Source organism: Triticum urartu, chromosome 2A (assembly GCF_056163025.1).
Source record: "Triticum urartu cultivar PI428250 chromosome 2A, HENAU_Tu73, whole genome shotgun sequence".
Lineage (NCBI taxonomy): Eukaryota > Viridiplantae > Streptophyta > Magnoliopsida > Poales > Poaceae > Triticum > Triticum urartu.
Window position 1 is genome coordinate 548,248,004 of NC_141874.1, and position 72,089 is coordinate 548,320,092.

The 72,089-nt window shown below is 46.8% G+C and overlaps 2 protein-coding genes across 2 annotated transcripts; both read left to right on the forward strand.

The window, feature by feature from the left end:
* The first annotated feature begins 31,609 nt into the window (after positions 1-31,609).
* On the forward strand, positions 31,610-40,422 carry LOC125538643 (putative RNA-dependent RNA polymerase 2). The gene is made up of 4 exons (XM_048701909.2): positions 31,610-32,245; positions 35,114-37,017; positions 37,279-37,429; positions 39,423-40,422. The coding sequence occupies exons 1-4, from the start codon at positions 31,697-31,699 to the stop codon at positions 40,200-40,202; spliced, it is 3,384 nt and encodes a 1,127-aa protein (XP_048557866.1). The 5' UTR covers positions 31,610-31,696; the 3' UTR covers positions 40,203-40,422.
* Positions 40,423-41,280: 858 nt separating this feature from the next.
* LOC125538629 (MLP-like protein 423) lies at positions 41,281-42,173 on the forward strand. The gene is made up of 2 exons (XM_048701885.2): positions 41,281-41,566; positions 41,651-42,173. The coding sequence occupies exons 1-2, from the start codon at positions 41,386-41,388 to the stop codon at positions 41,929-41,931; spliced, it is 462 nt and encodes a 153-aa protein (XP_048557842.1). The 5' UTR covers positions 41,281-41,385; the 3' UTR covers positions 41,932-42,173.
* Positions 42,174-72,089: the final 29,916 nt, after the last annotated feature.

Below are 72,089 nucleotides of genomic sequence, written 5' to 3' on the forward strand. Positions count from 1 at the left end.
AAGCTTAGGATCTTGCCACTCCTTGTTCCATGATCCATCAAAAGAATTCACCCAAAACTTGAAAACTTCATAACACAAAACTCAAAATAGAAAACTCGTGAGCTCCGTTAGCGAAAGAAAACAAAAGACCACTTCAAGGTACTGTAATGAACTCATTCTTTATTTATATTGGTGTTAAACCTACTGTATTCCAACTTCTCTATGGATTATAAACTATTTTACTAGACATAGATTCATCAAAATAAGCAAACAACACACGAAAAACAGAATCTGTCAAAAACAGAACAGTCTGTAGTAATCTGTAGCTAGCGCAAGATATGGAACCCCAAAAATTCTAAAATAAATTGCTGGACGTGAGAAATTTATCTATTAATCATCTGAAAAAATAATTAACTAAATAGCACTCTTCAAATAAAATTACAGCAGTTCTCGTGAGCGCTAAAGTTTCTGTTTTTTACAGCAAGTTCAACAAGACTTTCCCCAAGTCTTCCCAACGGTTCTACTTGGCACAAACACTAATTAAACACAAAAAACACAACCTAAACACAGGCTAAATAATTTATTTATTACTAAACAAGAGCAAATAGCAAGGAATAAAAATAAAATTGGGTTGCCTCCCAACAAGCGCTATCGTTTAACGCCCCTAGCTAGGCATAACAAGCAAGAATAGATCTAGATTGGTAGGCAATCCATAAGTGGCTCTCATGATAGTTTAATATGGTAATTTTATTTTCTTTCTTGGAAAGTGTTCCATGCCCTTTTTTAATGGAAATTGAAATCTAATATTCCCTTCCTTCATATCAATAATCGCACCAACCGTTCTAAGGAAAGGTCTACCAAGAATAATAGGGCAAGAAGGATTGCAATCTATATCTAGAACAATGAAATCTACGGGCACATAATTCCTATTTGCAACAATAAGAACATCATTAATTCTTCCCATAGGTTTCTTAATAGTGTAATCATCAAGATGCAAGTTTAGAGAGCAATCATCAAAATTACGGAAATCTAGTAAATCACACGAAGTCTTGGGAATAGTAGAGACACTAGCACCCAAATCACACAAAGCATAAAACTCATAATCTTTAATTTTAATTTTAATAGTTGGTTCCCACTCATCGTAGAGTTTTCTAGGGATAGAAACTTTCAACTCAAGTTTTTCTTCATAGGATTGCATCAAGGCATCAACAATATGTTCGGTAAAGGCTTTATTTCGACTATAAGCATGTGGAGAATTTAGCACGGATTGCAACAAGGAAATACAATCAATTAAAGAGCAATTTTCATAATTAAATTCCTTGAAATCCAATATAGTGGGTTTAGCAACATCTAGATTTTTATTTCTTTCCATCCCACTTTCATCAATTTCATCATTAAGATCTAAACACTCCAAAGGAAGATCATATTCAGTTTCATCAAGATTCATATTGCAAAACAAAGATTTAATTGGAGACACATCAATAACTTTTAGATCTTCATCATTACTTTCATGGGAATTGGAAGAACACGCTTTAATAAAGGCATATTTGGAAGCACGCATCCTAGAGGTTCTATCTTTACACTCATCAATTGAAATTCTCATGGCTTTTAGAGACTCATTAATATCATGCTTAGGTGGAATAGATCTAAGTTTCAAAGCATCAACATCAAGAGAAATTCTATCAACGTTCCTAGCCAAATCATCAATCTTAAGCAATTTTTCTTCAATCATAGCATTAAAATTCTTTTGTGAAGAAATAAATTCTTTAATATTAGATTCAAAATCAGAGGGCATATTATTATAATTTCCATAAGAGTTGTTGTAAGAATTCCCATAATTATTAGAAGGATTACTAGGATATGGCCTAGGATTAAAATTCCCTCTATAAGCGTTGTTACCAAAATTATTCCTACCAACAAAATTCACATCCATAGATTCATTGTTATTCTCAATCAAAGTAGACAAAGGCATATCATTAGGATCAGAGGAAACACTCTTAGTAGCAAATAATTTCATAAGTTCATCCATCTTTCCACTCAACACATTAATTTCTTCTATCGCATGCACTTTCTTATTAGATGTTCTTTCAGTATGCCATTGAGAATAATTAACCATAATATCATCTAGGAGTTTAGTAGCATCTCCTAAAGTGATTTCCATAAAAGTGCCTCCTGCGGCCGAATCTAAAAGATTTCTAGAAGCAAAATTCAATCCGGCATAAAAATTTTGTATAATCATCCACAAATTCAAACCATGAGTAGGGCAATTACGTATCATTAATTTCATTCTCTCCCAAGCTTGTGCAACATGTTCATGATCAAGTTGTTTAAAGTTCATAATATCGTTTCTAAGAGAGATGATCTTAGCAGGAGGAAAATACTTAGAGATAAAAGCATCTTTGCACTTGTTCCATGAATCAATACTATTCTTAGGCGAAGACGAAAACCAAGCTTTAGCACGATCTCTAAGCGAAAAAGGAAATAGCTTCAATTTAACGACATCATTATTGACATCTTTTTTCTTTTACATATCACATAAATCAACGAAGCTATTCAGATGAGTAGCGGCATCTTCACTAGGAAGGCCGGCGAATTGATCTTTCATAACAAGATTCAACAAAGCAGTATTAATTTCACAAGATTCAACATCGGTAAGAGGAGCAATCGGAGTGTTAAGGAAATCATTATTATTGGTATTGGTGAAGTCACACAATTTGGTAGTATCTTGAGCCATCGCGACAAGCAAGCAATCTAACACACGAGCAAACAAAAGCAAACGAGCAAAAAGAGGCAAATAGAGAGGGAGGATAGAGAGAGAGTGCAAATAAAACGGCAAGGGTGAATTGGGGGGGAGGAAAACGAGAGGCAAATGGCAAATAATGTAATGCGAGAGATAGGGATTGTGATGGGTACTTGGTATATTGACTTTTTGCGTAGACTCCCCGGCAACGGCGCCAGAAATCCTTCTTGCTACGTCTTGAGCTTGCGTTGGTTTTCCCCGAAGAGGAAGCGATGATGCAGTAGAGTAGCGTAAGTATTTCCCTCAGTTTTTGAGAACCAAGGTATCAATCCAGTAGGAGGCCACGCTCAAGTCCCTCGTACCTGCACAAAGTGCTAGCTACTGGCAACCAATGCGATTAGGGGTTGTTAAGCCCTTCACGGTCACTTATGAGAGTGAGATCTGATAGATAGAATATTTTTGGTATTTTTGATATAAAGATGCAAGATAAAAAGTAAAGGGAAAGTAAATAGCAAAACAATATTAAAGTGATGGAGATTGATATGATGAGAATAGACCCAGGGGCCATAGGTTTCACTAGTGGCTTCTCTCAAGAGCATAAGTATTCTACGGTGGGTGAACAAATTACTGTTGAGCAATTGATAGAATTGAGCATAATTATGAGAATATCTAGGCATGATCATGTATATAGGCATCACGTCCGTGACAAGTAGATCGAAAAGATTCTGCATCTACTACTATTACTCCACTCATCGACCGCTATCCAGCATGCATCTAGAGTATTAAGTTAAAAACAGAATAACGCCTTAAGCAAGATGACATGATGTAGAGAGATAAATTCATGCAATATGAAATAAACCCCATCTTGTTATCCTCGATGGCAATGATACAATACGTGCCTTGCCGCCCCTTCTGTCACTGGATAAGGACACCGCAAGATCGAACCCAAAGCTAAACACTTCTCCCATGGCAAGAACTACCAATCTAGTTGGCCAAACCAAACGGATAATTCAAAGAGACTTGCAAAGATAACCAATCATACATAAAAGAATTCAGAGAAGATTCAAATATTATTCATAGATAGACTTGATCATAAACCCACAATTCATCGGTCTCAACAAACACACCGCAAAAAGAAGATTACATCGAATAGATCTCCACGTGAGAGGGGGAGAACTTTGTATTGAGATTCAAAGAGAGAGAAGAAGCCATCTAGCTACTAACTATGGACCCGAAGGTCTGAGGTAAACTACTCACACTTCATCGGAGAGGCTATGGTGATGTAGAAGCCCTCCGTGATGACGGCCCTCTTCCGGCGGAGCTCCGGAACAGGCCCCAAGATGGGATCTCGTGGATACAGAAAGTTGCGGCGGTGGAATTAGGTTTTTGGCTCCTATTCTGATCGTTTGGGGGTACGTGTGTATATATAGGAGGAAGAAGTACGCCGGAGGAGCAATGAGGGGCCCACGAGGCAGGGGACACGCCCTAGGGGGGGCGTGCCCCCACCCTCGTGACCGCCTCTTTTGTTCCTTGGAGCAGGGTCCAAGTCTCCTGGATCACGTTTGGTGAGAAAATCACATTCCCAAAGATTTTATTCCGTTTGGACTCCGTTTGATATTCCATTTCTTCGAAACACTGAAATAGGCAAAAAAACAGCAATTCTGGGCTGGGCCTCCGGTTAATAGGTTAGTCCCAAAAATAACATAAAAGCGGAAAATAAAGCCCAATATAGTCCAAAACAGTAGATAATATAGCATGGAGCAATCAAAAATTATAGATACGTGGGAGACGTATCAGGCAACGCCACGATGGAGTTCGGATGACATCCGTATTCGGTTTTCGGCCCGGGTGAGGTTATGCCTATCGTGCCAGGTGTCGGTGTCAAACCGGTGGATCTCGGGTAGGGGGTCCCGAACTATGCGTCTAAGGCGGATGGAACAGGAGGCGGGGGACACAATGTTTACCCAGGTTCGGGCCCTCTCGATGGAGGTAATATCCTACTTCCTGTTTGATTGATTCTTATGATATGAGTATTACAAGAGTTGATCTACCACGAGATCGGAGAGGCTAAACCCTAGAAGCTAGCCTATGGTATGATTGTTGTTGTCCTACGGACTAAACCCTCTGGTTTATATAGACACCGGAGGGGGCTAGGGTTACACAGAGTCGGTTACAAGGGAAAAGATCTATATATCCGAATCGCCAAGCTTGCCTTCCACACAAAGGAGAGTCCCATCCAGACACGGGACAAAGTCTTCAATCTTGTATCTTCATAGTCCAACAGTCCGGCCAATGGATATAGTCCGGCTATCTGAGGACCCCCTAATCCAGGACTCCCTCAGTAGCCCCTAAACCAGGCTTCAATGACGATGAGTCCGGCGCGCAGATTGTCTTCGGCATTGCAAGGCGGGTTCCTCCTCCGAATACTCCATAGAAGATTTTGAACATAAGGATACTGTCCGGCTCTGCAAAACAAATTCCACATACCACCATAGAGAGTATAATATTTCCACAAATCTAATCTCCTGACAACTTTTCATAACATGACATCACACCATGGCCTCGGTTATTATTCGGACCGTTTTTCTCAACCAGCCACTGCACATATTGCGAGGCGGTTTTCTTGGCACGTCTTGTCGAAGCAAAGACCGTGTCCCCTTATCCCGGGATCCTCATCAATATGGGCGTGGGTAACCCAACCGCGCCATCAGTCACGACGCTTGGGGAATAAGCTAGTTTTACCAGGCAAGTGGGGAGGCACGCAGTTCCTACCATCCTTATAAAGGGATAAGGACTCCTCTTTTTTTACCCACGCCTTCTTCTTCCCTGCCTATCCATTCTCGCGCACTCGAGCTCCAACGCCCAAGTTCGCATCTTCTCCGCAAAAACACTCTGAACATGTCCGGAGCGGGAGGCAAGTGGATGGCCTCCTTCGTTACAGCGAAGAATGTCACAAAGCTCCGGGAAGCCGGTACCTGGCCGCAGATATCACGCACCGGCTCCCAGGTGCGGGGCAGATTGTTCCTACCCCTGAGCCTTACGAAAGGGTTGTATTCCTTACCCATTTCGTCCGCGGGCTGGGATTTCCCCTCCACCCATTTGTTCGCGGGCTCATGTTCTACTACGGGATGGACTTCCATGATCTGGCCCCCAATTTCATCCTCAACATCTCTGCCCACTTCGGCATGTGGCTGAAGACCTTCAATGTTAAACCGAAGGTGGTGGTCAGCAAGTAAGCGGAGTGCGGAGGCGCCATGGTGGGCAAAATGCCCAACGTCACCTGGCTCGAAGGCTCCTATGTGGAGACCGTGAAGGGGTGGCAATCGGGGTGGTTCTACATCACCGAGCCGCGCGACACCAACTAGGCAGCGGCCCCCGAATTCCGATCTGGCATCCCCATGCGGCTCACCTCCTGGAAAGAGAAGGGCTTATCTTGGGGTTCATCGGTGGAGCTGACCGGACTCCAGAACTGTGTTAAAAACATGATAAGCAAGAAAATCAAGCTAACATGGTCCAGGTCATGCTCTTCCGCCGGATCCTCCCGTGTCAAAGACGGGCATTCAATATGTGGGAGTTTGACTCGGCAAGGCACCAGATGCTGCGAGAGCTCTTCGACACAATGCACCAGGACATCTGGAGGGTGCTGTTCAAGTCTGCCGAGGTACCTCCTCCTCTTACCGAGGACCGCGGACTCAGCGCAAAGTGCCCTGCTAATCTGGTAAGCTCCTTATATCTCATAAGGCATTTCTTTCCCTAGTATAATTATGTGAGGGATCTGAGCCTCCGCATTATTTGACAGGAATGGGTCGCGACACCGGAGCGGATCGACTGTCCGGCCCCACTACCCGAATATCTAGCAAGTACTCTCCTAACAGAGATGCTGGTTCCGGCACCCTATGAGGCGCCGGAGAAGAAGGCCAAGAAGAAGGCCGCGGGGACCAGGAAAGGTCTCCAATGCAAGGTTGTATCGGAATCATCGTCCGATAACACCGAGACACCCTCCTCCCACGAAGACGGGGAGGAGGAAGAGGAAAATTCTCCCCATCCAGCCGGGGAGATAAGAAAAGGAAGAGCGCCCCATCCGGGGAGGCCGAATGGTCCAAGAAGGGAAGAGCCCTCCTTCCGGACCGCTCCACCACGGCCGCGTTCAACGACGAGGAGTGGTTGCACAGGGACAAGCCCCTGGCGAAGTCATAAGTATCCAGATACCATAATAGTTCTGGCATATTTCATTTTATTGTTTCTTATCATGCCGAACATGATCATGCAGCCCACCCAAGGATCATCTTGACGTATCCTCTTCGGATGGGTCTCTGGGCCTGTCGGAGATGAACATTGATTCGCTCCCGACCGCCTCCTCCCCCCGCCCTACGGACGACGCTGAGGTGTTATCCCGAAGGGCACCAAACCAAGGGAAGGTAGTTCTGGGGGCGCCCCAAGGCGACCTCCCAGACGTTGGGTGCATGGGAGGCAAGGCTCCCATGGGCCCTAATGATGGGGGCAGCAAGTCCGGCCCCCGGCCGAATACCGCGCCGAAACCTCCAGTGGTTCTGGACTCTGTCAGGCGACCCCTCACTAAGGGGGGCGAGTCGTCTGTGCCGATGGCCTCTGTCCATCTAGAGGCACCATACAACTTGCTGGAAGCGCTTCGTGGCGCTTCCATTGACGAAGAGCACCGCACTGTCATGAGTGCGGTGGTATAGAAGGTTCAGTCTGCTAAAAGCGGACTGACTAAAGCCTGTGCCAGCCTCCTAACAGGCTTTGAGGTAAGTAATCAATTTATAAGAAAATGTTATAGCATAGGCAGTAGCCCCTGATGCTTTGTTTGGCGTTCGCAGAGAAAGGCCTAACAGAGGATCAAATAATAATCACAGGAGTCTAATCAGAATATGTCTTATGTGAATAAGCAGGCTTCGCTGCTGGCCGCTGCCGCTCGCACTGCGGAGGTCTCCGCACTGAAGCGGGACCTTGAGCGGTCCGAAAAAGAGCTTAGCCTTACCAAGAGGCAGCCCGAGGAGAACAAAGGTAAGTAATACCCGTCCGTATATTGATAAGGAATAAAAAAGAATGCGGTTGTTAAGTCACAGGATCATCATGAATTTTGCTAGGGGCCTCGACCGAAGTAGCGGCCCTGAAGGAGGCGTTGTCCGAGGCCGAAGACGAAGCGGCCAAGGAGCGCACCAAGCGCGAGAAGCAAGAGGCTCGAGTCGGCGAGGTGCAACAAGAGCTCCAGGATTTCATCAAAAAATATGAGTCCTTGGAGCGTGACTCTAAGACGCAAGGGTCTGAGCTTGCGAAGGCCCTTGAGAACGCAAAAAATGCCAAGGCCGAAGCCCACAGGACCCTCCAGGAGCTTCAGGAGGTCCAAAAGATAGCGGTGGGTAAGGAATTCATTATGCAAAGCAAGCATGTGAAGGAAACTTTCCTTTTACTTACCCGAGTTCGAAGCTCTCCAGGAGTATTCGCAGATCTTCCCCGCAGTGTGTCTGATGCCGCGGAATTTTACTGGGCCGAGGAAGGGAGCTCGACGGAGAAGTTGTTCTGGTCTCAGTATACTGGGACCGAACATCTGGTGCCCTTGAGCGACCAGTTAAAACAACTGGCCGAGCTTCACAAGGCGGCCGAACGGGCCATGAAGGGCCTCATAGTCCGGATGTGGCCTGGCGAGCCCCTGCCTAGCAGCTACTTCGGCCTGGTGAGGCGGCTTGTGAATGCCTGCCCGCGACTTGAAGTCATAAAGCGGTCCGTCTGCATTGAGGGTGCGCGCAGGGCTTTTGCCTGAGCGAAAGTGCACTGGGCGAAGATGGACGCCGAGAAGCTGGTGAAGGAGGGGCCGCCGGAGGGCAAGGAGCATCGCCGCCCCGAAAAGTATTATGACAGCGTCCTGAAGGGTGCCCGCCTTGTGGCGGAGGAATGTTCTAAGGATGTAATATTTGAATGAATGTACTCATGTGATCCTATAATATGAAAACGAGTTCATGTGCATTATATAACGCTTGTTGATTTAAAATATTACCTTCTGTGCAGCCATTTATAAAATCTGAGAGTTGGCTAGTTGTTGGCTTCTGCCCCCATGTAGCTAGTACCGAGGTGTTCGGGATAAATCTAATCACTCTTTATCCCAGTTTTGGGTCCTTCGAAGGAGGTGTTCAGCACAACGAACCAGGCAATCGGACTATAAAGCTTTATCACTCTCACTTAGCCATAGAAGTCTACAATTGTAAATTTTGGCGAAGCCCCTAGTATTCGGAAGGCCGAACTTGGGGCGATATGAACGCCTAAATCGGACAAGGCTGACTCCTCGCCTGAAGTGGAAAAAATCTTTAGGGATTTGGGACCTCTCGAACAGTGACCATCTCTCGCCGCATCATGACAGTCAGTTTTCGGCTTTCTCTACTGAGGTGCTCATCCGGAAGAACTGGGACACAATCACAGTAGTTCTCCCAGTGCTACCTTAGCCGATATAGTGGAACGTAAGGCACCAAAACATGGGAGCCGGGCAAACCCAACTATTGACCCAAGACATGATTCGGAGCTGATGCATATAATGCTATAAGTTCGGGGTGCCACACTGTCGAAAGTGTTCAGACTTTTCATGCCGTGTTATGGGGTACACTGAAGCCCCTAGCGTACTGAACATACCAGAATGTATGGCAGCAACTTGTCATGAATAAACAAACAAGGAAAGAAAAAAGAGAGAAGGGAGATGAAGAAATGCAATAATGAGCTGACGATGTGCATTGTTATTTAGAGGATACGTCAAAGCGTATGTGTATAAGTAGTACAATAAGCAAAAATGGGACTATCTGACATGTCCGATCCAAGGGTGAGCTGCGTGCGGGTATGTAAAACAGGTATAACGATCGTTATGAGAGACCACCTGGGGATTCCCTTGTACACCAAAGCTTCTTGCTCCCTTGGTGCTTCCCTCCCGTGATGGGTCCGACGATCTAGCTATCGGAGAGGGCCTCCAGAGAATAGGGTCCTGAAAGGAAGAAAGTGATAAAGATATACTGGTCCTGAGGCGGTTGAACCGCATAGTGGGACGTGCCATAGTCGTGCCTCCACCTATACCCATGGTATCTTTAGTGCGTAGTTATGTATGCGCGGCACAAATTTCGTCGCTTGACTGGGACTAGGACGGAGGCCGAATTGCTAGGCGAGCTCTGAATGCGCCTGGTGATCCTGTTTTAGGTTATTCCGGACTCACTTGAATGTGTCTGTGGACCTTGTCGCCAAATTGGCAGTTTGCCTCAAAAGGTTGCTTTGCACTTCTGCTGCAAGGGCCGCAGTGTGCTCCTCCGTGCGGAGCGAGCGTTCTGTGTTTCCATTGACTGTTATAACCCCGCGAGGTCCTGGCATTTTGAGCTTGAGGTATGCATAATGTGGTACCGCATTGAATCTAGCGAATGCGGTTCGTCCGAGTAGTGTGTGATAGCCACTGCGGAAGGGGACGATATCGAAGATTAACTCTTTGCTTCGGAAGTTATCTGTAGCGACCCGACCTCAAACGGTCAAGTCTCTGTGCTTCAGTGTCATCCCTGGATCGGTAATGCTGACACACACAGTACTCGAGGATTTATAACAGAGTAGCAATCACACACTTATTACATCGAATGTCTCCAAAGAGAACTTATTACAATAAATATGGCTTAAGGCCATCTAATACGATAACAGCGGAAGGCTTGGAAGATAAAGTGAGTCCATCAACTCCAACGGCATAGCTGAGCTATACGGCAACGACCTAACAAACCTTACTCCTCGTCTGAAAAGTCTGCAACATAAAACGTTGCAGCCCTAAAACGGGTCAGCACATGGAATATGCTGGCAAAGTAACATAGTAGAGCAAGAATAGAATAATGCTATCACTACATGCATATTTGGCTGGTGGAAAGCTCTATGTTTACAGTTTTGCGAAAATCCAATTTTTCCCTACAACAAAGGAATAGATTTTAATTTAACTATCATGGTAGTTGAAACATTATTGAGAAGGTTCCTCCAACTCAATCCCAATTAAAGTAATTAACAACCCAACAATATTAAGTTAAAAGTGATGAGATACTTAAGATACTCCAAGTACTAGATAAAGATGTCCATAACCGGGGACACGTCTGACCATGATTAGTTTGTACACTCTGCAGAGGTTTGCGCACTTTTCCCCACAAGACTCTATTGCCTCCGTTGAATTTCTCGCACTACATGGTGTTTGAGAAACGGATGACCGAGACACAGTCTTTCAGAAACATTAACTCTCTACTCCAGGCAGACCATACCAAACCTACAACCTCTAAGTGCATCTAGTGCCACCCCTAGTTGGTTTTGGAGTACTGACGACAAACCTGGTTGAGGGACTAATGTGTTTGTGAGTATTGCAGGATAACACAGGTAGAAGTCCCTCATTGATTCGATTTTCCTACCAGAGATGACCCCTAAAAATGTATGAAGACATTGAAGTCAAAGGTGGTATGTGAAGACATTCATATTGAAGACTATGACAAGAGAAGACATAAAGTGAAGACTATGGAGCACGAAGACTTAGTTGTTTCGTCATTCTTTTTCTTCTTTGTTGAGTCATAGGAACCACCGAACTGTTAAGTGGGGTCCAAGAGAACCAGTCAGAATGACTGAAGTGATGCTTAACCAAAATCCTATGTCTTCGTGCGAAGACAATGGGAGCAAATCTTATCCAGAGCTGGATAAGTCAGCTTTGCTTGTAGCCCAAGTAAAGTTGCCGTGTGTGTTTGAAATCTGACCATTGGAACATGTGTCAGTTCCTTAGTGACCCAGGGTCATTTCAGACAAATTAGGTTGGGTTGCCTAGTGGCTATAAATAGCCCACCCCCTACAACCATAAACGGTTGGCTGCTCAGAGTTAGTGTACGGCTTTTGTCGTTTAAGAGCAACCCACCTCGAAGCCTTTGAGAGAGAATTCCTTGCGAGGACAAAGCCCTAAACACCCAGAGCCAAAGAGTGTTAGGCATCACTGAAGTCTTCTTGTTTGTGTGATCTGAAGACTTATTACACTTGAGGACTGTGAATCCTCCAGCCGGTTAGGCGTCGCGTTCTGAGCATCCAAGAGTCATTGTGGATCGCCGGTGAATGAAGTCTGTGAAGGTTTGGAAGTCTACCTTGAAGACTTACCAAAGTGATTGGGCGAGGACTGGGTGTCCTTAGCTCAAGGGGAATAAGGTGAAGACATGGTCTTCTGAGTTGAATCTCTGCCTCGCTAACCAGACGTACAGTTGTCACAGCAACTGGAACTGGTCCAACAAATCATTGTCTTCAACGAGCCACTGGTTCCATCCTTACCATCTCTTTATTTACAGTTGGTCCTTGTGAAGTCATTGCCTGTTTGCATTATCTTTTGTCTTCACTAAGTGACTACTTGTTCTGATTGGCTTCATACTATCTTCCAACCTAATCTATACTGCCTAGCTGCTATTAGTCGTTGTGCTTTCACTTCATTGAATACTTGACTATGGCTTGCTTAGTGTAGTCTACCTTCCGCTGCATGGTAATAGGTTTATTTCTATCGTTTGTCTTCGAAACTCCCAGGTTTTGAAGACTTCCTTAAAAACCGCCTATTCAACCCCCCCCCCCCTCTAGTCGATCACTAGCGCTTTCAATTGGTATCAGAGCAAGGTACTCCCTTGTTCTGTGTGATTCGGTTTAACCACATGGAGTTTCAGCTATGTCGACTGCAGGGATAATCAAAGTCTCCGCTGCATGCCCAGTCTTCGATGGAACTGAATATCCCTACTGGAAGAATAAGATACACATGCATCTTGAAGCCATTGATGTCGACCTCTGGTATGTCATCAAGAATGGCGTCCCCAAGGCTGGTGAAGGTGTCACCGCTGCTGATGTCAAGAAGTTCGTTCAACTGGACTCCACGGCCAAGAACATCATCTGTGGTCATCTGACCAAAGGACAGTATGGACATGTGAGTGCTCTGGAAACATCTAAGCTAGTCTGGGACTGGCTCTCCAAGGTCAACAAAGGCGTCTCAACCCAGAGAGATCAAAGAATCAGTGTCCTTCGCAACCTCTTCAACCACTTCAAGAGAAACGACAATGAGAATGTTCAGCTCACGTTTGATCGACTCACTGACATCACAAATGAGCTTCAAGCCCTCGGCACTACTGAGATCACCAAGCATGAAGTCATCAAGACACTCCTGAGATCACTTGACAGCTCGTTTGACACCCTAGCCCTGATGATTCAAGAATGTCCTGACTTCAAGACACTCGATCCGTCTGACATACTTGAAAGGCTCAACACACATGAGTTTCAGCTTTCTGAGAAAAGAGACATCTATGGTCCTAACTATGGGCGAACTTGTGCCTTCAAGGCAAAAGCTGTCTCCTCATCTGAAGAAGAATCTGACAGCAGTTCTAATGATCCTGAAGACATTGGAAAGGAGCTTGCTATGCTTGTGAAGAAGTTCCAAAAATTCACCAAGAAGAAAGGCTTCAGAAAGTCTTCACGATCAAGCTCAAGGAATGATGAAGCTTCTTCTCATGACTACAAGAAGAGAATATGCCACAAGTGCAAGAAACCTGGCCACTACATCTCTGAGTGTCCGCAGTGGGGCAATGAGAACAAGAAGAAGAAGAAGAAGAAGAAGAAGAAGAAGAAGAAGAAGAAGAAGAAGAAGAAGAAGAAGAAGAAGAAGAAGAGCAAGGAGTATGATTCTGACGACAAGAAGAAGAAGAAATACTCAAAGTCTTCTTCCAAGTCTTCCTCAAAGTCTTCATCACACAGGAAGAGCTCATCTGGCAAGGCTCGTGAGTTTGTTGGCAAGGAAATGGATTCAGAGGAGGAGTCCGCTTCTGAGGAGGCGGAGGTGGAGTCTGAGGAGGAGTCCGATTCTAGCGTTGCAAGGCTGGCTACAGCATACGTTGCCAAGTCCATCTTCAACACTGAAGACAATGACTTCATCACCGACGCCGATGCAAATGACAAGGACTACTCCGCTCCCACCTACTGCTTCATGGCACGCGGTGCCAAGGTAAACACACACACTACTCACTATCAAACATCCAGTGAAGATGACTCTGATTGTGGTTCCAAACCCAGCTACAAAACACTTGCTAAAATTGCAACTGAACAACAGAAAGCTATGGAACATATTCAAAAACTGTTAGACAAAGCGATGACCTGTTAGACGCTGAAATGACTCGATCTCAGTCCTTAATTGAAGACATAAAATATCTTCATGTTAAGTATGAGGAACTTGAAAGTCGTCATGAAACGCTCTCAACAACTTATGAAAAGCTTTCCTATGATTATCTTCAAAGGAAGCAAGATCTTGAGAAATTGAGAGCGGCTCATGAAGATCTTCAAAAGGAAAACGAGTCACTTCGCGCCAAACAAATCAGTTCCGCTCAGGAAGGATTTGAACCACCTTGTCTTAAATGCATTGAGCGTGACAACGCTACTTCTGTTGCTGGATGTTCTACTCTTGCTACTATTGCAATATCTTCAATTGTTGATGTGGTAACTAACCCCTCTGCTGAGGATACCACTGCTATTGCTGATGAAAATGCTAGGTTGAAGACATTGCTTGAAACAGGGATGTACAAAAGTCTCAAAGGGCATTAGACACTATGTGATGTCCTCAAAAGGCAGATCCTGAACCGAAACCCTAGGAAAGAGGGTCTTGGGTTCGAAAGGAAAATGAATGCTGATGGCTCTTACTGGAAACCTGAGCAGTACCCCAAAACCACATGGGTTGATGCAAAGGAACCTTTAGTGGATCCATCCACCCTGTCTGGCTTCACTTGTGCTAATCCCATTGTTATTGATGAATCCTTTGATGCAAACTGTAAACTGTTTAAGAATCAGAATGGTGAAGTGTTTGCCAGGTATATTGGTACTAACTGCAGGAATGGGCCACCTATAAGAAAGTCTGGGTGCCGAAAAAGTGGTTGGAGAATCTTCCTGTGAATGTCGTCATGACACCACAAGTGAAGAAGACAAACCCCAGACCACGGGCTTCATATGGTCCAAAGGCTTCATACAGACAAAGGACTCACCTGAGTCGCACTAACGCAAATGTTTTGCAGGGAAACCATACTCAAGCCTATGAATATGAGCGCATTTCATCAAACCGCCATGTTCATAAGACCAAGAACTACTCTCCTTATTCTTATAGAGTACTATTGTCCACCTGCAAGACTATTTGCTAGGGCTCCAAAGCCAAAGTTCTCAGATGCTACACTTAGACTCATTGCTTCGAAGCCACCCTTGAAGATGTGGGTGGCTAAGAAAGCTTAACTCTCTTTTGCAGGGAAGCATCTCTAGCCGAAAATCAAATGCGTCTGAAGCTATTGCTGGGGACCTTAAACATCTTGCAGGGCGCAAGATCAAAGGCCCAAATGGTCTTATTATGTATTTTGTTTTTGAGTCGCTTGCTACTTGCCCTATCAGTCCTAACCTTGATCTAAGCTTTCATAATCCACTTGCTCGTCAAATGTTTATGCTTCACAATTCTCTTCGTGAAGCCTATCCCCCTAACTGCACTGTAGGGTATGACACCAGCTGCTTCAGAATGGATTATTGATAGTGGGTGTACTAATCACATGACTGGCAAGCGAAGTCTTCTCATGAACTCAACTTTACGTCCATCTGACAAGAGTCACATCACATTTGCTGATACTGGTAAAAGCAAGGTATTGGGTCTAGGTAGAGTTGCAATCTCAAGGGATCAACACATGGATAAAGTGATGCTTGTTGAATCCCTTGGTTTCAACTTAATGTCTGTCTCAATGCTTTGCGATTTAAACATGATTGTGATATTTGGAAAATATCATTGCCTTGTTCTAATGGAATCTGACAAGTCTCTAGTCTTTGAAGGGTATCGGAAAGATGATTTGTACGTGGTAGATTTCTCAGCAGGACCACAGCTTGCCGTATGTCTTCTAGCAAAAGCTTCAGAATGCTGGCTCTGGCATCGGAGGCTAGGGCATGCTGGCATGAGGAACTTGCACACTCTTGCAAAGAAGAAGCATGTCATAGGCATCGAGGGCATCAAGTTCAAGAAGGATCACTTATGCAGTGCCTGTGAAGCAGGAAAGATGACGAGGGCCAAGCATCCCTCGAAGACAATCATGACAATGACTCAACCCTTCGAACTGCTCCACATGGACCTTTTCGGTCCCACTCACTACTCAACTCTTACTACTACTGCTTGTCTCTATGGCTTTGTCATTATTGATGATTATTCAAGATATACTTGGGTGCATATAATCCTCTACAAGACTGAAGTGCAGGATGTCTTCAGACACTTCGCCAATCGAGCCATGAACAACTATGGCGTCAAGATCAATCACATCAGAAGTGACAATGGCACTGAATTCAAGAACACTGGCCTCGACACTTATCTTGATACTTTCGGCATCACTCATGAATTCTCAGCTCCGTACACGCCGCAGCAGAATGGCATCGTGGAACGCAAGAACAGAACACTTATTGAGATGGCCCAGACGATGCTCGATGAATACAAGACGCCAAGAAAGTTCTGGCCTGAAGCCATTGATACTGCATGCCATATCATCAACCGTGTTTATCTTCACAAGCTTCTGAACAAAACATCCTATGAGCTCCTCACTGGTAAGAAGCCAAATGTCAGTTACTTCAGAGTATTTGGTGCCAGGTGCTGGATCAAGGATCCACATCACACTTCAAAATTTGCACTGAAAGCACATGAAGGTTTTATGCTTGGATACGGAAAGGACTCGCACTCCTACAGAGTCTTCAACCTCTTTCACTATAAAGTGGTTGAAACTGTGGATGTGCGGTTCGATGAGACTAACGGCTCACAAAGAGAGCGCCTGCCAAATGTGCTAGATGAAGTTCCATCCAGTGAAACCATCAAGCTTATGGGAACTGGAGAAATCATACCGTCTGAAGCTCAGCCTGAAGAGGAACTCATCATCTCTGCACCTGATCAACCTGAAGACAATCCTTCTAATGATGACAATGATCAGCAAGAGCAAAATCTTCGTCCTGTTCATCCTCGTGTTGCAAATGAAGTACAGATTGAGAGAATAATTGACTGCATCAATGCACCAGGTCCACTCACTCGTTCAAGGGCAACACAACTAGCAATTTTTTGTGGACACTTCGCATTTATCTCAATATCTGAACCCAAGAAAGTTGATGAAGCCTTCATGGAACCTGAATGGATTCAAGCTATGCAAGAAGAGCTTCAATAGTTTGAGTTGAATAATGTATGGGAACTGGTCAAGCGTCCTGATCCTCGTATGCACAATATCATAGGCACTAAATGGATATATCGCAACAAGCAAGATGAGCATGGTCAAGTTGTCAGAAAGAAAGCTCATCTCGTTGCTCAAGGATACACTCAAGTTGAAGGAATTGACTTCGATGAAACATTTTCTCCTGTGGCTAGGCTTGAAGCTATACGCATACTACTGGCCTATGCAAATCATCATAACATTCTTCTGTATCAAATGGATGTGAAGAGAGCCTTTCTCAATGGCAAGATTGAAGAAGAAGTGTATGTTGCACAACCGCCTGGCTTTGAAGATCCAAAACATCCTGACATGGTTTACAAGCTCAACAAGGCACTGTATGGCCTTAAACAAGCCCCTCGAGCTTGGTATGACACACTCTAAGACTTCCTGAAGAGCAAAGTCTTCAAACCTGGTTCCCTGGATCCCACTCTCTTCACGAAGACATATGATGGTGAACTGTTTGTGTGCCAAATATATGTGGATGACATTATCTTCGGCTGCACTAACCAGAAATACAGTATGAGTTTGGATATATGATGCAAGAGCAATATCAGATGTCCATGATGGGTGAGCTGAAGTTCTTCCTTGGTCTTCAAATACGACAACAACGCAACGACATCTTCATATCTCAAGAGAAATACCTGAAAGATTGCTTGAAGAAGTTTGGAATGCAAGACTACAAAGGCTACACGACGCCAATACCAGCTAAACACCATCTGGGTCCCGACGACCCCTATTCAAGAATTTATCCGATTAACCAGTTAACTTGCCGATTAATCCCTACTCATAGGGTCACCGAGTAGCCGATAAACCAAAAAATCGTCCGATTAATTGATTAAATGGCCGACTAACTTGCCGATTAGCCGATTAATCCCCTACTCGCTAGCCAACCGAGCAGCTACCAGTTAACGATTTCCTCAACAATGCCGACGACAATGGTAAAGAGTTCGATCAAAAGGTATACCGCTCCATGATTGGTTGTTTGCTTTATTTATGTGCATCTAGCCCAGATATCATGCTTAGTGTTTGCATGTGTGCCCGGTTCCAAGCGGCACCAAAGGAATCACATCACTTAGTTGTGAAGCGAATTCTTCGATATTTGGCTCACACCCCAACACTGGGATTATGGTATCCAAAGGGCTCAGAGTTTGATCTAGTTGGATTCTCGGATGCTGATTATGCTGGTGACAAGGTGGATCGCAAGTCTACATCGGGCACATGTCACTTTCTAGGACGATCACTTGTATGTTGGTCTTCAAAGAAGCAGAACTATATATCTCTCTCCACTGCTGAATCTGAATACATTGTTGCTGGATCTTGCTGTGCGCGGCTTCTATGGATGAAGCAAACACTCAAAGACTATGGCATTCTTCTGAAGCAAGTACCACTCTACTGCGACAACGAGAGCACCATCAAGATTGCTAACAACCCAGTTCAGCACTCGAAGACAAAGCACATTGAAATTCGTCATCACTTTCTCAGAGATCATGTCATGAAGGAAGATATTGATATCATACACGTCAACACTGAAGAGCAACTGGCAGATATCTTCACAAAGCCCTTGGATGAGAAGAGGTTTTGCAAGTTACGGTGTGAGCTAAATATCTTGGAATCCTCAAATGTCCTGTGATCAGGCACACATCCTAACACTTATGCATGTTGATGACTTAGATGTGCAACACACAAAGTAACGTATGTATTCAATCAATGAAGACTTGCATTCTGAGTGTGAATACATTAACGTGGAATTTGACTTCGGAGTGCCACGATAACTGTGCGCCGTGTCTGGGTCTAATACTTCCTATACGGTGGGTAACGCCACCACCAAATTCTTCCCTTAGAAGTCTTTTTCACATGGCGTTACATTTGCAAAGTCTTCACTTTCCGTTTGTCTTCAATGTTAACATGGCTTCATGTTTATCTTCAATGTACTGATTTGGTTTCTGTCCTCTACAACATTCACTTATAGCTATGGCTTCTTGCTGAATCTTTTGAACTAAGTGAATGTGATCGGACCCTAACCCCTCTATGCTTCTATCCTAAGTCTATCTATCCAAATCATATGCACTCTATTGACATAGTCAAAATGTCTTCTCTGCGTCCTTGTCAGCAGAAGACACAGAGACAAACATTAATCTGTTTTCAATGCTAAATCCTTCAACCTGAAACCCGGAGAAGTGGGAACGACCACCCGACAATCCAGGCGTGCGTGGGAACGTGGAACAACCTCCAATGTGTTGCATGATAGCCACGTGTCCTTCAGATGTGAACCGCCAGGGGCACCTGTGTAATAACACTGTGCCGTCCCTGTCCCTATAAATACACGCCTCACCCCACTCATCATCTCTTCTTCCACCCTAGCTCAAACCCTAGCGCCACCGCTAGTCCTCGACGACACCGACAACGAAGCGCTTAGCTGCCGCGACCTCACCGACGCCGTCCTCACGCCGGCCGCGGACATCATCTTCTCCGCCGTCGCCGTAGGTGTCCTTCGTCGCCAAGTTAGGGCACAGAAGATCGAACTGCTTGGCCTCCTCTCCTACTCCGTCTAGCAGTTCCTCGTGTGGTAAATAAAACCTCCTTTTTACAGTCCTTTTGATCCGATAGATTCATCCTTTTCAACCACAAGTAGTTTCTGTTCACACAAGTTGGATCTATCTCATGCTGCATCTCATAACATGCCTAGTATATTCACTTATGCTTCACAAAGTAGTTAGATTCCTCACTTGTACTTATTCGTGGATTCGTACAAATCTGGAACCAACTCTCTACCTATGAGTGAATGTCTTCGCACTATGAGGTCAATGTCTTCTAAACTGATTTATCTTCAAAAATCTTCTGAGAATGCATATGACCTCTTCCCCTTCCCTCGCACCTTTAATGCTGTCACAGGTACATGTCCATGGGAGAATCCCTTGGTTCTCATAGTCTGCATTCATTTGTAGAGTTCTTACAGCATCATATAAATTCTCCTGAAGCCAGTTCTTGTCTGACCAGTAGACGGAAGACTTTGACAGCTTTGAAGCCTTTCAGTCTGAACTTCATGGCAACAGAGAAATCTGCAAGGAAGGGTGGCAGACAGCATCATGGCAACACCTCAAGAGATTTGCCTCCTGACCTCTATGAGCTGTACAAGACAGATCTAGAGGAGGACTACAATCAGCGGAAAACCCGAGTCCAATGGATTCGAAGATATTGGGCAGAACAATGGTTCAAGTACAGGTTCGTGACCCAGGAGTATGCTGAGAAAAATGTCATCAAGTGACTGTGGGGAGACATCTTGTACAGAAATCTTCAACCCAGATCCAGAGCTGGAGCCATTGAACAAGGCTTCTATCCTTGCATGGTCCGTGGACCACAGCCTACCGATGTAGACCCATCTTCATTACTATGGTGTCGTGACGACAATCTGTTCAAGCGCAACTTCCAGTTTGCCAAGAACTCGGCCAAAGAAAACAAGAAGTCATGGGGACTAGACTTCAATCCAGGCCCCTCTGCTCCTCGTGCGGACGGCACACGCGAAGCTGAACCCAATCTGGTTGGGCCCTTCTATAACTTAGAAGGTCTCATTACTCACATGCAGGTTCAAGGGGCAGTCGTGGATCAACCTACAGACGACGCTGATTCTGACGAAGCGCCTGCACCACCGAAGCCAAAGAAGCTAAAGAAACCTAAAGCTTCGAAGCCTTCCCCTGCACCAAAGGTTTCACGGGCGAAGCCTCTGTCCACTGCACCTCCTGAACACAGTGTGCAGTCTGAAGATCTGTCAGGCATCTCCAAGCCCTCCAAAGTGCAGATGCCCATGCAACCCACTAGCCAATCACTGACCCCTGCTGCTGTTCTGCGCAACGAGAATGACGCCGTTGATCTGTCCAGCGACGACGACCTTGGCGATGACGCTCTTGAGCAGTTGATCAAGAGCAAGCAAGAGGCAGAAATCTTCAATGACCTTCCTCTCTTTGATGTTGAAATCATAAACAAGTTCATTGATGAGTGGTTTGACAGCCCAAATGTTAGCTTTGATGATCTTCAGCTTCCCATTGGCCTCAGCGTCGCCTTCCACGGAGCCATTGCTGCTGAGCTGGCTCTAGCTCAGAAAATTGTTGAGTTGAAGCATAAGATAGATTATGAAAAGGCTCAGTTCAAGAAGCATATGGACAAGCTCAATGTTGAAGACATTCAGAACTTCCAGGTCATGATGCATGAGCTCAAGGAAGCATTCCGAACGAAACGCGGAGAAGCCAAAGGTTCTCGTGAGCGCATGAAGGATCTTGCTGCTAAATGTGTTCAGGGATACAATGAAGCTGAAACGCGCAAGACTTTGGGGCGACCAGGCATCGACCCCCGAATGGCGGCCAAGAAGAAGAAGAAGAAGCCAGCTGTGGCAGAACCCGAAGCACCAAGGCAGGAAGTACATCCAATTATCTTCCCAGCCAGTATGATAGGATCGAAGCCTAAGGTCCCCACAGTGGCTTCAGAACTGAAGAAAACAAGGGCAGATGAAGCCAAATCCAGAAAGCGCAAAACCAAGGCCACCACTAATGATGCTCCTCCAACCAAGAAACGCAAAACCAAGAAGAGAGACCGGGCTGCTCCCATAGAGCCCCTTGAGGTCGAGCCAATCTCAGTGGCTCGTCCTGCGTCTGAACATCAAGAACGCCAAGTGATAGTTCATGAGCCTGCTTCCACAGAGGCTCATGAAGCTGAAGACAATCCAGCTGTTGACCCCACCGCAGCTGAAGACATTGGTCCTCATGACAATGTTGAAGATGATGAAGTCCTTCCTCAGATCGAGCACTAGTTGGTATCATCGCCTGTGATCACGCACAGCGAACTCATCAGCATTGGTCGTCCTCTGACGCCAACTGCTCAGGATGCATCATGGGCTGGTCACCCACAACGACAAGACACCCCAAGTTCTCCCCAACCACAAGTCACCTCACCCTTGCAAGATGACGATGACTTTGAGGCCCAGCAAACTCCATCTCCGCAAGTGTCGCCAGTATTACGCAGGCTTCACAAAGGACCAAGGCCCCAAGTCACTTCCACTGTGCACGTTTCTGAGTCTGAAGCCAAAATGGCTGAAGATATTCCGGCTGCATCAGCCGATGAAGAAGAAGAACCACGATTTGAAGTAGAAAGAGTTGCTACACCCCCGTCCCACCAAGATGTTGTTCTCGAGGAGAACGTGTCCGACCCTCCAGCTCCTGAAGTGGAGGTTAACAATCCTGAGGCGGCCACCAACATCAACACTGAAGCCAATGACGTTGTCATGGCTGAAGCTAATGTGGCGCCTGAAGCTACTGCGGTGCCAGAAGTGCAAGCACCTAAAGCCACTGCAGCTCCTGAAGCCAATGTGGCCCCTGAAGCCCATATCAATGACAATGTCAATGCTCCTGTACCTCCTCCAAGACCTCATATAATTGAGCTGGCATTTGATCGTGGTCAACCTGTTATGGTCCGATGGCCCATTCTGGTTCCTCCACCTGCTGCGGGTCCACAATTTGACTATCATGTCGAGCACAGACCTCCTGTCCAGAAGCCCAAGCCAAGACTTCCACAATTCCCAGGCACTGCAACTTCACCTGAGGTCTTCAATGTGAATGGCTTCGTGGCACACAACACCTTCTTCAACAGCGCCAAGAACTCTTACACCAAACCTCGCATTTCATCCGATCGGTTCTGGAGCTATCAACAGCGCAGCTACTATTCCTGCGTCTTATACAATCAAGGACGCATATTTCCACATATGCGTCTCGACACTGAAGCTATAGCTGGCCTGCCCTGCCTTGAAGAAGTGTTGAATTGCTTCAGAGACGCTGGACTCCTACAGTTTGTCACAGATAAGGAACACTGGAATGAAGAGCTTATGCTACGGTTCTATGCAACTCTTCACATTCGAGGCTACAACAGGGATCCAAAGACTTGGGTCCTTGAGTGGATGACAGGCAATGTCCATCATGAAGCCAAAGCTCTTGATATCATTGAGCTCACAGGCCTGCCCACTCCTGGTGAATACTATGAACCAGGTTGTCAACAACACCAGAATGCTTTGGAGAGCATCTTTCAGAAGCCAGAACCCAACATGAGCCAAATGTTGAGCATGATGAAGCCTTTGCCTCACGACGCTGACCACCCATCTGAATTCTTTGTTGAAGACCTAGAGTATCTGCCCCGCACCATTTATCGTATCATCAGAAAAACTCTATGGCCCGTCAAAGGACATTCATCTGCAGCGAAGCTTGAAGGAGCAATGAAGACTTTGGTTTTCTATATCTTCAATGGCATCAGCTTCAATGCTCAAGACTTCTTCATCAGGCAGTTGGCTGCATCTGGCTCCGACATTTTTGGTCCGAAGTTCTATGCTCCATGGGTAATGCGCCTTATCAAGCGTCACTCTGCCATCAACTATCAGCCGTCTGCGCGCAATCATCTTGTCTTCTTGCCAGAGGTTGATCTGTCTGTTGAAGCTATTTACCCAGAGCCTGCTAAGGATCCCATTTATCTTCACAATGTTGATCACCAAAGCTTCACCCATCCCATTGAAGGAGTTCAGGCAGTCTCGCGTGTATATCCCTTGGCTGGCAACACACGTGCCCCTCATGCTCAAACTGACGCCACTGGAACTGGTCCAACAAACCATTGTCTTCAACGAGCCACTGGTTCTATCCTTCCCATCTCTTTATTTACAGTTGGTCCTTGTGAAGTCATTGCCTGTTTGCATTATCTTTTGTCTTCACTGAGTGACTGCTTGTTCTGATTGGCTTCATACTATCTTCCAACCTGATCTATACTGCATAGCTGCTATTAGTCGTTGTGCTTTCACTTCATTGAATACTTGACTATGGCTTGCTTAGTGTAGTCTACCTTCCGCTGCATGGTAATAGGTTTATTTCTATCGTTTGTCTTCGAAACTCCCAGGTTTTGAAGACTTTCTTAAAAACCGCCTATTCACCCCCCCTCTAGTCGATCACTAGCACTTTCACAACCCACTACTTGCTGATCCACCTCTTCAAGAGCTTCACGTAACTTACTCAACTATGCTAGAGCCCATAATAGCTTGTGGCTGCACACGGAAGTTTCTAGCATGAATCATCTCAGTTCCCTTTGAGCCTGGGTGGCGGTCCATAGGAAAATCACATGGAACCCCGGGATTTCCAAAAATACAGGCAACACTGGGTTCTCCAGGTGCCTCAATCCACCTAGATGTGTATTCAAGTTGCCACCTTAAGTTAAACCATTAATTAACACTGGGTTCTCCAGGAGCGGCGGTGGCGGCGAGGCGTGGCAGAGGCGGGGCTGCGGCGGCGGGGTGGGTGGTAGTGGCGGTGGTGGGGCTGGGTATTTAAGAGAGGGGAGGGGAGGTGGCTTGGGGAGGGGGCAAGGGCGGCGGGAGGCGGAGTTCGGCTCGGACTCTATCCGAGTCGGCGGCGGCTGCGCGGAGGCCGGTCTCGAGGAGGGAGACGGCGCGCGGGAGGGAGTGGGCCGGCCCGGCTCGGGTTTCGGCCCAGTCGGCACCCGAAGACTTTTTTTAATAAAAAAAACAATGCCGCTGAACAGAAAAAAATCCTAGAAAGTAAAATAAAAATCTAAAAATGCCAAAACATATTTTCACCGTCTAAATAGAATATTTAGAACGAGATGAACATTTTCTTGGCCCTAAAATGAAAATTTGAAAACATGCAATTTTTCTAGTGCAAACAAAATTGCAAATAAAATCCAAGAAAACAAATACTTGATTTTAATAACTTTCCTCCAATATTTCAATTATTTTGGAGAAGTCATATTATCTCCTCTCATATATTTTAATATGAAATATTTTTGGAGGGAAAAAATAATTAAAACCAAAAATTCTCGCTCCGAAATTTGATAAAAATCAAATTTGGAAACTGAGGAAATCCCCAACTCTCCCCGAGGGTCCTTGAGTTGCTTAGGATTTCGAGGATTGCGAGACGAAATGCAATAAAATATGAAATGCTAGAATGATCTATGTATAACATTCCAAATTGAAAATTTGGGATGTTACATTATCCGGAGAGCCGAAGACCACTTCTAGTGTGATTGAGCCCGTGCAACAGGCCTCTACACCTGGTATGACACCTTTGAAGGTGGTTTTCGTGGGTTTGATCCTCAAGGCATCTATACCCATTTTGCGCACCATATCCTGATAAAGCAGGTTCAGGCTACTGCCATCGTCCATAAGGACTCGAGTGAGGTGGAATCCATCAATGATAGGATCAAGGACCAATGCGGCAGAACCGCCATGACGGATACTAGTGGGGTGGTCCCTGCGATCAAAAGTGATCGGACAAGAAGACCATGGGTTGAACTTTGGGGCGACTTGCTCCATCGCGTAGACGTCCCTGAGTGCACGCTTCCATTCCCTCTTGGGGATATGGGTTGCATATATCATGTTCACCATTTTCACTTGGGGAGGAAATTTCTTCTGTCCTCCTATGTTCGGCGGCTGGGGCTCCTCCTCGTCGTCGCTATGCAGCCCCTTTTCCTTGCTTTCAGCATTCAACTTACCAGCCTGTTTGAACACCCAGTGTTCTCTGTTGGTGTGGTTGACTGGCTTATCGGGGGTGCCATGAATTTGACACGAGCGGTCGAGTATGCGGTCCAAACTGGACGGGCCCGGATTGTTTCTTTTGAACAACTTTTTCCACTGACCGGATTTAGAGCCACTGAATCCGGCATTGACTACCGTGTCTTCGGTGTTATCGCCGTTGTTGCGGCGCTTGTATCTATTGCGATGTGGCTTGCCGTTGCTGTCTCTCGCCTCCGGTGTGCCAGGGTTGCTTGCTGTGTTGTTGCTACGGGCCAACCAGCTATCCTCGCCCGCGTAGAAGCGGGTCATGAGTGTTGTGAGGGCTGCAATAGACTTTGGCTTCTCTTGGCCGATATGTCTGGCGAGCCACTCATCACGGATGTTATGCTTAAAGGCCGCTAGGGCTTCGGCATCCGGACAGTCCACAATTTGGTTCTTTTTGGTTAGGAACCGAGTCCAAATTTTCCTGGCTGACTCTCCGGGCTGTTGGGTTATGTGACTTAAATCATCAGCATCTGGTGGTCGCACATAAGTGCCCTGGAAGTTGTCCAGGAATGCGTTTGCCAGGTTCTCCCAACTTCCGATGGAGTTTGTCGGCAAGTTATTTAGCCAATGCCGAGCTGGTCCTTTGAGTTTTAACGATAGGTACTTGATGGCGTGTAGATCATCCCCGCGGGCCATGTGAATGTGGAGGAAGAAATCCTCTATCCATACTGCGGGGTCAGTAGTACCATCGTATGATTCAATATTCACGGGTTTAAACCCTTCTGGGAATTCATGATCCATTACTTTATCAGTGAAGCATAGGGGGTGTGCGGCGCCTCTATGCCGGGCTATGTCACGACGCAGTTCATATGAGTCTTGTCTGCTGTGTTCGGCCCGGCCGGATTTGCTTTTGGTATATCCGGCATGACGGTTGTCGTCATGTGTTGGGGCGCGCCCTCGTGATCCGAATATCGATCTTTTGTGTCCTGCTTTGTTTTCCAATACGTCTCGCAGGTCCTGCGTGTTACCCTGGGCCTTGCTATTTTTGTTTGACTGGCGACGGGGTGTGGGCTGGACTTTGGGCTTGTATGCCACTTTGTCCCGGCCACGAGGTGGCCGGTCTGCCGCATCATACGCAGGCTTTAATGCTTCCTCTTCAAGTTGGGGGAGCAACCTGCGCTTTGGGAAACTTTTGATTGGGCGCTCAAGTTTGTATTCCTCGGCTGCCAGGACCTCAGTCCATCTATCCGCTAGCAAATCTTGCTCAGCTTGAAGCCGTTGTTGCTTTTTCTTCAGGCTTTTTGCTGTGGCAATAAGCCGGCGCTTGAAGCGCTCCTGTTCGATGGGATCCTCAGGCACGATAAATTCTTCGTCGCCAAGGCTCACCTCGTCTTCGAAGAGAGGCATGTAATTGTCATCCTCTGATTCTCTGTCTCCTGCCTGTTCCTTAGGGCTTGCTTTCCCATCCTCCTGCTCAAAGCCTGGCTGGAGGGGATTGTCTTCGTCTTCGGCACCATTTGCAGCATTATTGTCTCTGTGCCGGTATCGCTGTTTTTGCTATGGCGGGGCTTAGAGTGGCGCCGATGACGCCGGTTCTTGGATTGCTTCTCGGGGGGATTATCCTCCGTTTCCTTATTGCCATCGCTTTCTTTGGGGGTGTCCACCATGTATATATCATACGATGAGGTGGCAGTCCAGCGCCCTATGGGCAGTGGTTCCTTTTCGTCTCCCGCATCGTCGTCCATACTGTCGATGTCTTCGGAGTCAAAGTCGAGCATGTCGGTTAGGTCGTCGATAGTGGCTACTAAGTGGGTGGTGGGCGGGGAATGGATTTCTTCGCCGTCCACTTTCCACTCGAGCCGGACATAGTTCGGCCAAGGGTCTCCTGACAAGGAGAGAGACCGTAATGAGTTTAGCATGTCGCCTAGGGGCGAGTGCTGAAAGATATCCGTGGAGGTGGACTCCATGATCGGTGCCCAATCAGATTGGATGGGCACGAACACGAGTGGTTCGGAGTCTGTGGCCGGGGACGAATCCGAGTGTCCGGCAACACGGGTCTCATAGGAGGTGAAGTCAATATTCGGCTCTATCGCCGCTGAGTGTGCGGCCTCCATGGCGGGGTCCATCCACCCGTCCTCGGACGGCGCGATCTGTTCCGGATTGAGGGCCAGAGTAGTTACAGGTGCGATCTCCCGAACACTGTCCGATGGTAGAGCTAAATCATGCTCATCGTGATTGTGCAGCACACCTGACATGGGTTTGAATCCGTCGAAGATCAAGTCTCCGCGGACGTTGGCGGTATAGTTCAAGCTTCCAAACCTGAACTGATGGCCAGGGGCGTAGCTCTCGATCTGCTCCAGATGGCCGAGCGAGTTGGCCCGCAGTACGAAGCTGCCGAATATGAAGATCTGTCCGGGGAGGAAAACCTCACCCTGGATCGCATCGTTGCCGATGATCGAAGGAGCCATCAGGCCTTATGGTGACGACATAGTGGAACTCTCAATGAAAGCACCAATGTCGGTGTCAAAACCGGCGGATCTCGGGTAGGGGGTCCCGAACTGTGCGTCTAAGGCAGATGGTAACAGGAGGTGGGGGACACAATGTTTACCCAGGTTCGGGCCCTCTTGATGGAGGTAATACCCTACTTCCTGCTTGATTGATCTTGATGATATGAGTATTACAAGAGTTGATCTACCACGAGATCGGAGAGGCTAAACCCTAGAAGCTAGCCTATGGTATGATTGTTGTTGTCCTACGGACTAAACCCTCCGGTTTATATAGACACTAGAGGGGGCTAGGGTTACACTGAGTCGGTTACAAGGGAGGAGATCTATATATCCGAATCGCCAAGCTTGCCTTCCACGCAAAGGAGAGTCCCATCCGGACACGGGACGAAGTCTTCAATCTTGTATCTTCATAGTCCAACAATACGGCCAAGGGATATAGTCCGACTGTCCAAGGACCCCCTAATCTAGGACTCCCTCACCAGGCTTGATGGCCATCGCCTCGCGCTGGAGCACGCCCCCTTGATCCATAGATTGATCTGGCATGACCGGCTCTATTGTCCAGGTCCTGGCGTAAGTCGTAGGTATAGCCCGGAGCTGCTACCTCTTTGTCCCGACGGCGAGGTGGTAAGGGCTGGTGTTCGACATAAGCAACCGCTTTATCTCGCCCACGCGGTGGTCAGTCTGGTTCATCAACGCGTTCATATCTTGACGGTATTGACTCAAGGGCCTCGTCGTCGAATTGTGGTAGTAGCTGATGCTTCGGATAACTCTTTGTTGGGCGCTCGAGGCCTTATTCTTCGGCAACTAGGACTTGGGTCCATCTGTCATTGAGGGTACCCTATTCGGCTTGGAGCCGTTGCTGCTTCTTCTTTAGGCTTCGCGTAGTTGCGATTAGCTGACGCTTAAAGCGCTCTTGCTCGAGGGGTTCCTCTAGCACGATGAAGTCTTCGTTGCCGAGTCCTCATTCCCGACCGGCTCGTTGGAGTTGATTTGTCCCTCCTCCCATTAATCCTGCTCGGACGCAGGCTCGACCGGGTCTTTGGGATCTTTGGCATCGCCCGGGGTGTTATTGTCTCCGGTGCCGGTGTTGCTTTCCTTTTCGCAACACGATTTCAAGTGGCGCCTCTGATGTCGACGCTTTGGTGGTGCCTCAGCGGGCTTGTCCTCGATCGGATCTTTCCTGCCTTCGTCGTCATCCCCTTTGGGTGTATCCACCATGTACACATCATATGTGGAGGTATCCATCCAACGCCCGGTGAATGGAGGGTCTTGGCTTTGTTTGCCTCCGGCATCGTTCTCATACCGTCGATGTCTTCGGAGGCGTAATCTAGCATGTCGGTCAAATCCTCGACAGTGGCTATTAAGTGGGTGGTGGGTGGGATGTAAAATTCCCCACTCTCAGTCCCTAGTACGGGATGGGCGTAGTTCGGAGGCGATACTTCTGTAATGGCGAGGGATCGCATTAAGTCCAAGGCCTCATTTAAGAGCGAAGGCCGGACGGGGAACCGAGGACCTGCAGGGCTAGGCACGGCAGATTTTGCCAGGCTGTGCTCACTAGACGCAGACCTTGAGAGTTCGGAGTTTGCATCCTGAGGCGGGTTCGACTCTCCGGTGATAGGGAGAGTCCTGCTTGATTCTAGGCTCGCCGAAGACATAGTTGCCTCCGGGTCTCCGGAGAAAAGTTCCATAGTAGAAGAAAGTCCGGTCGGTTTCAGATACCCATCTTTGGATGAAGTAGTCTGCCATGGATCTAAGGCCAGGGCAGGGATGATAGTTGGTACTTGAGTGGTGCCTGATGACGGGTCCGATGGGTTTCCCTCTTGGAGCAGAGGAACAGTGGTCGAGGCCGTGAACCCTTCGAAGATCAAGTCTCCTCGGATGTTGGTGACGTAATGCAGGCTCCCGAATCTGATCTAATGACCAGGGACGTAGCTGTCGATATGTTTGAGGTGACCAATCGAATTGGCACGCAGAGCGAAGCCACCGAACACAAAAAGTTGATCGGGGAGGAAGGTTTCCCCGGAAACAGAACCCTTGTTGATGATTGGACGAGCCATCGAACCTTCTGCCGACGACATAGTGGAACTCTCAATGAAAGCACCAATGTTGGTGTCAAAACCGGCCGATCTCGGGTAGGGGGTCCCGAACTGTGCGTCTGAGGATCGAAGGTAACAGGAGACGAAGGGGACACGATGTTTACACAGGTTCGAGCCCTCTTAATGGAGGTAAAACCCTACTTCCTGCTTGATTGACTTTGATGAGTATAGGGGTTACAAGAGTTGATCTACCTCGAGATCGTAATGGCTAAACCCTAGCTGTCTAGCCTATATGAATTTTGATTGTCTCTACGAACTAAACCCTCTGGTTCATATAGACACCGGAGGGGCCTAGGTTGTACAGAGTCGGTTTATAGAAGAAGGAATCTATACATCCGGACGCCAATCTTGCCATCCACGCAAAGGAGTCTCATCCGGACACGGGGGAAGGCCTTCTACTTTGTATCTTCATGACCCATCAGTCCGGCCCACAACACACGAGCCGAACACCCGAGGACCCCTTAATCCAGGACTCCCTCAGTCACCGAGCTGAATACCTTGGCGATGCCGAGATGCTCATTTGGTCCTTCTTGACCGCACCCAACGCCTTCTATATCGACATGGTTGTAGTTCTCACGAGGCATGCATCAGTCAAGAAACAATAAGATGATTGATGAATTCCCGAGGCGAAGAGGACGACACAGTTTTAGGAGCAACAGTGGCCCAATGGAGGGGGAGGGGGTTGAAGAGGATTTGATTAGGTAGCTATCTGATTACTAGATGATTACGGAAATACTATTTGAGTAGGTAAAAATTTGATTAGCGATATTTCCATAAATACACGCGGTAAGCTAAGGAAAAGCGGGATCGAGGGGATCGAAACTCCTATCGATCGATGCGGGGAGGAAACGAACGAACGAAACGAGCGAATGACCTACGTACCGAGACTTTAGGTATAGAGATGACGGAGAACCAGGGCCCGCAGTACCGCTAAGGGAGACGCGGAGAACGAGAGCTCGCCGCCCGCCCAGAAGAAAATTTTGAACTATGATTGAATCTATGTCGTACAGGAGAAAGTTTTGTACATGGAAAGTCTCGATTATTGTTTTTCTGTTGTATGGTTGATTGGTGCTGTATATGGAAAGTCTTAATTGTTTGGTCAGGAGAAAGTTTTGTATGGAAAATATATGAAAAGTCTTGGTCAATGATGTATCTAGAAAGTCTTGATTGTACGATTGATTATTTCTTTTATATGGAAAGTATCGATTGATTGTCTGATTGGTTCGCGCTGAAAAAATGGATGGGGCAGGCTGGCCTTTGATGGGGTATGAAGCGACAAGACAACCTACCAACTACTCCCTCCATTCAAAATTACTTGTCACCGGAATGGATAAAAGTGGATGTATTTAAAACTAAAATATGTCTAAATACATTTATTTCTTTGATAAATATTTCTGGACGAAAAGAATACTCATTAAAAATAAAGATTAAGAGTAGTAGAGATTTAGACTCCCTAAAAAAGAGTAATATATATTCTGAGACCAAGGGAGACACTCAGACACATAAACCTGCTCGGAGTACAGAAACCCCCAAGAGCCCGCCGGAACACCAAACCCTTCTGTCCCCACTACATTCCGATGGCGACGGCGGTGTCAGCGCCCGTCTTCACGGCGACGGTGCGGGTTTCCAATATCCCGCCCTCCGCCGTCGCTAAGGAGCTCCTAGCATTCTTCGATTCCGCCGTCGCCGCTGCCGGCGAAGCCTACGCCTGCGAGATCGCCGCCGCCCGACGCGGCTGGTTAAGTCGAGGCGATGGGAGCGTTCAGTTCGATTCCACCGCCACCGCAACCCTCGCCGCTGAACTCGCCTCCTCCTGTCGGCTACCCCGCTTCCTCGGCTCCCTCCTCTCCGTCTCCCCTGCCTCCGTGGACCTTCTCCCCCGCGCGCCCGACCTTTCTCTCCGCGTGGCCGACGCCCGCCTCCTTGTCGGCAACCGCGTCGCCGAGCGCGAATTCGAGGCGGCCGACACTTGGGACAGCGTCCGCGTGGAGGTCATCCCGGGGAAGCGGCGCATAGACCTGTACCTCAATCACGATTCCCAGAGGTACAGGCTTGAGGTGTACTTCGAGGACATCAGGAACTGTCTCCAGTGCAGCTTCGATGGGGCCGGCGTCATCTTGCTTCAGGTGAGCTGTTCACGGTGTTTATTTATTTTTGAACGTTGCAGACTGTAGGAGAGGCTCCTACAGTCATATATATTAATCAAAAAAGTACTTTACATAGTGTACAAGGGTGTGGTGGGGCTTTTGCCCCAATCACAGTGTACTAGGGTTCAGAGGTATAAGTAATTACAGGGGATTAAAGTAGTTTGGCTAACCCTAGGCAATCTCTCTGGCAAATTCAGTAATGAACCCTAGCAGCTCAGGTTTTGTCCTGTGTTGCAACATCAAGAAATCTTCTCTGAATCTTGACAACCAGGACCTGTCGGAAGGCGTCACTCCTCTGAAGATCAGGTTATTCCTCTCCGTCCAGATCGACCACGCTGCTGTGGTGAACACTTCCATGATCACGGGTTTGTTTAGCCTCTGCCATCCAGTCAAACCTATCTCCTTCTGTTGCCCAGGTCAACCCAACTGAAGTCCAGCACGTGTAGGAGAAACTGCAGGTATAGAGCAGATGTTCCAGAGTTTCTTCTTGTTGGGTTTGGCAGAGCACACAGTAGTCCGTCCTGTCTGTCGATGAGCCCATTACTTAATGTCTACGTTTGAGCATGTTCTTGGTGTTTTAATCTGTCGGACAAGAGGAGCCACACAAAAACCCTTAGCTTCATTGTACACCTCGACTTCCAAATCCACCGAAAAGCCTGATTAGCCATGACATTTTCAAAGGAGAACTTGTAATATCTGGACGATGAATATTTGGGCCCCCCATGTGTATGCCCAAACATCTCTCAGCTCTAGGTCTATCTGACACTCAGCGGTCTCCATGGGCAGCCCCAGGTACGTGAACGGCATCGAGCCTACTGTACATCCAAAGATCGCAGCAAAGCCTGCCGCCGACGCCATGTCTAGGTTGATCGGCACCAGAGTAGTCTTCTCGAAGTTTATCCAAAGTCCAACCGAGTCAGCGTAATCAAGCAGAATTTTCTTCACGCCTCTTGCTGTTCTTCATATGCCTGCATCACAATTATCGTGTCGTCCGCGTATTGTATTGCGGGAAGTCTTTGTGTGTGCGTGGGGGGATTGGGTGTCTGAGGACCCCTCGGCGAAGTGCATCGTTGACAGCAGCTTGCAGCAGGTCGGCCGTGAGGACGAAGATCAAGGGCGATAGCGGGTCACCTTGTCGCCCCGCCCCCGGCGGCGGCATCGAAACTGATGGCCCGGAACCCCATTGAGCAGTGGGAAAAGTCCATGTGTCTCATGACCTCAATCATAGCCGGGTGTTCTATAGTATCGAAGGCCTGGGAAAAGTCCAGTTTCAGAATAAACGCGATCCAGAGGCTTGACATTGGTATATATACTCGAATGCCCAAGCCAAGCAGGTCCTGTATCGTTCTCCCTTTCAAAAATCCGTATTGGTTCCTGTGAATGATTTTTAGAATCCATTTCTGTAACCGATCCGCAAGCAGTTTGTTTATTAGCTTCAGACAACAGTTTAGCAGTGTGATGGGGCGAAAATCTTTTGCTCTCTGGGGCGAGTGGATCTTCAGAATGAGAATGATGAACCCGGTGTTTATGCTTTCAAGATTGAGTTCTTCTGTGTGGAAATCATGACAAAGCTGATAAAAGTCTGGTTTGATTATATGCTAGCATGATTTGGTAAAGTAACCACTAAATCCATCCGGCCCTGAAGCTCTGTCGGCCGGCATGGTTCCAACCACCTCATCAATTTCCGCCTCAGTGAATGGGACATAAAGTTCTTCCAGTCCATCAATCTTGGTAATGATAGAGCCTGTGTCGAATTTCTGATTTGGAGGCGAAGATTCCCCCAATCTTTCTTTAAACACATTGAGCAGTATCCCTTCGTTGCCTGTGTGGTTCTCAACTTCAGTGCCATCGGGTAATTTCAGCATGGCGATGAAGTTATTTCGGTATCGCTCTGTGGCCATCCGGTGGAAATTTTCGTAGTTTCCTCTCCAAAACGAATAACCCTGACAGTGCATCTTTTTCTCCAGTGTTGGTTCTGAATGTTCAGAGGCTGCAGCAGGTGAGTTTTTAGAATTCGCCCGAAGTTCGATTCTGGGGTTGTGAGTGTTCTCAGGTTTTCAATTTCATCCAGCTCGTTAACGGCCCATTCAGTGTTTTGGATCAGCACTTTGAGACGTGAGAGGCCTTTACTCCACTTTTTAAGGGTGTACCTTAGTCTTCTCATTTTCTGGCAAATCCTGGCTGCACTATTATGCAAATAACTTGGTTTGGACCAAGAAGTATTCACCACATCAAAGAAGCCTCTGTGCTGCACCCAGTAAGATTCTAACCTGAAAATTTTGCTCGCGGGGATCGATGATCCTATACTGACCAAACAAGGCATGTGGTCCGGGATTGGTTTGGCCATGGCAGTAACCTTGGTATTAGGATATACTGAACTCCAATTGTTAGACGTGAAGAACCAGTCGAGTTGGTCACCATGTTGCTGTGATACTTCTGTTTTTCCTTTGTACATTATATATTAGTCAGACGTTGCGGTCATAGGGCGAAGTAGAAATTTGAAGAAGGAAGCTCTAGATGTACTTCCCTCCCTCAATACTTGCGCGAGCTGAAAAATTGGCAAGTTCTCGATTCAGTAAACTAGAGTGAACCATGTAAGATGGATAGTGGTGCGACTTTTATTTCCGCTCCTATAAATATCTCAGTTGGTGGTTACTAATTGGAGTGAAATGAATATGAAGCTTATCTGATGAATACACATCACCGTTACTTTTCTAAATTTACTGATTGCCATACTTCTTAGACTATAAGTTTGTGAGGCGCAACACTCTTTTAATTCTTTCTATAATTCTGAAGTTGGTAAAATATATATTATCTTGACTAATGTTAATTTACTATTTGTTTCAGCTCATGTATGCACCAAGGATATGCACAACAATTTCTGGGCCTGCAGTTTATTCAAGGTTCTCAGATGACCGCTTTCATGCATGCAAGGAGGATGCAAAATTTACCTGGGTCAGAGCACTAGATTTTACACGCAACCACTCTTTTGGGAAGTGTTCAACTCTTGCCCTCGTACTTGATGAAGGTGCACCGGTGTCATTTATTCTCAACAGCTTGCCTATGTCAGGAGAATTAGGGGAATTGGTCATTTCTTCAATGGAATTTTTTGGCCCGTCGTCCAAAGTCGTTCCCCTTGTTGACTGCCCAAGTGGTTGTTCAGTGTCATATGAAGTTCTTTTTCGTCTCAATTCTCTTGTTCACATGGGGAAGATAGTTTCCAAGGATGTTAATGCCGATCTGTTTAAAGCTCTTGAAGAAATACCAGTTCATATTTCAAGGAGGATTTTTGAGAAAATGAGCAAGTTAGACTTTACATGCTATGAACCTTTGCAATTCATCCAGCAGGAGGCTCATAGCAGGAAGAGGAGCCATGATGGTTTGCTTTCCAGTAAGACTGAAGGTGAAGGAAAGTTAATGATGTGTTACAGAATTCACATCACTCCATCCAAAATATACTGCTTGGGACCTGAGGAAGAGGTTTCAAATTATGTGGTTAAGCATCACAAACAGTATGCTTCTGACTTTGCTAGAGTTACTTTTGTAGACGAAGACTGGAGTAAGCTTTTTCCAGATGCTATCTCAGCTAGAACTGGACGAGGGTTCTTTTCTCACCCCTTGAAAACTGGCCTATATCATCGTATTTTATCCATCTTGAAAGAAGGATTTTCCATTGGTCCAAAGAAGTATGAATTCCTGGCCTTCTCAGCAAGTCAACTTCGTGGAAGTTCTGTTTGGATGTTTGCTTCTAATGACTCCCTGAAGGCCGAGGATATAAGAAGGTGGATGGGCAACTTTGAAGATATTCGTTCAGTATCTAAGTGTGCGGCTAGAATGGGCCAGCTGTTCAGCTCCTCCAGACAAACACTTGAAATCCTACCACGGGATGTAGAAGAGATTCCAGATATTGAAGTCACAACTGATGGCAGTAAATACATATTTTCTGATGGTATCGGGAAGATCTCTGAGAGACTTGCTAAAGAAATGGCTTGCCGAATTGGATTAGACTACACTAACCCTCCTTCAGCTTTTCAAATAAGGTATGGTGGCTACAAAGGAGTTGTTGCTGTGGACCCTGATTCCTTTCGTAATCTTTCTCTGCGACCTAGTATGAAGAAATTCGAATCAAAGAGCAGAATGTTTAACATTACAAGTACCAGCAAATCCCAACCATGCTATATGAATCGTGAAGTTATCTCTCTCCTTTCAACTTTGGGGATAAGAGATGAGATATTTGAGTCGATGCAACAGAATGATATGCGTGAATTAGATGAAATGCTGACCAACAGAGAAGCTGCTCTCTCTGTTCTGGGGAAAATTGGTAGTGCAGAAACAAAGACAGCATCGAAAATTTTACTGCAAGGCTATGAACCAAGTTTAGAGCCTTACCTGTTGATGATTCTTAAGGCCCATCAGGATAATAGGCTGACTGACATAAGAACTAGATGTAAGATTCATGTTCCGAAAGGCCGTGTTCTTATTGGTTGTTTGGATGAAACAGGTGAATTAGAATACGGTCAAGTGTACATCAGAATTACAAAGAACAGCAAAGAGCAGAAGGATAATTGTCAGCCATATTTTGCTGAAGATAATGGAAAAGAGAAAACAGCAGTTGTTGTTGGAAAAGTTGCAGTATCAAAAAATCCTTGTCTCCATCCTGGTGACATCAGAGTACTTGAAGCTGTCTATGACCATGGTTTGTACGCTAAGAACCTGGTTGATTGTGTTGTCTTCCCCCAAAGAGGAGAAAGGTAATGTCGTATGTTATACTGAAACTGAAAGACGATCATCTAGAGTTTATATTGCTCTGGCAATGCCTTCAGAGGAGCTCAAATCTCTATTGAAGTGTTTGTCAGCGTGTTCGTTTCCATGTTAGATTGATATCCCCTCATGTTACGTACTTACATCTCTACCTATTGATGGACGTTGCCAATGCTTGCTTTCTCCTTCAATTAATCTTTGATGTTTAATAGGCCTTGTTTATGTAGAATTTAATCTTTGATGTTAATCAGGCCTCATCCAAATGAATGCTCCGGGGGCGATTTGGACGGTGACCTCTATTTTATCACTTGGGATGAGAAACTGATTCCAGAGAAGGTTGATTCACCTATGGACTACACTGCAGCAAGGCCACGCATAATGGATCATGTTGTTACACTTGAGGTATATTCCTCGCTGTTTATTCATTTTAATTTCTCTTACTAGGTTGTTGCTGCTAATTTACCGAAGATTGTTTTATTTGACTAATATCAATTTTTATACTTGCAATTGCAAATATAATGAAAATCTCAGTTTTTTACAATCTGTAGCATTTCGATAATACTAGAAGAAAATGTGCACTTCGCCGCACCGTTTTCCATTGTTATAAATCATCAAAGAAGGAATTCTTTAAACAAAACTTCTGATGCAAACAAATCACAGGCTAAAATCATTCATTTTGAACAACTTTTTATTGCTTGCCTATGGGTTCATGGGTTCCCAGAGAATCTGGCAAGATATATTAGCTAGGTTTTGAAGTTGACAAAACGGGAAGGAAAAACTGCAGTGTAGGATCTACTCTCTCTGTAAAGAAATATAAGAGCGTTTAGATCACTAAAGTAGTGATCTAAACACTCTTATATTTCTTCACATCTTTTATTTTCTCTCTTTCTTTCCATGTTTGTCTCTTTCTTGTCCCTGTGGTCTAGTTTTTTGACTGCTCTATAACTCTTTTAGGTCCGACGAAAAGTTATTTTCTTAAACCACAACATGACCACATGACAAATCCAGGATGTTATCAATAAGCAATAATGCCAGACTGAGCTGTGCACTTTCCAAATTTGGTGAAAAGTGCATTCTATCTTCCAATTCTTTGTAGCCTGACAAACATTCTAAGTGGTCACTGCTGAAAATTTTGTGATAATATTAGCCTATTTTGAGCTTGCGTAACTGAACACATCAAGAACCTGACGGCGTGATTGTACACAAAATGGCACACAAGCATTCTATACTGCACCCATGTCAGGTTTAATTAAGTTTACAGCTCGTTTACTAATTTAATTAGAGTGGACAAATAAGGCAAGTAACCTGAAAATTCCAACACTAAGTCTGTCCGACCACTCCTTTCCTGCCTTTCTGTTTTCTCTATCCCTGTGTGCTAAGTGCCTCAGGCCGATTTCGCCGCACCATGTGAGCCCGAGCTAGAGTCCATCTTCCACTGATTACCCCCAATAAATCGAACGACCAAAGGCCCATCGGCCGCTACATGAAGACGTGCCAACAACCCTTGATGGATTGAATGGAACTATATGTAACTCCATTAAGAGCTATAGCAAACCATCAGATTAAGGATGGGAACTTCACCTTCAGGGATGAACACCTGATGTCAATGCGAATGAGGTAACCACAGTACTAAGTGGTTCCTTTGGTTGTCGATGTGGTGGCTGGTTGGAGCAGCACCTCCCCTCAAAGCCCCCGCCCCCCTCCAAAGCAGCAATCCAGGGCACCTTAGTCAAAGGCAGTTTAGATTGTGTCAACGCCAGCTGACCAGTGGGACCAAAATGATAAAAAGCCAGATCGCTGAGGGCGGTATATTTCGGGGGAGCTTAGTAACTTTAGAGATTTATTATCTTGAGGCACCTTACATCTTTCTAAAACATTTCTTTCGCAAAAACTGGGTGCATGCCTACAGCCAGAGTGAACTGGCTACGAGCGTCGAACTCAGCCAGGATGGAATAACAGCACAAAATTTTGAATGCTTTGGACCAAATATATGCTCGCCATGCACAGTTTTTTCTTTTTTGATTTTTTCGCCATGCACAGTTAATAACGTTCTTTAGAAATGTGGGTACTTATTTCGGAAAGAAAGACATTTTTGCCATCCTCTAATGAAAACAGTTGTGCATGATTGAGTTTTAAAGTGGTGTTGGCTTTAAAATGCTCTTCAATGTATATATCTAACCTTGATAGCTTCACAACTACTCCCTCTGTTCCTAAATACATGACGATTTGGCCATTCAAATGAACTGCCAAAACGTCATATATTTAGGAACAGAGGGAGTATTTACCAGTTAGCTCCAATAAGCAGTTCAAAGTTGTCTTTTCAACAAGCACATGTATTTTCCTTGCCTGACATGTTTATACCTGTAATCTTATAAGAACACCTGATGAACTGCAGGAAATTCAGAAGTACTTTGTGGATTACATGATAAATGACTCGCTCGGTGCAATCTCAACTGCTCACTTGGTCCACGCGGATCGTCATCCAATGAAAGCCCGGAGCCCTGAGTGCCTCCAGCTAGCTGCTTTGCATTCGATGGCGGTCGACTTTGCCAAGACAGGAGCTCCAGCTGAAATGCCCCGGTCACTGAGACCAAAGGAGTACCCCGACTTCATGGAACGGTGGGACAAACCAACGTACATCTCCAACGGAGCTCTCGGCAAGCTCTACCGAGCGGCTGCGAGCCGTATGCAGAGCGCTCCTGCCCCCTCGTCCTCGGCTCAATCTAGCCCCGCGTTCGATCCTGACCTAGAGGTCCCTGGCTTGGAGGAATTCCTGGCATCCGCGGAGGAGTTCTACGACCTGTACGCGGAGAAGCTGAGCACCCTGATGAGCTACTATGGTGCGGAGCATGAGGACGAGATCCTGACGGGCAACATCCGGAATAGGCTCCTGTACCTGAAGAAGGACAACAAGAGGTACTTCGAGATGAAGGACCGCATCATCGACTCGGTGGAGGGCCTGCACAAGGAGGTGCAGGGTTGGTTCAGGAGCCGCCCAAAGGCAGAGGCGTCAAGGTGGGCGTCGGCGTGGTACCGCGTGACTTATCACCCGGAGCACCGACGGCCGGGAAAGAAGCAGTTCTGGAGCTTCCCGTGGATTGTCTGCGACGAGCTGCTGAAGATCAAGGAGTCCAGTATGCGGCGCAGGCAGCAGGTGGACGACGCGGCGGCCTGAGTCGTCCGGCCAAGTAATTATGTGCGGCTGCTATGAGTTTGTATGTATGTAGTGTAAAACTCTGGGGCATGACTGCAGTGCAGACCATTCTGAGCTGAGCTGAGCTGAGCGGCAGAGCTGTGCCTGCCTCGGTCGTATGGACGGACAGATTTGCTGGATGTGTGTGGTTGGGCTTTGCGGGAGGTTAATCATGCTCCATCACTATCTCAAGATAGCCTCAGCTTTGTGTGCAATTCTGTTCTGGTGGGTGCCTATACCTTTGGGCTGGCGGGTGTATTTTCTCAGGGCGAAACCCATGATCCAACTTTCCGGCTTAATCAGGGGCGTCGTCGCCTCCGCGTCGTTACTTATTGAAGATGTTGGTTCAAAGATCTGTTAAAGTGTGATACCTTTGGTCTGACATCAGTGTTGTACCCTTTATCTGCTTGGGGATGATGTGGTGAACTGGTGATGCATGCCAGGTGGTGGATGGCCTCGAGTTTTTTTCTCTCTTTGCAAGCTGATTTGTTCAGTATTATCAACAATTGATAATATATGGTTGTGGTGTTTAAAATACTATGGCCGTGGGCATCACTTGATAGAGGCTGAGGTGCTCCCTTTTTCGGAAAAAAATATATAAATAATCGACTCCTGTTGTTTCTACAAATTTTAGTGTTACTCTATAACCTGTTCAGGGGCTAACTAATCACCTACTCTCGCCGCTGCTTCTATCACCTTGATTTGATTTGTGGGAAGATCACTGACATATTGATCAGTCCATCAAACATTTCAGACTTTATATTTATGGGGGCCCTGGTTCCAACCGCAAACCAGACCAGTGTTATTGCCCACTTTTTCAGATCAAGAATTCCACCCCTGTACAGCCAGTCTCACATGCAGACGGTTGTGCGTTTGCTCTGAATTATCACCACCATGAATATACGTTGATCCTTGGCACCGACGCCATAAATTGGAGCCTGACAAGGGTAGATGGATCTTGCCGGAAAATCTTCAATGGGCAGCGCAAGTAGCACCCACAGGTACTACCCCCTCCCCCTCTGGAGAACACTACTAGCTCGATCATCTATATAAGGTCACAAGCTCTCGCCATGGACAAACCACAAGCACCACAGTCACTTCACTGCTCAAGTAGCTGGCAAGAGCTTTGAACGCGTTGCAACCTTGCATCCCGGTCGATCGATCGATGGCGTCCAAGGTCGAGCTGGTGGTGGAGGTGAAGTCGCCGGCGGAGAAGCTGTGGACGGCGATGCGCGAGTCGACGGAGCTGTTCCCCAAGATCTTCCCCGAGCAGTACAAGAGCATCGAGACCGTGGAGGGCGACGGCAAGTCCGCCGGCACCGTCCGCCTCATCAAGTACACCGAGGGTACGTGCGCCGTGAAACGATCCACATATCCGGAGCTTGTATCAGTATATATATGTAACGTGAGCATTGGGTGCGTGCCTTCAGGGGTTCCGATGGTGACGTTCGCCAAGGAGAAGGTGGAGGTGGCGGACGACGAGAAGAAGGTGGTGTCGTACAGCGTGGTGGACGGCGAGCTGGTGAGCTTCTACAAGAACTTCAGGGTGACGGTGCAGGTGACCGACAAGGGCGCCGACGGCGCCGGCGCGGTGGTGAACTGGACCATGGACTTCGACAAGGCCAGCGACGAGGTGCCCGAGCCGGACGTCATCAAGGAGACCGCCGCCAAGACCTTCCACGACCTCGACGACTACCTCCTCAAGAACTAGCAGCTCTTAGCTGCCTCGTCGCTGGCCGCCGCGGACGATCCTCCGTCCGTCCGTCCGTCCATCCATCCATCCATGAATACTGTCGTTGTTGCCTGTTGTCTGCGGTGTCCCCGCACCAAGCTTACTCTCACGTAAACGACCGTGTGTACGGCCGTGTACGTGTGCATCTGCCTGCGATGGGACGGCCGCGTGAGTAGTGGAATAATAAATATAACAATAATAAAGTCGCAGCTTTATGATCACGTATACGTACGAATGGTGCTAGATTTGTGCGATTTGGTTTGATTCGATCTGCAGAAAAAATTCAGTATGTTGTGGTGGAATGTTTTCCTCCCTTCAAACCGGGCTACTCAAGAGAGAGATAACATGGGCAGGGCCGCGGGGAAGAGAAAACAATGAGTTTGGGCGCTATGAGAAAACCCACCGCATGGAAAAAACTAGACGGCATCAAGAAAAACTAGACTTATTAAGCAGTACCAACCACATAAAAATATTACGGACAAAGATGATTTCCCATCCAAACCAAGACGCGACAACTACCCAAAAGCACAACGAAAATACTAATTGGTGAACGTTCCCCCGGAGGGGATGACAAACAAACGCCTTTCGATGGCATTTTTAGGTGGCAGGAGATGGCAAATTCTGCATGTTCTTGTCGCAAAATTTTCTTGCTTCCAGAAAATGCCATGCGCCTCTGAAAAATTACCATGCGTCTCTGAAGAAACTGCCAGAAAAGACGTTCGTAAATGCCACCCCTCCCGACAAACGTTCGCCGACTATTGGGTCCAAACACAAATGTCTATAGCAGACCAACAACACGACATCCACACCATTAGCATCATCTATGTAGCAATCTCTTTTAGCACCTTACCAACATGCTTCACAACATCAACCAACTTTGGCTTCGAAATACCTGTTCAATACAACATGAAAGAACAAGGTGTAAACACTATCTCGAAAGGAATTCTGGTCCAGTTGTACTTAAAAGTGGCACGATTGTTTTTCACCTCCAGAAAGGAAAGGAAAACTCCACACATAACAATGCCACAACGAGTTAGGACACAGATCAGTCCCCAACACCACACCCGCGGTTTTTCAGACCACTCTAGCAATCGGACACAAGAAGAACATGTGTTGGGAAGTCTAGTATGAGTTTATAAAGAGCAAGTAGGGTTTCGAGGCCAATGCCTTTTTCTTATAACTTTCATGGTAAGGACAACATTTTGAAACAATTGACATAGGAATATGCATTTTGAGAGGGATTTTAGTGCTCTAGATCCATTTGAAATTAGCCCCAGCAAGATGTTTTTCGAGCCAGCAATGCATAGATATAGTAGTGTAGATATGATTTATGTTAAGTTTCCATATGATATCATCAGATAAATCACATATAGGAATAGTACGTCATCACATATTTTCCATTCTCTCCCATTGTTCAGCCATAATGGGGGATTCTTCTAAAGGATGTTACAGGATTAAGCGACTCAAGTTTTTCCATAGTGCAATTTTGTTCTGAACAAACACCACAAAGCAAAGGGAATTTCTCACAAAAGGGTCTACTTTAAAAAATGATACATTTCTATGGTCTAGCAGTATTACCCTTAATTAGCACAACCCCCTCTACCCACCATATATAAATCTTTCACTCTCATTATCGCCTTCCAACAAGGAGAATCATACATTTGACTAATAGACATATATTTTGTTTTCTAATATTTAGCTTTAACCAAGGAAACAATAGAGTTCTTCAAATATTTAGCTTTAACAACTTCTTGCCATAGTCTGCTACCCTTTATCTAATTTCCACCAACATTTGACTAGTAGATATATAGTTTGTTTTCAAATTTCCACCACCATTTGACTCATAGACTTATATTTTGTTTCCTGAGATCTTTGACACCCAGGCCCCCTTTGCTTTTTTTTATCTACAAACAATGCCCCATTTCACCAAATGACATCTCTTTTTTCCACAACGTTGCCAAAGGAATTTTCTTCTAGGTTTATCCCATTTCTTAATCATAGTTCCATTCATGAAAAACACTGACATATATAAGATGGATGTGGGATAGGACACAATTAAGCTATATAGTACGACCTTCCATAGACATGGCATACCCAACCCAAGAATCGATTTCTGAAGTAACTGAATATCAACAAAGCTCCAGTCATACACTTTTAGGCCAACATAACTTACATGCATGCCTAGATATTTAAAAGGAAAGGAGTTGATATACAAATTGATCCCAACATAAGTTTCCATAGTAGGTTCATCACCCCCAATAACACACACACCTCACCTTTTACAATTATTTTTTAAACCTGACATGATTTCATTCTGGATAGTCCTCAGTATTGTGGTGTATTGTAAAATATCAATGCCATTAGGAACAAGATCAATTTCCAGCCCAGTCAAAAGCCCATTAAAGTGTGCTTGTGTAACAATTTTACCGAGGCTCACAGTTGCCAGGTTAAAAAAAAGGAGATAAGCGGTCCCCTTCGTGCACCCCCTTGGATCTCTGGAAGTAGGGCCCAGTTACAACGTTCAGTTTAACACATACATCACCGTCGATCATAATATGTCTATTCCAACAAATCCACTTAGTGCCAAACCCACGTACAGAATGACAATCAAGTAGGAATTCCCAGTTGACCTCGCCATAGGCCTTACCGAAATATAGCTTAAGAATAATAATGGTTCTTATTTTGTTCACATAAGTATGGTGCAAGATTTCATGCAATGTCATGATGCCATCCATAATGGCACAACTTTTATTAAAGCATTTTGGTGTCTTCTAAACAAAATATCAAAAAAATGCTCAAGGCAAACAATCAAAACTTTTGTGATAAGCTTGTAAAAACATCTCAATCAACGAATGGGCCTAAAATTGTTGTATCTTGTTTGCATCAGAAAGTTTGGGTTATAGTGCAATAATACCATAGTTTAATTGTTGAACTTCTAGAGAAACAACATGAATACATTCAAATAAACGCACGACATCCTCACTGACCAAATCCCAATAGTTTTGAAAAAACTCTATGGGTATATTATCAGGGACAGGGTATGACTAGATTTCATTAAAAATAGAACATGTTTTACTTCCACCTTGCCGAAGCGTCTGCTAGTAGAAAGGTATCTAGATTACAATATTTTTCATTAGGAGCCCACAACCCATCAGATAAATGTACATGTTACTAGGTGCAGGTCCAAACAACTCTTTATGATAGCAAGTAGCATGCTTAAGCAACTCATCAATGCACTCAATAGTAACATCACAATCACTCAAGGGAGAAATTGCGTTTGTTTGTTCCTACCATTATCAATAACACGAAACTGAGTAGTATCCTAACCCCCCTTAAGGAGCCACATTTCAAAAGATCTTTGCAACTAGGCAATTTCCTCTTTAGCTAGAAAATTGTGAAGGTCAACATTGATATCTCTCAAACGTATCTATATTTTTATATTGTTCCATGCTATGATAGTATCAATTTGGATGTTTTATATGCAATTATATATCATTTCTTGGGACTAACCTATTAACCTAGTGCCTAGTGCCAGTTGTTGTTTTTTGCTTGTTTTGGGCTTTTCAGGAAATCAATATCAAATAGAGTCCAAAGGGAGAACAAACTTTGCATTGATTTTTTCAGGACCAGAAGAGACCCTAGAAGGTTCGGGAGAAGACCTGAAGAGTCACGAGGGAGCGACAAGCTCGGGAGACGCGCCCCGAGGCGTGCCCTCTAGGCCTGTGGGCCCCTCATGGCATGTCTTGACCTAATTGCGCCCCTATAAATTCTCAAATATTCCCCTGACATCAAAGAGCCACCCAAAATACTTTTTTGCCGCCGCAAGTTTCTGTTCTCGTGAGATCCCATCTGGAGGCCTTCTCCGATACTCTGTCGGAGGGGGAATTGATCACGGAGGGGCTCTACCTCAACCTTGCTGCCCTTTCGATGATGCATGAGTAGTTTGCCTCAAACCTATGGGTCCATAGCTACTAGCTAGATGGCTTCTTCTCTCTCTTTGATCTTCAATACAATGTTCTCCTTGATGTTCTTGGAGATCTATTCAATGTAATGACTTTTTGTGGTGTGTTTATTGGGATCCGATGAATTGTGAATTTATGATCAGATTTATCCATGAATATTATTTGAGTTTTCTCCGAACTCTTGTACGCATGATTATTATAGCTTCCTATTTCTCTCTGATCTATTGATTTGGTTTGGCCAACTAGATTGATTTTTCTTGCAATGGGAGAGGTGCTTTGTAATGGGTTCGATCCCAATGATAGAAGGGCACATGACACGTTCTTTATGAACTTAATACTCTAGATGCATGCTAGTTAGCGGTCGATGTGTGGAGTAATAGTAGTAGATGCAGAATCATTTCAGTCTACTTGTCTCGGACATGATGCCTATATACATGATCATTGCCTTAGATATCGTCATGATTATTCACTTTTCTATCAATTGCCCAACAATAATTTGTTTACCCATCGTATGCTATTTTCAAGGGAGAAGCCTCTAGTGAAAACTATGGCCCCCGGATCTATTTTCCATCATATTTAAACCAAAAATACTTTGCTACAATTTTTCTTTCTTTATTTTATTTTGATTTTTGTGCGATCTATCTATCCATCTATCTATCTATCACCATACAATTTAATCTTGCAAATAACCGCCAAGGGATTGACAACCCCTTGCTCACCTTGGGTGCAAGGATTTGTTATCTTGTGTGCATGTATTGTTAATGAGGTGTTGTGTGGTTCTCCTGCTGGATTGATAACATTGGTTCTTAACTAAGGGAAAACTTATCTCTACTGTACTGCTTCATCCTCTCCTCTTTGAGGAAATCTCAACGCAGCTTACAAGTAGTAGGAAGAATTTATGGCCTCGTTGCCGAGGAGACATCATCAACATCTATCAAGTACTGATAACCCACAAGTATAGGGGATCACAACAATTTTTTAGGGTAGTATTCAACCCATATTGATTCGACACAAGAGGAGCCAAAGAATATTTGCAAGTATTAGCAATTGAGTTGTCAATTCAACCACAACTGGAGACTAAATATTTGCTACAGAGTGATCAGTAGCACGGTAATATGATAATTTGATAGCAGTAGTAACAATAGCAACATTAACAGTAACAACCGTAGCAATAGTTTTGTAGCAGTTGTGACAGCAATAGCAAAAACAATAGTAACTTAGCAAAGATCAATATGTAAAAAGCTCGTAGGCATTGGATTAGTGATGGATATATTATATTGGATGACATTCATCATGTAACAGTTATAACCTAGGGTGACACAAAACTAGCTCCAATTCATCAATGTAATGTAGGCATGTATTCCGAAAATAGTCATATATGCTTATGGAAAGAACTTGCATGACATCTTTTGTCCTACCCTCCCGTCGCAGTGGGGTCCATATGGAAACTAAGGGATATTAAGGCATCCTTTTAATAGAGAACCAGAACAAAGCATTAACACATAGTGAATAGATGAACTCCTCAAATTACGATAATCACCGGAAAGAATCCCAATAATTGTCACCTTGGGGTATGCGGATCATAACACGTAATAGGTGCGTATAACTTGCATGGTAGGGTCAAGAACACAAATATATTCATGAAAACATAAAGGGTTCAGATCTGAAATCATGGCGCTCGGGCCCTAGTGAAAATCATTAAGCAAAGCAAAGTCATAGCAACATCAATCTCAAAACACAATGGATACTAGGGATCAAGCCCTAACAAAACTAACTCGATTACATGATAACTCTCATCCAATCCATCATCGTCTAGTGATACGTCTCCAACGTATCTATAATTTATGAAGTATTCATGCCATGTTTACAAAAATTTTATATGATTTTTGTATGATTTGATTGGAACTAACCCGGACTAACGTTGTTTTAAGCAGAACTACATGGTGTCGTTTTTTGTGCAGAAATAAAAGTTCTCAGAATGGGCTGAAAATTTATGGTGATTTTTTATGGACCAAAAGAAACCCCCCAAAGCACCGGAGCAGGGCCAGCAAGTGACCCAGGAGGCCACAATCCTAGGGGGTGCACCCACTCCCCTAGGGTGCACCCCTCGGCTTGTGGGCCCCTTGGGCACCCCCTTGACGTGAGACCGATGCCAAAAATTCTTATAAATACCAAAACCCCGAAAAGAACCCTAGATCGGAAGTTCCGCCACTGCAAGCCTCTGTAGCCACGAAAAACCAACCGCGAGCCCCTTCCGGCACCTTGGCGAAGGGGGAAATCATCTCCGGAGGCCATCTTCATCATTCTGGTGGTCTCCATGACGAGAAGGGAGTAGTTCACCCTCGGGGCTGAGGGTATGTACTAGTAGCTATGTGTTTGATCTCTCTCTCTCTCTCTCCCGTGTTCTTGATTTGGCACAATCTTGATGTTCCACGAACTTTGTTACTATAGTTGGATCATATGGTGTTTCTCCCTCTCTATCTTCTTGTGATTAATTGAGTTTTACCTTTGAGGTTTCACTATTATCGGATTGAATACTTTTATGGATTTGAGAACACTTGATGTATGTCTTGCGTGGGATACCCGTGGTGACAATGGGCTGTTCTATTGATTCACTTGATGTATGTTTTGGCACTCAACTCACGGATTCCCGAGGTGACATTGGGGTAATCTATGCATAGGGGTTGATGCACGTTTTCATCCTTGTTTCTCTGGTAGAAATCTTGGGGCACTCTTTGAGGTTCTTTGTGTTGGATTGAATATTATGAATATGAAGTTGTTTGATGCATATCGTATAATTGACCCACAGATACTTATGGTGACATTGGAGTATCTAGGTGACATTAGGGTTGATTTATGTGTATCATATGGTGTTATTTTAGTACAAATTCTAGGGCTGTTTGTGACACTTATAGGAATAGCTCAAAAGATTTATCAGAAAGAATAACTTTGAGGTGGTTTCGTACCCTACAAGCAATTTCATCTTATGTTCTCTGTGATAGGAACTTTGGAGTGACTTTTTTTCACACATTAAGGGATTGCCATATGATTTAATTATGTGATCCTTGTTGAGAGACTTTGCACTAGTAAAAGTATGAACCCTAGGCCTTGTTTTCAAGCATTGCAATACCCCTTTTTCTCACTTTTGTTACTATTTACATTGTTGTTTTTATATTTTTAGATTACAAAAACCTATATATACTATCCATATTACACTTGTATCACCATCTCTTCGCCGAACTAGTGCACCTATTGTTGGGGAACGCAGTAATTTCAAAAAAATTCATACACACACGCAAGATCCATATAGGTGATTCATAACAACTAGAGGGGATAGAGTTGTCTACGTACCCTCATAGACCGTAAGCGGAAGCGTTATGACAACGCGGTTGATGTAGTCATACGTCTTCACGATCCGACCGATCCCAACACTGAAGGTACGACACCTCCGCAATCTGCACACGTTCAGCTCGGTGACGTCCCACGAACTCTAGATCCAGCTGAGTGTTGAGGGAGAGCTTTGTCAGCACGATGGCGTGATGACGGTGATGATGAAGTTACCAACGCAGGGCTTCGCCTAAGCACTACAACGGTATGACCGAGGTGGAATTCGGTGGAGGGGGGCACCGCACACGGCTAAACAATCAACTTGTGTATCTATGGGGGTGCCCCCTCCCCCGTGTATATAAAGGAGTGGAGGAGGGGGAGGGCTGGCCCTCTATGGCGCGCCCAAGGGGGGAGTCCTACTCCCGGTGGGAGTAGGATTCCCCCTTCCCTTGTTGGAGTAGGAGAGAAAGGAAGGGGAGAGAGAGGGAAGGAAGGGGGCCCCCGGCCCCCACCCAATTCAGATTGGGCTTGGGGGTGTGCGCCCTCCACCTTGGCCGCCTCATCCTCTCTCCCACTAAGGCCCATACACTCCCCGGGGGGTTCCGGTAACCCCCCGGTACTCCGGTAAATGCCCGAACTCACCTGGAACCATTCTAATGTCCAAACATAGCCTTCCAATATATCGATCTTTATGTCTCGACCATTTCGAGACTCCTCGTCATGTACGTGATCATATCCAGGACTCCGAACTACCTTTGGTACATCAAAACACATAAACTCATAATACCGATCGTCACCGAACGTTAAGCGTGCGGACCCTACGAGTTCGAGAACTATGTAGACATGACCGAGACTTGTCTCCGGTCAATAACCAATAGCGGAAACTGGATGCTCATATTGGTTCCTACATATTCTACGAAGATCTTTATCGGTCAAACTGCATAACAACATATGTTGTTCCCTTTGTCATCGGTATGTTACTTGCCCGAGATTCGATCATGGGTATCTCAATACCTAGTTCTATCTCGTTATCGGCAAATCTCTTTACTCGTTCCGTAATGCAACATCCCGTAACTAACTCATTAGTCACATTGCTTGCAAGTCTTATAGTGATGTGCATTACCGAGAGGGCCCAGAGATACCTCTCCGATACACGGAGTGACAAATCCTAATATCGATCTATGCCAACTCAACAAACACCATCGGAGACACCTATAGAGCATCTTTATAGTCACCCATTTACGTTGTGATGTTTGATAGCACACTAAGTGTTCCTCCGGTATTCGGGAGTTGCATAATCTCATAGTCATAGGAACATATATAAGTTATGGAGAAAGCAATAGCAGTAAACTAAACGATCAAAGTGATAAGCTAACGGATGGGTCAAGTCAATCACATCATTTTCTAATGATGTGGTCCCATTTATCAAATGACAACTCTTTGTCCATGGCTAGGAAACTTAACCATCTTTGATTAACGAGCTAGTCAAGTAGAGGCATACCAGTGACACTCTGTTTGTCTATGTATTCACACATGTACTAAGTTTCTGGTTAATACAATTATAGCATGAATAATAAACATTTATCATGATATAAGGAAATACAAATAACAACTTTATTATTGCCTCTAGGGCATATTTCCTTCAGTCTCCCACTTGCGTCAGTAATGTAGATTACATTGTAATGATTCTAACACCCATGGAGTCTTGGTGCTGATCATGTTTTGCTCGTGAGAGAGGCTTAGTGAATGGGCCTGCAACATTCAGATCCGTATGTATCTTGCAAATCTCTATGTCTGCCTCCTTGACTTGATCGCAGATGGAATTGAAGCGTCTCTTGATGTGCTTGTTTCTCTTGTGAAATCTGGATTCCTTTGCCAAGGCAATTGCACTAGTATTGTCACAAAAGATTTTCATTGGACCCGATGCACTAGGTATGACATCTAGATCGGATATGAACTCCTTTATCCAGACTCCTTCATTTGCTGCTTCCGAAGCAGCTATGTACTCCGCTTCACACATAGATCCCTCCATGACGCTCTGCTTGGAACTGCACAAACTGACAGCTCCACCATTCAATAAAAATACGTATCCGGTTTGTGACTTAGAGTCATCCGGATCAGTGTCAAAGCCTGCATCGACATAACCATTTATGACGAGCTTTTTGTCACCTCCATAAACGAGAAACACATCCTTAGTCCTTTTCAGGTATTTCGGGATGTTCTTGACCGCTGTCCAGTGATCCACTCCTGGATTACTTTGGTACCTCCCCGCTAAACTGATAGCAAGGCACACATCAGGTCTGGTACACAGCATTGCATACATGATAGAACCTATGGCTCAAGCATAGGGAATGACTTTCATTTTCTCTATATCTTCTACAACGGTCGGGCATTGAGTTTGACTCAACTTCACACCTTGTAACACAGGCAAGAACCCTTTCGTTGCTTGATCCATTTTGATCTTCTTCAAAACTTTATCAAGCTATGTGCTTTGTGAAAGTCCAATTAAACGTCTTGATCTCTCTCTGTAGATCTTGATGCCTAATATATAAACAGCTTCACCGAGGTCTTTCGTTGTAAAATTCTTATTCAAGTATCCTTTTATGCTATTCAGAAATTCAGTATCATTTCCGATCAGCAATATGTCATCCACATATAATATCAGAAATGCTACAGAGCTCCCACTCACTTTCTTGTAAATACAGGCTTCTCCAAAAGTCTGTAAAACCATATGCTTTGATCACACTATCAAAGTGTATATTCCAACTTCGAGAGGCTTGCACCAGTCCATAAATAGATCGCTGGAGCTTGCACACTTTGTTAGCACCTTTTGGATCGACAAAACCTTCTGGTTGCATCATATACAACTCTTCTTTAAGATATCCATTAAGGAATGCAGTTTTGACATCCATTTGCCAAATTTCATAATCATAAAATGCGGCAATTGCTAACATGATTCGGATGGACTTAAGCATCGCTGCGGGTGAGAAGGTCTCATCGTAGTCAACTCCTTGAACTTGTCAAAAACCTTTCGCAACAAGTCAAGCTTTGTAGACAGTAACATTACCGTCAGCGTCAGTCTTCTTCTTGAAGATCCATTTATTCTCTATGGATTGCCGATCATCGGGCAAGTCAACCAAAGTCCACACTTTGTTCTCATACATGGATCCCATCTTAGATTTCATGGCCTCAAGCCATTTTGCGGAATCTGGGCTCATCATCGCTTCCTCATAGTTCGTAGGTTTGTCATGGTCAAGTAACATGACTTCCAGAACAGGATTACCGTACCACTCTGGTGCGGATCTTACTCTGGTTGACCTACGAGGTTCGGTAGTAACTTGATCAGAAGGTTCTTGATCATCATCATTAACTTCCTCACTTACTGGTGTAGGAATCACTGGAACTGATTTCTGTGATGAACTACTTTCCAATAAGGGAGCAGGTACAGTTACCTCATCAAGTTCTACTTTCCTTCCACTCACTTCTTTCGAGAGAAACTCCTCTAGAAATGGTCAATTCTTAGCAACGAATATCTTGCCTTCGGATCTGTGATAGAAGGTGTACCCAACTGTCTCCTTTGGGTATCCTATGAAGACACATTTCTCCGATTTGGGTTCGAGCTTATCAGGTTGAAGCTTTTTCACATAAGCATCGCAGCCCCAAACTTTAAGAAACGACAACTTGGGTTTGTTGCCAAACCATAGTTCATAAGGTGTCGTCTCAATGGATTTCGATGTGCCCTATTTAACGTGAATGCAGCCGTCTTTAAAGCATAACCCCAAAACGATAGTGGTAAATCAGTAAGAGACATCATAGATCACACCATATCTAATAAAGTGCAGTTATGACGTTCGGACACACCATTACGCTGTGGTGTTCCAGGTGGCGTGAGTTGCGAAACTACTCCGCATTGTTTCAAATTAAGACCAAACTCATAACTCAAATATTCACCTCCACGATCAGATCTTTGAAACTTAATTTTCTTGTTATGATGATTTTCCACTTCACTCTGAAATTCTTTGAACTTTTCAAATGTTTCAGACTTATGTTTCATCAAGTAGATATATCCATATCTGCTCAGATCATCTGTGAAGGTAAGAAAATAACGATACCCGCCGCGAGCGTCAACACTCATCGGACCGCATACATCAGTATGTATTATTTCCAACAAGTCTGTTGCTTGCTCCATTGTTCCGGAGAACGGAGTCTTAGTCATCTTGCCCATGAGACATGGTTCGCAAGCATCAAGTGATTCATAATCAAGTGATTCCAGAAGTCCATCGGCATGGAGTTTCTTCATGCGTTTTACACCAATATGAACTAAACGGCAGTGCCACAAATAAGTTGCACTATCATTATTAAACTTATATCTTTTGGCTTCAATACTATGAACATGTGTATCACTACTATCAAGATTTAGTAAAAATAGACCAGTCATCAAGGGTGCATGACCATAAAAGATATATTACTCATATAAATAGAACAACCATTATTCTATGATTTAAATGAATAACCGTCTCGCATCAAACAAGATCCAGATATAATGTTCATGCTCAACGCTGGCACCAAATAACAATTATTTAGGTCTAATACTAATCCCGAAGGTAGATGTAGAGGTAGCATGCTGACGGAGATCACATCGACTTTGGAACCATTTCCCACGTGCATCGTCACCTTGTCCTTAGCTAATCTTCGCTTAATCCGTAGCCCCTATTTTGAGTTGCAAATATTAGCAACAGAACCAGTATCAAATACCCAGGCGCTACTACAAGCATTAGTAAGGTACACATCAATAACATGTATATCAAATATACCTTTCACTTTGCCATCCTTCTTCTCCGCCAAATACTTGGGGCAGTTCCGCTTCCAGTTACCAGTCCCTTTGTAGTAGAAGCACTCAGTCTCAGGCTTAGGTCCAAACTTGGGCTTCTTAACTTGAGCAGCAACTTGCTTGCCGTTCTTCTTGAAGTTCCCCTTCTTCCCTTTACCCTCTTTGTTGAAACTGGTGGTCTTGTTGACCATCAACACTTGATGCTCCTTCTTGATTTCTACCTCCGCAGCCTTTAGCATTGCGAAGAGCTCGGGAATTGTCTTATACATCCCCTGCATATTATAGTTCATCACGAAGCTCTTGTAGCTTGGTAGCAGTGATTGAAGAAATCTGTCAATGACACTATCATTAGAAAGATTAATTCCCAACTAAGTCAAGTGGTTGTGGTACCCAGACATTCTGAGTATATGTTCACTGACAGAACTATTCTCCTCTATTTTGCAGCTATAGAACTTATTGGAGACTTCATATCTCTCAATCCGGGCATTTCATTGAAATATTAATTTCAACTCCTGGAACATCTCATATGCTCCATGACGTTCAAAACATCGTTGAAGTCCCGGTTCTAAGCCGTAAAGCATGGCACACTGAACTATTGAGTAGTCATCAGCTTTGCTTTGCCAGACGTTCATAACATCTGGTGTTGCTCCTGCAGCGGGTTTTTCACCTAGCGGCGCTTCCAGGACGTAATTCTTCTCTGCAGCAATGAGGATAATCCTCAAGTTATGGACCCAGTCCGTGTAATTTCTACATCATGTTTCAACTTAGCTTTCTCTAGGAACGCATTAAAATTCAACGGAACAACAGTACGAGCCATCTATCTACAACAACATAGACATGCAAAATACTATCAGGTACTAAGTTCATGATAAATTAAAGTTCAATTAATCAAATTACTTAAGAACTCCCACTTATATAGACATCCCTCTAATCATCTAAGTGATCATGTGATCCATATTAACTAAACCATGTCCGATCATCACGTGAGATGGAGTAGTTTTCAATGGTGAACATCACTATGTTGATCATATCTACCATATGATTCACGCTCGAATTTTTGGTCTCAGTGTTCCGAGGCCATATCTGCATATGCTAGGCTTGTCAAGTTTAACCCGAGTATTCCGCGTGTGCAAAACTGGCTTGCACCCATTGTATGTGAACGTAGAGCTTATCACACCCGATCATCACGTGGTGTCTCAGCACGACGAACTGTAGCAACGGTGCATACTCAGGGAGAACACTCATACCTTGAAATTTAGTGAGAGACCATCTTATAATGCTACCGCCGAACTAAGCAAAATAAGATGCATAAAGGATAAACATCACATGCAATCAATATAAGTGATATGATATGGCCATCATCATCATGTGCCTTTGATCTCCATCTCCAAATCACCGTCATGATCACCATCGTCACCGGCTTGACACCTTGATCTCCATCGAAGCATCATTTTTGTCTCGCCAACTATTGCTTCTACGAATATCGCTACCGCTTAGTGATAAAGTAAAGCAATTACATGGCGATTGCATTTCATACAATAAAGCGATGACCATATGGCTCCTGCCAGTTGCCGATAACTGTGTTACAAAACATGATCATCTCATAAAATAAAATTTAGCATCATGTCTTGACCATATCACATCACAACATGTCCTGCAAAAACATGTTAGACGTCCTCTACTTAGTTGTTGCAAGTCTTACATGGCTGCTACGGGCTTAGCAAGAACCGTTCTTACCTACGCATCAAAAACCACAACACGGTATAGTGATTGCTTTTTGATCTTCAGAAAGAACCCTGTTCATTGAATCTGACTCAACTAAAATTGGAGAAACTGACACCCACTAGCCACCTGTGTGCGAAGCACGTCGGTAGAACCAGTCTCGCGTAAGCGTACACGTAATGTCGGTCTGAGCCGCTTCATCCAACAATATCACTGAATCAAGAATCAACTAGTGACGGCAAGCAATATGTATATACCCACGCCCACAACTCCTTTGTGTTCTACTCGTGCATATAACATCTATGCATAGACCTGGCTCGGATGCCACTGTTGGGGAACGCAGTAATTTCAAAAAATTTCCTACGCACACGCAAGATCCATCTAGGTGATACATAGCAATGAGAGGGGATAGAGTTTTCTACATACCCTCGTAGACCGTAAGCGGAAGCGTTATGACAATGCGGTTGATGTAGTCGTACATCTTCACGATCCGACCGATCCCAGCACCGAAGGTACGGCACCTCTGCGATCTGCACACGTTCAGCTCGGTGACGTCCCACGAACTCTAGATCCAGCTGAGTGTCGAGGGAGAGATTCTTCAGCACGACGGCATGATGACGGTGATGATGAAGTTACCGACGCAGGGCTTCGCCTGAGCACTACAACGATATGACCGAGGTGGAATTCTGTGGAGGGGGGCACCGCACACGGCTAAACAATCAACTTGTGTATCTATGGGGTGCCCCCTCCCCTGTATATAAAGGAGTGGAGGAGGGGAAGGGCCGGCCCTCTATGGTGCGCCCAAAGGGGGAGTCCTACTCCCGGTGGGAGTAGGATTCCCCCTTCCCTTGTTGGAGTAGGAGAGAAAGGAAGGGGGAGAGAGAGAGGGAAGGAAGGGGAGCCCGACCCCCACTCAATTCGGATTGGGCTTGGGGGGGGGGCACGCCCTCTACCTTGGCCGCCTCCTCCTCTCTCCCACTAAGTCCCATTAAGGCCCATACACTCCCCAGGGGGTTCCGGTAACCCCCCGGTACTCTGCTAAATGCCCGAACTCACCCAAAACCATTACGATGTCTAAACATAGCCTTTCAATACATCAATCTTTATGTCTCGACCATTTCGATACTCCTTGTCATGTCCGTGATCATATCCGGGACTCCAAACTACTTCGGTACATCAAAACACATAAACTCATAACACCGATCGCCACCTAATGTTAAGCGTGCGGACCCTACGGGTTCGAGAACTATGTAGACATGACCGAGACTCGTCTCTGGTCAATAACCAATAGCGGAACCTGGATGCTCATATTGGTTCCTACATATTCTACGAAGATCTCTATCGGTCAAATAGCATAACAACATACGTTGTTCCCTTTATCATCGGTATGTTACTTGCCCAAGATTCGGTCGTAGGTATCTCAATACCTAGTTCAATCTCGTCACCGGCAAATCTCTTTACTCATTCCATAATGCAACATCCCGTAACTAACTCATTAGTCACATTGCTTGCAAGGCTTATAGTGGTGTGCATTACCGAGAGGGCCCAGAGATACCTCTCCGATACACAGAGTGACAAATCCTAATCTCGATCTATGCCAACTCAACAAACACCATCGGAGACACCTGTAGAGAATCTTTATAGTCACCCAGTTACGTTGTGACATTTGATAGCACACTAAGTGGTCCTTCGGTATTTGGGAGTTGCATAATCTCATAGTCATAGGAACATGTATAAGTTATGGAGAAAGCAATAGCAGTAAACTTAACGATCAAAGTGCTAAGCTAACGGATGGGTCAAGTCAATCACAACATTATCTAATGATGTGATCCCGTTTATCAAATGACAACTCTTTGTCCATGGCTAGGAAACTTAACCATCTTTGATTAACGAGCTAGTCAAGTAGAGGCATACTAGTGACACTCTGTTTGTCTATGTATTCACACATGTACTAAGTTTCCGGTTAATACAATTCTAGCATGAATAATAAACATTTATCATGATATAAGGAAATATAAATAACAACTTTATTATTGCCTCTAGGGCATATTTCCTTCACCTATACAATTTACCATTGTATTGGGTGTGTTGGGGACACAAGAGACTCTTTGTTATTTGGTTGCAGGGTTGTTTGAGAGAGACCATCTTCATCCTATGCCTTCCATGTTGGGAAACATAACATGCAATTTCAAAAAATTTCCTACGACCATGCACAATCTATCTAGGAGATGCATAGCAAAGAGAGGGGGAGAGTGTGTCTACAAACCCTCGTAGACCGAAAGTGGAAGCGTTAGGTTAACGCGGTTGATGTAGTCAAACGTCTTCGCGATCCAGCCGATCTAGTACCGAACGTATGGCACCTCCGAGTTTAGCACACATTTAGCTCGATGATGTCCCTCGAACTCTTGATCCAGCAGAGGGTCGAGGGAGAGTTCCGTCAGCACGGCAGCGTGGTGACGGTGATGGTGATGTGATCCGCGCAGGGCTTCGCTTAAGCACTACGACGCTATGACCGGAGGAGTAAACTATGGAGGGGGGGCACCGCACACGGCTAAGAGAACAATTGATGTGCTATGGGGTGCCCCCTGCCCCTGTATATAAAGGAGGGAAGGAGGAGGCCGGCCACCAAGGGGGCGCGCCATGGGGGGAGTGCTACTAAGACTCCACTCCTAGTAGGATTCAGCGCCCCCTATTTCCTTTCTTACTGGAGGGGAAAAGGAAGGAGAGGGAGAGGGAGAGGGAAAGGGGGGCGCCGCCCCCTCCCCTAGTCCAATTCAGACTCCATGGGGGGCACCCCTTGCGGCCTCCCCTCTCTCTCCACTAAGGCCCATGTAGGCCCAATATTCCCCCCCCCCCGGGGGGGGGGGGGGGTTCCGGTAACCCCTTGGTACTCCTGTAAAATACCCGAACCACCCGAAACCATTTTGACGTCCGAATACTACCTTCCAATATATGAATCTTTACCTCTCGACCATTTCGAAACTCCTTGTCATGTACGTGATCTCATCCGGGACTCTGAACAAACTTCGGTCACCAAAACACATAACTCATAATACAAATCATCATAGAACGTTAAGCGTGGAGACCCTACGGGTTGGAGAACTATGTAGACATGACCGAGACACACCTTTGGTCAATAACCAATAGCGGAGCCTGGATGCTCATATTGGTTCCTACATATTCTACGAAGATCTTTATCAGTCAAACCGTAATAATAACATGCGTTATTCCCTTTTGTCATCGGTATGTTACTTGCCCGAGATTCGATCGTCGGTATCATTATACCTAGTTCAATCTCGTTACCGACAAGTCCCGTTACTTGTTCCGTAATGCATCATCTCGTAACTAACTCATTAGTCACATTGCTTGCAAGGCTTATAGTGATTTGCATTACTGAGAGGGAGATACCTCTCTGATACTCAGAGTGACAAGTCCTAATCTCAATCTATGCCAACCCAACAAACACCTTTGGGGACACCTGTAGATCATCTTTATAATCACCTAGTTATGTTGTGACGTTTGATAGCACACAAGGTGTTCCTCCGGTACTCGGGAGTTGCATAATCTCATAGTCAGATGAATATGTATAAGTCATGAAGAAAGCAATAACAATAAAACTTAACGATCATTATGCTAAGCTAACAAATGGGTCTTTTCCATCACATCATTCTCTAATGATGTGATCCCGTTCATCAAATGACAACACATGTCTATGGTCAGGAAACTTAACCATCTTTGACTAACGAGCTAGTCAAGTAGAGGCATACTAGGGACACTCTGTTTTGTATATGTATTCACACATGTACTAAGTTTCCGGTTAATACAATTCTAGCATGAATAATAAACATTTATCATGATATAAGGAAATATAAATAACAACTTTATTATTGCCTCTAGGGCATATTCCCTTCAGTCTCCCACTTGCACTAGAGTCAATAATCTAGATTACATAGTAATGATTCTAACATCCATGGAGTCTTGGTGCTGATCATGTTTTGCTCGTGGAAGAGGCTTAGTCAACGGGTCTGCAACATTCAGATCCGTATGTATCTTAAAAATCTCTATGTCTCCCTCCTTGACTTGATCGCGGATGGAATTGAAGCATCTGTTGATGTGTTTGGTTCTCTTGTGAAATGTGGATTCCTTCGCTAAGGCAATTTCTCCAGTATTGTCACAAAAGATTTTCATTGGACCCGATGCACTAGGTATAACACCTAGATCGGATATGAACTACTTCATTTGCTACTTCCGAAGCAGCTATGTACTCTGCTTCACACGTAGATCCCGCCACGATGCTCTGCTTGGAACTACACCAACTGATAGCTCCACCATTCAATATAAGTACGTATCCGGTTTGCGACTTAGAGTCATCCAGATCAGTGTCAAAGCTTGCATGGACGTAACCATTTATGACAAGCTCTTTGTCACCTCCATAAACGAGAAGCATATCCTTAGTCCTTTTCAGGTATTTTAAGATTTTCTTGACCGCCATCTAGTGATCCACTCCTGGATTACTTTGGTACCTCCCTGCTAAACTTATAGCAAGGCACACATCAGGTCTGGTACACATCATTGCATACATGATATAACCTATGGCTGAGGCATAGGGAATGACCATTTTCTCTCTATCTTCTGCAGTGGTCGGGCATTGAGTCTGACTCAACTTCCCACCTTGTAACACAGGCAAGAACCCTTTCTTTGACTGATCCATTTTGAACTTCTTCAAAATTTTATCAAGGTATGTGCTTTGTGAAAGTCCAATTAAGCGTCTTGATCTGTCTCTACAGATCTTGATTCCCAATATATAAGCAGCTTCACCGAGGTCTTTCATTGAAAAATTCTTATTCAAGTACCCTTTTATGCTATCCAAAAATTCTATATCATTTCCAATGAACAATATGTCATGCACATATAATATCAGAAATGCTACAGAGCTCCCACTCACTTTATTGTAAATATAGGCTTCTCCAAAAGTCTGTATAAAACCATATGCTTTGATCACACTATCATAGCGTATATTCCAAATCTGAGAGGCTTGCACCAGTCCATAAATGTCGGCGTTCTGGGAACGGGGGTCCCCAGACTTGCCTGCCTGCGGATTGCGGCGTGGCTCAAAGGGGGGCCCAGCACGACCCATCTTCACCAACACAAACCCAAGACCCTCGCGGGGCGGACGACGCGGAGCTTCCTCAGGCACGGCCTCGTCAGGCTAGCTCACGAGGAGGCGGAGAGATCAAGGCGAGGTACCTCACGAGGTGCCCGTGACGCAAGCCATGACGATTCACGGCGCCAGGCGGGTGCCAGCCCGCGCAGCGTCCTCCTTTCCTCTTTGGTGCAAAGGGGGCAAGTGCAGCCGCGGAGTACCGAGGCATCAGGCAAAGGTTGCCATTTCGGTGCAACGAGACCAAGACCAGGAGGACTACGAGATGGAGGTCACCGTGGAGCCCAAGATGGCGTCATCACCAGAGCTTTGCGCAGGCGAAGACTACTTTTGTCAGGATAGCTGATACTTGCTGTCCCCCTTCAAATTAGCCCGCCATTGTTGGCTCCCTTCCCGCTCGATATTTGGGAAGAGGACCAAGGCCTCTATAAATAGGACCAGCCACCCACAGAACGGGAGGGGGTTCGGTCGGTTGGTTGAGAGAGAGAGAGAGAGAGAAAGGTGACTGAACTCCTCCCAGCAGTTCATCGCCCCAGCCAGGAACAGACCCTCGCGAGGCTGTTCTTCCTTGTATTGTTCATCATCATCAGCCCAAGAGGCAATCCACCACACCACACACCGGAGTAGGGTATTACACCACAACGGTGGCCCGAACCAGTATAAACCTTGTGTCTCTTGCGTTGTTCTTTCCGTAGTTTAGATCCTAGCATGGCAGGGGGGTGCATGTAGGTAGGAGGCGAAATCTCCACGCGCACCCCAGTGTTCGAACCTCAAGGGTCTGCCGGAACCCGAAATCCGACATTTGGCACGCCAGGTAGGGGGGCGCCGGAATCCACCTTCTACCACCCCGTTCTCCTCCGACCATCACGCCCATGTCTGACGCTCGTCGGGCCCGCGCGGAGCGCCAGGCCGCGCTCGCTTCCTACGTCGCCCAGACGGCCCCTGTCGGCGGGCATCCTCGCCGTTCCCCGTCACCTGCCGTCAGCGCCGCCACCGGCCCGACGGGGGACGAGCAGCAAGCATCGTCCCAGCATCCATCCGTGCGGCAAGACGGCTGCACCGCAACTCCCTCGCTTGCCCCGGCTGGATCTTTGTCCCGCGCGCTCCGCGCGCCCATGGAGGCTCGGGCTGCACTCATCGCGGCAAACGAGCTCCTGCGCTACCATCCCGTCGATGACGTCTACGACGAATGGCTCGACCGCGTCGCCGAGCTCGTCCGCGCTGCAGGGGGCTCTCCTGCGCCGTCCGTTCTGCTGCACCACACCCCGCCCCGCGCGGGCGACGAGGCTCCGGCGGTGCCCCGGCCGCCTCCTCCTCAAGAAGACGCCATGGCTCCAAGGCGCGTGGCCCCTGGGCGGAACCCGCTCCGTCAGGTGCCAGCGCGGCAAGAACAGAGCTGCCAAGAAGTCCCTCGCCCGCCAGAAGCTGCCCGGGCGCTCCCTGCTCCAGCACGTCGCGACCATCCTCCTGCTCCAGCGCGTGGGGACATGCAAGACCAAGCTCTCCGTCACCCAAGGCCTCCCGTGGCCACAGCAGGCTGCCGCGCCTTCACCACTGAACTACGCAGCGTCGCGTGGCCCGGCAAGTTCAAGCCAGACCTGCCTCCTCGCTACGACGGCACGGCCAACCCTGCAGAGTTCCTCCAGCTCTACGAGCTGGGCATCGAAGCTGCCCACGGAGACGAGAAGGTCATGGCGAACTGGTTTCCCATGGCGCTCAAGGACGGGGCCCGCACCTGGCTCCTAAACCTGGCTCCAGGCACAATCTCCTCCTGGGACGAGATGCGCACCCGCTTCATCGCCAACTTCCAAGGCACTCGCGACCGGCCACCCGCCATGAGCGACATGCGCCGCATCAAGCAACAACCCGGGGAGACCCTGCAGAAGTACATCCAGCGCTTCAACAATGCACGCCTCAAGATTCCCAAGGTGACTGAAGAGGCCATCATCTCGGCCTTCTTCGACGGCGTGCGCGACGTCAAGATGAAGGAGGAGCTGGCGATGCATGAAGACCTGTGCACTTCCTTGGAGCTGTTCAACTTGGCGAACAAGTGCTCAAGGGCTGAGGAAGGGCGTCTCTCCCTCCTCGAGCTGCCTGCCGCAGACCCAGAAGAGAAGAAGCTCAAGGCCAAGGATGTGAAGCGCAAGGGGGCTGCCGTGCTCGCGGCAGAACCGAACACCAAGCGGGGCAGAGGTCAGCCCGAACCTTCCAAGGGCAGCCGGTACTGTGTGTACCACGACCTCCACACCCACAACACCAACGAATGTCAAGAACTCTGAGCCGTGCAAGAAGGAAGGATCGGCCGTCGCCCCGACCGCGGTGACCGGGGCTACGGTCGAGGAGGAGGAAGGAACGCAGGACGCTGGGAAGATCGTGGCCTGCGCCAGGGGTGGTGCGATCAACCTCGCGAGGATCGCTGGCAAGACCCGCCTCGCGAGGGAGGCTGGAGGGATCAGCCTCGCGAGGATCGCCCGCAAGGCAACGCAGGCCTCCCACCACTGCCGCCACAGCCAAGGAGAAACGAGGACCGCCACCAGGACGAGGAGGCTGGGGGCTTGCAGGAGCCGCGCGCAATCGCCTGCATCCTGGGCGGGGCTCAAGCCCCAGCCTCTCAACGCATCTTCAAGCAGTTCGCCCGCGAAGTGAACGCAGTCCTCCCCAGGCTCGAAGCCATGCGCCCTCTCAGCTGGTCGGCGTGCGCCATCACGTTCAGCTCAGCAGATCAGCTCAAGTGTGCGGCTACGGCCGGAGTCCTCCCGATGCTTTGTTCCCCAATCATTAGCAACGTGGTGGTCACCAAGACCCTCATCGATGGCGGGGCAGGGCTCAACGTCCTGTCCGTGGAGACATTCAACAACCTCCAAGTGCCCTACAGCCAGCTTTAGCCAACCAAGCCTTTCTTTGGTATCACCGACGGCTCCACGGTCCCGATCGGGCAGGTCCGCCTCCCTGTCACCTTCGGGGCACGCGACAACTACCGCACTGAGCTCATCGACTTTGACGTCGCTCACATTCGCCTGCCGTACAACGCCATCCTTGGGTACCCAGCGCTGGCCAAGTTCATGGCCGTAACTCACCATGGCTACAACGTCCTCAAGATGCCAGGAAGCGGCGGAGTCATCACGGTGCCCTGCGAAGAGAAGGACGCGGTGTGTTCCCTGGAACGAGCCTTTCAGGCCGCATCACTAGAAGACCCGGATCGCGGAAGCAGGAGGCTTCCCGAGGCCGCCCCCAAGAAGAAGAAGACATCATCCGGCCCGGCCCCTCAGGAGGCAGGCCCCTCTGGGCCCGTGCCTGCCCAGGGGGAACCTCCTTCCATCGCATAGGAAAGCGCGCCCGATGCCCTCCTCAGGCAGGGCTCGGGGGCTCTCCCCTGGAGGGCCACCGACCTAGCTAGGGTCACGAGGAAGGCGCTTGGGCACCACCTGGAGGCGTGTTTTGAAGCACATTTCCCTCGAGAAGGAGCAAGGCAAGGAGATCCAGACCCTCAGGAGTTCGTCAGCAAGGCCATTCAGGAGCTACAGGAGTCAAGAGTCATGAAAGGCGGCCGCCGCCTACCAGCAGTGGCTCCCCATCCAGGCGAGGATGGCGGGCTGCGCATCTGCATCGACGTACCAGGGCTCAACCGAGTTGCCTCCCTGGAGCGCCTCTGGCCCTCGCGAGTGGGGCGCTACGGAGGTCCACCCCACAACTACGTTCGCATGCCTTATGGCTTGCCGAGCATGGCTGACGCGTACCAGCGCCTCATGAGGGGCATCACGGAGGCGCAAGAGGCCAGGCATTCCGCAGCCCCGGCGGAGATGGAGATGGTCCACGAGGAGCCACCAGCACCTCCGAAGCCTCCCGAGGCCCCTGGGCCTGGGGGCTCATGAGGATCGGCTTCCGCAGCCCACCGAGTTTGCTACACCAACACCCCTTCGTCCTCAACATCATCAGGTGACATCTTTCGAGTTTTACTTCCAGCTGGGAGCGCCCCCAGGGCTGCATTATTCCCAGGCCGCGTGGGTCTGTCCCTGCGGCGTGTATCCCCTTTTTTATTCCATGTCGTTAGCTTACCTTGTTGGGGGCGCCCCTCGGGCTACGTCACCCCCAAGTCGCTCGGGCCTGACCCAGTGATCTCCGCATTCCCAGCATCTATTTGAACGAATCCACTCCTTCGTGGCTAATGTGTTTTACCTAGTTGCCTGCTCAGCTGACGCCAACTAACGGAGCTGCTCCCAAATGGCACGACGCTTGCGCATGGGTCCGTTCCTGCAACGCCGACAAACCTGGATGGCTGAGCTCTGGCAGTGGCAGCCCCGCATAGCGTCACCTCGTCAAGCCTTCAGTGCCTCACTACCCCTTAGAAGCAACCAACGACTGACCTCAATTGTTATGACAACCCCTTGCTTTTTCTATGATGGACCTGCAGGACCTCCTGAAGGAGCTGCATCAGGCGAGGCTCTTGCTGTGTCTCCTTCGCTCTCATCCGCGCGAACCGCTTGCACGTTAAAGGGGGGGGGGGTACCTGAGCATCGCGACTCAGGGCTCTTACTGGCTCTCCAGCCCTCACCCTCTGGCCTTGACCACGGCATCATGACCTGGCATACCAGCGACGGCTGAGATTCGCTCGAGGGCCGGGACCCGAGGATGTAGAGCATAAAGGGGAGCAAAGGCGAGAGGGGAGAGACACACGAGGCCCTCGCCGAGCAACCTCGCGCCTGCCGAAGCACGGACCCGGCGACACACCAGAGAGCGGCCCCTGGTCCTCGAGATAAGTCATCACCCGAAAGCACCAGCTACCGTGGCACCATCCCCGCACCTAATGCTATCCCTTGTTAGCGACGCCGCTCTCCTTTCTCACCAAGCGACGGCTGCTTGGGCGCCAAAGGGGACCTCCTGAGCATCGCGACTCAGGGGCTCTTACCGGACTCCGGGTCGCTCACCTCCTGGCCTTGACCACGACATCGCGACCTGGCATACCAGCGATGGCTGAAGCCGCCTTGGGACTGGGACCTGTCGACGCAGAGCACCAAGCCCTCGTGAGGTTCGAAAGGGAGGACCGAGCTAAGACGGGATGAGCAACTCGCGCAATTCTACGACAAGGGTTATATTAACAAAACAGGATCACAGGCACCTTACAAGCCCCCACGGGGCGCGTTTTTGGTTCCTCACAGGGAACAGATCCTGAAGAGACGCAAACTACGCGCATCCTTACAAAAGACGCCATCATCAACAGTGGTCGTCAAGCATCGACGCCAACCCCATCCAGATCAGAGTCGACGGTGGCCTGACGAGCCTGCCCTGCTCCAGGAGCGGCGCCGGCTCAGGGGCTCGTAGCTGTCGTCGCTCGTCTCTGGAGTCGCGAAGGGCTCGCCGGAGTCGCTGGAACCTCCGACGTCTCCACCGCCTGAGGAGCCACCAAGGGAGCGGTTGGTGAGCCCAGTCCTCGTCGTAGCAGGGTCCCGGCCGCCTTCCCTGGGGCAGCACTGCAGCCAGCGCCCGCTCGCATCGAAGACCTTGAAGAGCATCACCGAAGCACCATCGTAGTCCAAGTGGGTCGTGAAGATGCCCCTTGTCCTGCAAACCCGGGCGATCTCTCTCCAGCCTCGAGTCATGTAGACCTCGCCCGGGGCGACGACCGCGACCTCTGCCTCGGTCGCGAGGGTGCTGCAGCCGGCGTGCTGCAGCCAGAGCTCCAGGGGCTCCCCCTGCGGGATGATGGAGGCGAAGAAGGGAGGCAGGAGGATCCAAGACTGAAGAGGAATGGCGACGTGGAGCACGAACTCTTGGGAGGAGCCCTCGGTGTGGACCCCAAGGGGGACGACCCACACCTTCGTGACCCGTCGGCGCCGACAGCGGCGCCGCCTGTGGCGGTCAGCATCAGCTCCTTCGGGCCCTCGACGTGGGCGTACAATGGAAGCGGGAACCCCGACGGCGCCCGCTCGCCCCAAGGCCTCGACACCACCTGAAGGGCCCCCTCGTCCGGGCCACGGTGGACAAGCCGTTTCTTCGGCGGGAGTGGGTCTGGTCCCTCTCGGGGAGCCTTTCCCTTCTCTGCCATCGAGAACCGGCGGATTGGAGCCATCGCGGCAAGACGGAGCAAGGATCGAGAAGAAGGAGGAGCAAGGAGGGATGGACCGGAAGGGCGCGCACCGTTACGTACTTATAGCCGGCGAAGGCCAACCACCAACCTCCACGATCGCAGGTAATCATGACCTATTTTGCATGCAGGGACTTGTCCAATCCGTGTAGTTGCCGAGGCACCGTGGGGAAGTGGAGGCACCCACGTCCAGTCAACTGCCACACGGCGCCCAAGGACGCAGGCTGTTAGGGCCCGCGGCGCTTCACTCTTGCCCTTTCGCCTCCCAGCACGGCCAAGTACGGGCGCGCCTTGGGCCCGGGGGCTACTGTCGGCATTCTGGGAACGGGGGTCCCCAGGCTTGCCTGCCTGCAGCCTGCGGCGTGGCTCAAAGGGGGCCCAGCACGTCCCATCTTCACCAACACAAACCCAAGACCCTCGCGAGGGGCCAAGCCTCGCGGGGCGGACGACGCGGAGCTTCCTCAGGCACGGCCTCGTCAGGCTGGCTCACGAGGAGGCGGAGAGATCAAGGCGGGGTACCTCATGAGGTGCCCGTGACGCAAACCATGACGACTCAGGGCGCCAGGTGGGTGCCATCCCGCGCAGCGTCCTCCTTTCCTCTTTGGTGCAAAGGGGGCAAGCGCAGCCGCGGAGTACCGAGGCATCAGGCAAAGGTTGCCATTTCGGTGCAACGAGACCAAGACCAGGAGGACTACGAGACGGAGGTCATTGTGGAGCCCAAGACGGCGTCATCACCAGAGCTTTGCGCAGGCGAAGACTACTTTTGTCAGGATAGCTGATACTTGCTGCCCCCCTTCAAATTAGCCCGCCATTGTTGGCTCCCTTCCCGCTCGATATTTGGGAAGAGGACCAGGGCCTCTATAAATAGGACCAGCCACCCACAGAACGGGAGGGGGTTCGGTCAGTTGGTTGAGAGAGAGAGAGAGAAAGGTGACTGAACTACTCCCAGCAGTTCATCGCCCCAGCCAGGAACAGACCCTCACGAGGCTGTTCTTCCTTGTATTGTTCATCATCATCAGCCCAAGAGGCAATCCACCACACCACACACTGGAGTAGGGTATTACACCACAACGGTGGCCCGAACCAGTATAAACCTTGTGTCTCTTGCGTTGTTCTTTCCGTAGTTTAGATCCTAGCATGGCGGGGGGGGGGGGGGGGGTGCAGGTAGGTAGGAGGCGAAATCTCCGCGCGCACCCCAGTGTTCAAACCTCAAGGGTCTGCCGGAACCCGAAATCCAACAATAAATGGATCACTAGAGCTTGCACACTTTATTAGCACCTTTAGGATCGACAAAACCTTCTGGTTGCATCATATAAAACTCTTCTTTAAGAAATCCATTAAGGAATGCAGTTTTGACATCCATTTGCCAAATTTCATAATCATAAAATGCGGCAATTGCTAACATGATTCGGACAAACTTAAGCATCGCTACGGGTGAGAAGGTCTCATCGTAGTCAACTCCTTGAACTTGTGGAAAACCTTTTGTAACAGGTCGACCTTTGTAGACAGTAACATTACCGTCAGCGTCAGTCTTCTTGAAGATCCATTTATTCTCTATGGCTTGCGGATCATCGGGCAAGTCAACCAAAGTCCACACTTTGTTCTCATACATGGATCCAATCTCATAGTTCATGGCCTCAAGCCATTTCACGGAATCTGGGCTCATCATTGCTTCCTTATAGTTTGTAGGTTCGTCATGGTCTAGTAACATGACTTCCAGAACAGGATTACCATACCACTCTGGTGCGGATCATAGTCTGGTTGACCTACGAGGTTCAGTAGTAACTTGATCTGAAGTTTCATGATCATCATCATTAGCTTCCTCACTAATTGGTGTAGGAATCACTAGAACTGATTTCTGTGATGAACTACTTTCCAATTTGGGAGAAGGTACAAGTACCTCATCAAGTTCTACTTTCCTCCCACTCACTTCTTTCGAGAGAAACTCCTTCTCTAGAAAGGATCCATTCTTATCGATGAAGATGATATTTTTAGTCCCCCAAGTTTTTATGAGAAAATTGATTATAATGAAAGCATGCCTCCTATTTATGATGATTGTATTGATGAAAGTGGGTTGGAAGAGTGTCAACTTTAGATTATAATTATCCCACTATTTTTGATGGTGTTGAATCTTATTGTAATAATTATGATAGTGGATTTGGAGAGGTCATAACTCTATTTAGTGATGAATCCACTATTTTGGAAGAGGTTTCAATTCACTATGATAAAAAAGTTCCTACCTATGATGATTATTGTGATGATATGTATGCTATAAAGAGTAATGATATCCATGAAAATTGTCATCGTGATTTTAATGCTCAAATTGATTATGCCAATCAAGTATCACATGATGGTTATTTTGTTGAGTTTTCTCCCACTATTATTGATGAGAATAAATTTGCTTATGTGGAGAGTAATAAAATTTCTATGCTCATAGATCATGAAAATAATGCTTTATGTGATAGTTATATTATTTAGTTCATTCATGATGCTACTGAAAATTACTATGAGAGAGGAACATATGCTTTTACATATTGCAATAATATCAAGTTTCCTCTTTATGTGTTGAAAATATTGAAGTTTTGCTTGTTTTGCCTTCCCATGCTAGTTGATTCTTGTTCCCATGAATCGTTTGCTCACAAAATCCTTATGCATAGGAAGCGGGTTAGACTTAAATGTGCTAGTCATATGGTTCATGATGCTCCCATTATGTTCCAATTCTTATCTTCTATGTGAGCATCATTGAAATCGGTTGTATACCACTACTCAGTTTTGCCACTAAAAATTTTGACTACTCAAAAATGCCATTGTTCTGTTGGACACAACCTCAAAAAGACCATTTTCACCGTAATTGTCAGGTCAATGGACGTTGACCGAAGGTAGATGACGAAAATACCCTTATCCCATTTGTCGACTCCCCTTTCTCTCTCTTTTGACTTGTGGGCCCATCTGTCAGGGGCGCAGAAAAGAGAAAATGAAAATTGGCAGTTCGGGGCTTCGAACCCAAAACCACGGCCTGCACGTCGCGAGAGATAACCAGCTGAGCTACAGAACTCTTCTAATGTTAAAGGAGATACATCCCTTATATCGTGTAGATGGAGAGGCAGCCGTTAAGCTAGCATAGGAGCAATGCATGGCAGGGTTTTGAACGTGCCGCTTCACCTACGTACTACATGCGACGTCAGAAACTACAGCTGGCTGACTGAAGCACTCTCGTAACCGAAAGGGGCCTGCAGACTACAATGCAGGTGATATACAGTACTGTCCAGTGCATGATTCGGAAATAAACGTGACATGCCTGACAGCAGGTGCTCGTGGCCATCACGCAGCTGTTTTTTTCCTGAGAGCTGATGTAACAGAGTCGCCATCTACATGGGCCATGGATGGCTCATGCTGTTCAGGCCTCACCCAGACATGCACGGGACGTATGGTACAAAGCGTGTGAGGTATCTCCTTTCACATTAGAAGATTTCTATAGCTCAGCTGGTTAGCTCTCGCAACGTGCAGTGTGGTTTTGGGTTCGAAGCCCCGAACTGCCAATTTTCATTTTCTCTTTTCTGCGCCCCTAACAGATGGGCCCACAAGTCAAAAGAGAGAGAAAGGGGAGTTGGCAAATGGGATAAGGGTATTTTCGTCATCTACCTTCGGTCAAAGTCCATTGACCATGAAAAATGGTCTTTTTGAGGTTGTGTCCAACAGAACAATGGCATTTTTGAGTAGTCAAATTTTTTAGTGGCAAAACTGAGTAGTGTTATACAACCGGTGGCAAAACTAATAAAAACCCTTAAAGAAAAGCGCTTGTTGGGAGACAACCCAACATTTACCCCTACTGTTTTTGTGTGTTCACATGATTAAGCTACTTTAGTAATCATGTTTTATATCTTTTGTTTTAATGAAATGCCAAGTAAAGCCTTTGGGATAGTGTGGATGATAGTTGACTTGATTCTGTGCAAAAACAGAAACTTTTGCTTCTAGTAACATAATTATTTAAATTCACTAGAGCGTGATAAATTATGAAGTTTTAACACATTATTGATATACAAATTGCCTACGTTGTCCTAATTTTTCAGAATTTGTGGATTTACAGAAGTATGGTCATTGTCCAGATCTTTATAGACTGTTCTGTTTTTGACAGATTCTGTTTTCAATACATAGTTTGCTTGCTTTAGTGTTTCATAGCTTATATTAAGTGATATAAATTGTAGAAATGATAAGGTACAGTAGGCATTGTGTGAGAACAATTATTAATCTTGTCTTTGACAGTACCAAAGTAAATGATTAGTTTTATCATACTAACCTATCTCATGAAGTTCCGTTTGTTGGGGAACACAGTAATTTCAAAAAAATTCCTACGCACACGCGAGATCATTGTGATGCATAGCAACGAGAGGGGAGAGTGTTGTCTACGTACCTTCGTAGACCATAAGCGGAAGCCTTATGACAACGCGGTTGATGTAGTCGTACGTCTTCACGATCGACCGATCCTAGTACCGAAGTACGGCAACTCCGCGATCTACACACGTTTAGCTTAGTGATATCCCATGAACTCATGATCTAGCAGAGTGTCAAGGGAGAGCTTCGTCAGCACGACGGCGTGATGACGATGATGATGATGCTACCGGAATAGGGCTTCGCCTAAGCACCGCTACGATATGACCGAGGTGGATTATGGTGGAGGGGGGCACCGCACACGACTGGAAACAATCAACTTGTGTGTTCTAGGGTGCCCCTGCCCCCGTATATAAAGGAGCAAGGGGGGACGCCGGCCGGACCTTGGGGCGCGCCAGGAGAGGAGTCCTCCTAGTAGGAGTAGGACTCCCCTTTCCTGAGGGGAGGGAGAAGGAAAGGGGGGCGCCGCCCCCTTCCCTAGTCCAATTCGAACCAGAGGGGGAGGGGGCGCGCGGCCTGCCTTGGCCGGCCCTATCTCTCTCTCCACTAAGGCCCATGTGGCCCATTAGTTCTCCCCGGGGGTTCCGGTAACCCTCCGGCACTCCGGTTTTCTCCGAAATCAGCTGGAACACTTCCGGTGTCCGAATATAGCCGTCCAATATA

Bases quoted from the DNA above. Each gene is read 5' to 3' on its own strand.
- LOC125538629 (XM_048701885.2), top strand. From the start codon at position 41,386: ATGGCGTCCAAGGTCGAGCTGGTGGTGGAGGTGAAGTCGCCGGCGGAG. The intron at 41,567-41,650 runs GTACGTGCGCCG...GCGTGCCTTCAG, and splicing joins CCTCATCAAGTACACCGAGG to GGGTTCCGATGGTGACGTTC.
- LOC125538643 (XM_048701909.2), top strand. From the start codon at position 31,697: ATGGCGACGGCGGTGTCAGCGCCCGTCTTCACGGCGACGGTGCGGGTT. The intron at 37,018-37,278 runs GTAATGTCGTAT...GATGTTAATCAG, and splicing joins TTCCCCCAAAGAGGAGAAAG to GCCTCATCCAAATGAATGCT. The intron at 37,430-39,422 runs GTATATTCCTCG...GATGAACTGCAG, and splicing joins ATCATGTTGTTACACTTGAG to GAAATTCAGAAGTACTTTGT.